Source organism: Littorina saxatilis, unplaced genomic scaffold (assembly GCF_037325665.1).
Source record: "Littorina saxatilis isolate snail1 unplaced genomic scaffold, US_GU_Lsax_2.0 scaffold_740, whole genome shotgun sequence".
Taxonomy (NCBI): domain Eukaryota; kingdom Metazoa; phylum Mollusca; class Gastropoda; order Littorinimorpha; family Littorinidae; genus Littorina; species Littorina saxatilis.
Genome location: NW_027126835.1, coordinates 1 through 67,472, shown reverse-complemented (window position 1 = coordinate 67,472; position 67,472 = coordinate 1). Strand labels below are relative to the sequence as shown.

The 67,472-nt window shown below is 40.4% G+C and overlaps 2 long non-coding RNA genes and 1 other non-coding gene across 3 annotated transcripts; 2 read left to right on the top strand and 1 right to left on the bottom strand.

Annotated features, from left to right (window-relative positions):
- The first annotated feature begins 39,159 nt into the window (after positions 1-39,159).
- Trnat-ugu (transfer RNA threonine (anticodon UGU)) lies at positions 39,160-39,232 on the top strand. Its single transcript has one exon. It is a non-coding gene; the product is annotated as a tRNA-Thr (tRNA).
- A 2,628-nt stretch (positions 39,233-41,860) lies between these two features.
- LOC138955326 (uncharacterized) lies at positions 41,861-52,357 on the top strand. Its single transcript, XR_011452192.1, has 6 exons — positions 41,861-42,666; positions 43,258-43,326; positions 44,464-44,557; positions 45,522-45,692; positions 46,146-46,245; positions 49,841-52,357. It is a non-coding gene; the product is annotated as an uncharacterized lncRNA (long non-coding RNA).
- Positions 52,358-56,052: 3,695 nt separating this feature from the next.
- LOC138955325 (uncharacterized) lies at positions 56,053-65,811 on the bottom strand. The gene is made up of 5 exons (XR_011452191.1): positions 65,499-65,811; positions 63,883-63,996; positions 62,937-63,042; positions 62,030-62,182; positions 56,053-59,128 (listed from the first exon to the last, which is right to left on the bottom strand). It is a non-coding gene; the product is annotated as an uncharacterized lncRNA (long non-coding RNA).
- Between the last annotated feature and the right edge of the window lie 1,661 nt (positions 65,812-67,472).

Sequence of the window (67,472 nt, the reverse complement as noted above, 5' to 3'; positions counted from 1 at the left end):
ACCGAAAAACATCGTTTTACCTATAATGCAAATTTAAGAATCGGCTCTTCCGCGAGACCATTTCAATAAAAACAAAACAGTCTCGGAAACCTTAGTGGATCCCCGATAGTACAGGTTTGAATCCTCGATAGCACAGAGGTACCACGAGTTCACAAGTTCAAACGGAAGCACAAAAGTACATGCGTACCGTAACTGTCGTTCCCAAGCTCACACTAACACGACAAGGAATATAATTAATTAGGAACCTTTAGCAGCCTGCGGGGTTATTTGTAACCTTTGATTTTTGTCAGCCTAAAAGCTGTTTATTTCCTTGTACGCAGGGCCGGACTAGGCGAAGAGGAGGGGGGGGGGGGGGTTGCCAGTGGTGGCCCAGGGGGATGTCCCCCCTGGCAGCAGGGGCGGATCAGTTCATTTTATGACTGGGTTTTTTCAAAAGTATATTGTGAAGATATGGGTGTGAAGGCGCGAAGCGCCGAGCCGACGGCGCGAAGCGCCTAGCTTGCTAGGGGGGTCCGGGGGCATGCCCCCCCGGAAAATTTTGAAAAAAAGGATGCAAAATGGTGCAATCTGGTGCATTCTGAGGATGATCATTACCAGTTTCAGGCAGCAGATTTTGTCACTGATTAATACCCCAAAAATTGAAACTCAATGTAAAATAAAGAAATGCATACCTCATTCAATATTTTTATTTTTTGGCTGGGGGGGGGGGGGGTCCGGAAACTCTAGAACCCACCCACCCCCCCCCCCCCCTCGTTGTGGGGGTCAGGGGGCGAAGCCCCCTGAAGCTGACGGGTAGGTCATATTCTGAGATAGGAAAATGGTCGCTCCTTGCATGAAACGGCATAAAATAAGCAATAATAAAAAATAAATTAAATAAGTAAGGTACATGTTTAGGCTAGGGGGGGGGGGGGGTTGCGCAACCCCCATAACCCCCCCGGTAGTCCGGCCCTGGTACGTATTTGTGTTTTTGTGTTTTTTGTGTGTCTTTGTTTCTATCTATCTTGTTACTTTTCTCCCTTTTCTTGTGTGTGTGTGTGTGTGTGTGTGTGTGTGTGTGTGTGTGTGTGTGTGTGCGTGTGTGTGTGTGTGCGTGTTTGTGTGAGAGAGAGAATGTGTGTTTGTGTGTGTGTGTGTGTGTGTGTGTGTGTGTGTGTGTGTGTGCGTGCGTGCGTGCGTGTGTGTGTTTTGTTTTGTGCGTGTGTGTTTTTTGGCTCACGTAAGTGTAGCCTATGCGATGATAAACTTTGTCTGTCTGTGCGTGCGTGCGTGCGTGTGTGTGTGTGTGTGTGTGATAGAAACTTTAACATTTCCGAGTCTATGGATTACGTCAGTCTCGGTCAAAAGTGTTTGACGTGTGTGATAGAAACTATTTGAAGACGTCACATTATGACGTAAGAGGGTTAGACGTCACGCAAAGGAATTACTGAAAGTCTCGGTCATTGTTATTGTGAGCGGGCCGAGACTACTTGGCAGATCCAGGGTCTCGCTTTCTTGCACAGTTTCACCTATGCTTACTGTGTGTGTGTGTGTGTGTGTGTGTGTGTGTGTGTGTGTGTGTGTGTGTGTGTGTGTGTGTGTGTGTGTGTGTGTTACGGAGTGATTGAGTTTGTGTTACTGTTTGTCGATTTCTTACGTGAGCCTTGAAGGCTTCGCCTCTTGTCTTTTACGTCTTCGTTTTTTTGCTCATTTTTGCCTGACATTAAGGTATTAGAACACACCTGACAGTACGCTGGAGTAGCCTCCCTTCCCGGATTTAGAACGCGTTTCGTGTCGTAACAGATTATCCACTTATTAGCCATATCCGTATGCAAAATAATGAAATAAACATTAGGAAATGTCAGAAGTTTACAACTATCGACATTCTCTATCAGTGCAATAAAAAAACAATCGTTAGAACTTGCTTTTACGACATGTCGTGCGTGAGAACGTGTCACTGTAAACAAGCACTTCTTGCCTGGCTGAAGAACCATACGAGTCAATCTAAAACAGACAAGTAATGGAAAGCAGTCTGCGGATAAACATAACAAACTGCTGATGAAAAAGTGTGTTCGTCGCTGCTCTGGATAAAAGACATTGGACTGATGACAAGTCAACGTGGCAGCGTTCACGCGAACAGATTTTTTTCAGATTATCGCTTCTACATTTTATTGCACGTACCTGGGGCAGATCAGAATTTCACACTGGAAGATGACAAATTGGTCTTGTGAGTTGAGAACCACATGTTCTTTGCCGACAGAAATCACGATGGGACAAGATGCAGATTGTGTTGAAGAGATGTTTGCAGATTATCGCATCTACATTTTATTGCTCAGATCAATGCACGAAGTTGGGGTAGATCTGAATTTCGCAATGCCGGAAGACGACAAATCGGTCTTTTGAGTTGAGAACCACATGTTCTTTGGCGGCAGAAATCACTATGGGACAAGATGAGGATTGTGTTGAGGAGGTTAATATACTGACTGACTTTAGATGAAGAGTTCCTAGACCTGGTTTTTGTAGAGAGGCATCATGATGATATCCTGTGTTTTTTTAACGTTCTTGGTGACAACGCGCCAGAATCGCACGAAGATCGAACTCTCGAAGAAAACAAGTTTATCGCTGAACATCGGAAATGTGAAAGTATTACTCTTCCTGTCTGATCAGTCTCCACGTTAAATCTACAGGCTACATTATTTATCAGGTAACTTACCAAACCGGAGTGTGTGTGTGTGTGTGTGTGTGTGTGTGTGTGTGTGTGTGTGTGTGTGTGTGTGTCAGTGTCAGTGTGTGTGTGTGTGCCCGGTGTGTGTGTGCCGGATTACCACCATTAACGCACCCTTTTGGACTTTTCTACGTAACCTTACTATGCCTGCTGTGACATTCACGAGGATTATTGTGATTCTTGGACAATCGTGTGCCTGTGCTGGACTTGCAGGAAGACAAACGGCGTCGGAACGTATACGTGCTGCCAAGTGTGCATGCCCAGAGCGCAGTGTGAACCGAGAGTGAATGTGTCATTGTGTGGAAGTTTTGCTTGATTGATTTATTCATGATTTAATTTGCCTTTTGGTTCAATAGAAAAATCTGTGTACGTTATACTTTGTATTTTGTGGTGTGATTCGCCCGAGTGCGAGACCCCCATCCCCGAACGCCTCTGTGGGTAGAATTGTATAATTGTGTGAGTAACGTGAGTGTGTAGATGAGAATGTGTAGATGAGAATGTGAAAGTTGCTTTGGACCCAGACACACACAGCAGACTTCAACGCAACAGCTAAGTTTCAGCCTGACAAAGAAATTCGAGTGACACAGCTAAGGGCTGTACTTGTTATTTCTCTATTAAAACAAATGTTTCAAGATCTTTAGGCCAATACAAATTAATTGTCTGTTTCTAATAACATGGGTAAACAAAATAGGGTAGGTAGGTAGGGATTTGTAATTTTTTTTGCCAGGATAGAATTCTTCAAAATAACTAAATGACACAAAGAGACAAGACTTGCTATAGATAAATTTATAATAAAAAAAAAGTAAAAAATGACTTAAATGTGACAAAGAATATAAAATGATTGTTTTACCTGGTCTGGAATCTTCAGTAGTAATTGCATAAAAAAAAGTCTGATATATATATATATATATCCCATGACCTCCCTTCTTTGTCTCTGTTACTTCAGTATGGGTATATATGTTGTATTTTTATAGCTCAATAAATACATCATGGACTCCAAAAAATATATGATAGTGCAGATTCCGATTTGGGCAAAGGACTACTTTCCTCCCGACCTTTGACCTCGCGCCGAACAATGTGACACATTTGTATGAAGTTCTAAAATCGTATTGCACGGCTCAGAAAACCATATCAGTTGCACGCAAAAATGAATCTCAGATCTGATCTGATGTATGAGATGCAATAAGCAAAAGTTTCTTTCATTATGAAAGCAATGCAGGTCGAAGAAAACGAACATTCAACTTACAAGATAACCAGATGCCAGCGAACCAAAACAAAAACACGAGTACCCTCCCCTTGCATCGTTAGCAGACGACTTTTGAGAATCTGTCGGTAGTGTGTTTTGGTGTGCGCCTTCAGCTATCAAACATCGGCTGTTTCACGTGTTTTGCGAGCAAGTCTACTCTTTTGCCTGGCTCTGCAGTAAGTCCACATATTTTTCCGTAATCCAGTCATATTCCTTCAAAATGCAATCAATCGGCGGTGACAGACGTGTCGGTCGCGTTTTACCCATACCAGTTTAAGTTCATCCATGCAAACACACTCGCAAAACAGTTTATCACGTAGATACATTTCAAATAGGGAGCAAATGGTTAAATCTAAACCTACATATTTGTTCCCTAAAATTTGCTTCTCTGTCATTAAGCCTAATTACACACGTTCGAGAAAAACAACGTGGAATCGATTCTGAATCGAGTAAGCCAAATGGGTCCCAAACCCGTTTCGCCCGTTCTGCCGACCTGAAACGCAAAACAAAAGAATTGTGCGCTTCAACTAAATAAATTTCTATTCGACTTCATAACTTTCTTGCAACTTATGAACCTTTACTTAAAGCTTTTAAATGGTCTGAAAGTAGTGTTACCGCGTACTTATCGATGCACTCATTCGTTTTATTTTTTCAGCGACGGTCACTTAGTTTAAGGTTGCAAAAGGGCTAAGTCTCGCTGGCAACAGTTTTACCCTGCACAGATCGCAACAGTGCCGCTAGTAGTCTACACTTTGTGTTTGATGGTAGAATGGTATATACAGATTACAACACTCGTGGTTTTTTATATGGCTTGTATTTCAGTCAAGACCCAGCGGGAATATCAATCGAGAGCCACTCGCCAGAGGCTCGTGTCTCCCGATGATATTCATCCGCTGGGTCTTGACTGAAATACAAGCCATATAAAAAACCACGAGTGTTGTAACCTATACATATATATAAATATATATCAATTATCATGTTAACTTTTTCTTAAAATGGGTGCGCTAAATCCTAGTCTGTTTGTTTTTAATGGACTAAGCAATCCTTGGACTGACAGAAAATATGTATTTTAAAAATGTCCAGTTGCAAATTACTTATTTTTCTAATTGGAAGAGAATATACACTCTTTTGTGTTCAAATGGGTAGGGGGCGGGGGTAGTAAAAGGATCACAGTTCAAGATTGTGCGCGACAAGAGGTGTGTTTCTTTTAACTGTGATAAAGAGCGACAACTCAACTTGGTATCTAACACTATTTCTGAACACTGTAAATGTAACCACTGTAACCAGTTTAGCACTTTTAATTTATTTTTTCTGTCTTCCAAACTTCTTCTTCTTCTCCTCCTCTTCTTCTTCGTTCATGGGCTTAGACTCCCACGTTCACTCATGTTTTTAGCACGAGTGGATTTTTACGTGTATGACCGTTTTTACCCCGCCATTTAGGCAGCCATACGCCGCTTTCGGAGGAATTCCAAACTTCTAATTCAGCTTCAAAAAATGAGAAAAAAAGGTGTTTTTTTAATTCAACAGTTAAATCACTATGTTGGATATTCTATTTTGCTTCCCTATTTATCTTAAGTTTTTGATCATCTGATTACCTTGCTTTCCTATTTGTAAGATAATATGCACTCTTTTCTGAAAAATAGGTAGAGGGTGGGGGTAGTAAAAGCATCAAAGTTCAAGATTTTGCGTGACAAGAGGTGTGTTTCTTTTAACTGTGATGAAGAGGGATAACTGAACTTGGTATCTAACACTATTTCTGAACACTGTAACCACATTAGCACTTTTAATTTTTTTTCTGTCTTCCAAGCTTTAAATTCAGCTAATAAAATGAGTAAAAAAGTGTTTTTTTCTGAATTCAACAGTTAAATTACTCTGTTGGATGTTCTATTTTGCTTCCCTATTTCTGTTCTGAAGTTTTTGATCATCTGACTACCTTGCTTTTCTATTTGGAAGACAATATGCACTCTTTTCTGAAATATGGGTAGGGGGTGGGGGAAGTAAAAGCATCACAGTTCAAGATTTTGCGCGACAAGAGGTGTGTTTCTTTTAACTGTGATGAAGAGGGATAACTCAACTTGGTATCTAACACTATTTCTGAACACTGTAACCACTTTAGCACTTTTAATTTATTTTTTTCTGTCATCCAAGCTTTAAATTCAGCTTATAAAATGAGTAAACAAGTAGTTTTTTTCTGAATTCAACAGCTAAATCACTGTGTTGGGTGTTCTTTTTTGCTTCCCTATTTCTGTTCTGAAGATTTTGATCATCTGATTACCTTGCCTTTCTATTTGGAAGATAATATGCACTCTTTTCTGAAGAATGGGTAGGGGGTAGGGGTAGTAAAAGCATCACAGTTCAAGATTTTGCGCGACAAGAGGTGTGTTTCTTTTAACTGTGATGAAGAGGGATAACTGAACTTGGTATCTAACACTATTTCTGAACACTGTAACCAGTTTTGCACTTTTAATTTATTTATTTCTGTCTTCCAAGCTTTAAATTCAGCTAATAAAATGAGTAAAAAAGTGGTTTTTTTCTGAATTCACCAGTTAAATCACTATGTTGCATGTTCTATTTTGCTTCCCTATTTTTGTTCTGAAGTTTTGATCATCTGACTACCTTGCTTGTCTATTTGGAAGATAATATGCACTCTTTTCTGAAAAATGAGTAGGGGGTGGGGGTAGTAAAAGCATCACAGTTCAAAATTTTGCGCGACAAGAGGTGTATTTCTCTTAAAATTTGTGAAGAGGGATAACTCAACTTGTTATTTAACACTATTTCTGAACACTGTAACCACTTTAACACTTTTAATTTATGTTTGACTGTGTTCCATGCTTCAAATTGGGCTTCAAAAATGGATACATAAGGTTTTTTTTCCAAATTCACCTGTAAAATCACTATGTTTGATGTTCTATTTTGCTTCCCTATTTCTCTTCTTCAGTTTCTGATCATCCGATTGTTTCTTTGTTAACATATTCACAATACAATATCACAATTTCTTCAGTAGGGTTTGCGTGAAAAAATCTCATACCTATGCTCAAACTTCAGTCGCTATCTCAAAATTTTGCGCGACAAGCTCTATTCATTTTGTTTTTTCCTGATAAACAAAACACTGAACTAACATAAAAACAAACCTTTAAAACTGCCTAACCACTTTGAAATATGGCCTCAGGTGTGAACTCCAGCCTTAAGGCACCAGTGCAAAGCCATCACTGTACGTCTGTGAATCTGTGTTTTAAGTTATTAACTATTTCCTTCCGTATGAATGCATTTAAATTAAGCTAGTAACAGTTCATTTCAATACAGCTAGTTAAACGAAATATTAGCAGCGTTTATTTGATACCTTCCAATCGTTGATCCTTATCGCTCTTGACTGCATGTATGTGATGTTGAATTTACATATGAAGTGCAGACAGTATTTTCAACACTGATTTTGAGATCCGATTTTGTCTGTCCTTTTGTTCATTTTGTACTTCCTTTCTCTCTCTCTCTCTCTCTCTCTCTCTCTCTCTCTCTCTCTCTCTCTCTCTCTCTCTCTCTCTCTCTCTCTCTCTCTCTCTCTCTCTCTCTCTCTCTCTCTCTCTCTCTCTCTCTCTCTCTTATGTACATAAACTGATACCTGTTCACTGATTATGTATTCATGCAGTAGTAGTTATTATAGTAGATTTAGTCCCTCTTTAGGGCGAAGGCCAGATGCAAAAAAACACTTCTCGTTGAGCTCTCAAAGAGAAGTGTTTGTGGCCTGTTTTGACCCAAAAAGGTAGGCCAAGGGAAGTAATCCCCTGGTCCATAAACCTTTTGTATCAGTATCCGAATGTTGCATCATTCGTTTTTCCTGTTTTACGTCATAACTTTTGTTTATTATTCACTATTTGAATTTAACTTGCTTTTCTTTGAAAGGTTCTATTTGAATATTATTTCACTCTACTTGGACTGAACCGCAAATCATGTGTTTGGACTTCTGGTTGTAAAAATGTTTGTTCAGAATGGTGAAAGTATGGGGTGTGACTACTTTGTTATTGGCATGTTTACGTAAGCCTATTCCTTTGGCAGTCGTCCTTGGCTGGCGTGTTCACAAAGGCAATTTTTCGTGTAGCGGAGATACAACGAAGAAAGTTTTGTGAGCGCGCCAGCCCCGTTTCTGCTGCAGCAGAGAGCTGTGCGTGTCAGCCCAGCCGGGCTTGAAAGGGCGGGCATGCGCAGGTCTATGCGTCCCCCTTTCCAAGATCCCAGCGAAGAGAGAGGTCAGGTTTTTGTTTCTGCAATTATTTTCCACCTCCCACCCCACCTCCATCATACTGATGGAGGGTATCTAATCGAAGCTGCGCAAGTTAGGTAATCGATCAGTTTCCTGCTCTACAATTTGTTGTTGTTGCTTATGCATGTCCTGCCAGGGTGAGCTGACACCACCGTTTGAGCTTCGGTGCAGTACCGCATTGATTGGTGTGGAACCGAAGCTGAAGCTTTAGTCCACAGTTTGCATTGGTCCACAGCCTACTTCCCTTCGCCCTGAGTGGTTTGGGTTGAGTAGCCCGCGACTGTGGCATCTGGCATTATATTCACCTTGAGTTTTTCTTTATGCTTGACATACTTGACTAAGCCTGTTTTGACCCAAAAAGGTGGGTCAAGGGAAGTAATCCCCTGGCCCATAAACCTTTTGTATCAGTATCCGAATGCTGCATCATTCGTTTTTCCTGTTTTACGTCATAACTTTTGTTTATTATTCACTATTTGAATTTAACTTGCTTTTCTTTGAAAGGTTCTATTTGAATATTATTTCACTCTACGTGGACTGAACCGCAAATCATGTGTTTGGACTTCTGGTTGTAAAAATGTTTGTTCAGAATGGTGAAAGTATGGGGTGTGACTACTTTGATATTGGCATGTTTACGTAAGCCTATTCCTTTGGCAGTCGTCCTTGGCTGGCGTGTTCACAAAGTATTCCTATGCTTATTCTGTTACCCTCGTAAAATAAAGAATGATCATTGTCATTGCATGTCCTCTGTCTCGGACAACGGATGATCGCGTGGTGTTTCAGACTAGTGCATCCGGGCTACCTGCAGTGCCTGCATGCCAGAATTTCATGACCACAATAAAATGTACGGGGCTGAATGTTTTAAAACTCGTACAGTCTGGCTACCTGCTGACTGCATTTCCATGCATTACCATTGTAGTGTATAATGTGACTTATATGAACAACCAGAATTGATTTGAGGTGACCCGCTGTTTTGGGGGTCAGGCCGGGACTCTTTTGTTTTATTATCACGCTAATCACAAACAAGAAATCAAACCAAAAGTTTGAATTAAAAATATCAACATGACTTATTCTAAGGAATGAGACTGTTTTGAAGACTACCAGCTCATGTTGATGTTCATTTTCTCGACATGTCTGTTATCAGTCAGAATGTTTAAGATATAAATCATAATATTGTGTTTCATGTTTTCAGACTGATGAAGCCTGGCTTCCTGTATGACCTTGACACTGACCTTGTGTCCGGGGTCACGCTAGGCGCCCACCTCCTGCTGCTCATCAACTCCTGCATCAATCCCGTCATCTACTACTTCATGTCAGGTCTTTACGTCATACGCGCTGACGTCATCGGCTGCGTCGTTGGTGTCGTCATTGCTGTCAAGTGGACTTCGTGTCGTTGGGTGTTGTTTGTATTTTAGGACATCGGAACTTCCTTTTGATAACGGCACAATCCTCCCCGTGAGTACTGTTTTGTTTGCCATCTCAGATCGGGCCAGACTTGTACAATAGATAAGAACATCCCTCCACTGGGACACATACCCACACTCAACAGCCTGACTGCGTTGTATGCAGCGTTAGTACTTTATATCTTGTCTTATTTTATATTTTATTTTTATATATACATGAATTTCTCGCGTTGACACTCGTGACACAAATCATGCACACGTAGCAGCCAGTCAGGACGTTGATGTTTGGTATGTGTCCAAGTGAACGGGTGGTCTTACCCTTTGTAAAGCCTGGCCAGATGTGAGATGGTGAGCTGAAACATGCTCACGGCAAGGACGGTGCCTCTAAAGGCAACTGTCTCGGGGTTAATGCATTCCCCAGGCAGCAGGTAGTTCTTGAACAAGACCCCGCTTTGGCGTTAAACTTTGGAGACTGTGATGGATCTTTTGGTCGTGTTTACTATTGTAACTTGTGTTAATGAATGTTTTGTCAAGTTTTAAATAGTTTGTCATGAAGTGGATTATGGTGCGAATAAATGAGTTACTGTTATGTATTCGTGTTCTGCCCTATATCATTAAACAGACTCTTCACTCTTGGCACTACACACTTCAAACACAGAATTTGAGAGGATACAGACTCATTAATTCTTCACAAATTACAACACAATTCTTCACCTCAAAACATCAATACTAATCAACTTCTCGACCACACAGTTCACACAATCTTATCGCAATCACTCAATACATGTGATTAAATTATATAAAGATACTATCTCAATAATAGATTACTGCACAAGTTAAGGTGTTGACAGACACTCACGAGTTCGTATCACGGCTCACTGCATGTTGTCATTTACACATCCTTGTGCCGCTGAATCCACGTAGATGATGATTTCCCAGAAACACACTCTCCTTGTAAATGCTAGTATGCATATTTCACACGTTCCTCCCCGAGGAACACTCTTCCGCCATGAGTGAGTAGCACCGTCGTTTCTACGACTGGTAACTATGGAGACTCCCCCGTCTAGCCATCTCTGCTCCGATGTGGTCTCTTCCTCCACCATCGCTCCGCATTCTTCCGTGTAAGGTCCGTCCCTCGTACACGCCATGGAAATCTCCTCATGGAAACTCCTAAAGAATTAACCCAAGTCTACAACATTCTCTTAAACCATCTTTTTCCTAAACAGTCATGTATCATCTCATACATTCTCGTTCATTCTACATTCACATTCCGTCCACAGTCAATATCCAAGCTATACTTAATCTATGAATAACACTACCATACATAGCATCACCGTCTTAAACATAACATAAATGCGTAACAACATTTATGTTCAAAAACTTTCCCAACAAAACCCGTGATACAATCACAACAAGAATTCTCTTAAAACTTCACACTAGAATTTAGTACACTTTGTATACACTAACATTTACATTCCAGCTATGTATTCAAGCTTCAATAATATACAACATAGTAAATCATTTGAAAGAGTGCTTGTTCCCCGAACAAGACCGACACACGCTGACAACCTTCCTGGTTGAAATTCTTAGGCGCTGTAATCTTTCTAGTTCATAACCAGCTCTATTTCTCAAACTTGTAAACACAACTCATGTCAAGCTAAAGCTATTTCTTCGTGCAACCCACTAAACCCGTGATAACGCTTCTCCTGTCCCCTACGCATCGCTATTCAATATTTAGGGAAGTTAAAATCACGACGTGTTTCACATCACAAATATCCTACTCACATCTTTGTGACATAGTTCTTGTATCCGATTTTTCAACATTTCCAATAACTGTTTTTGGTAGGTCGTATTTCCCCCCTTTCTTGAGGGGTGGGGGGGGGGGGTGTGACGGGTGGAGATGGGGGTAGCAAAGGGGGAGAAGGGGGTGACATCACCTTCAAATTCAAAATTGTCTGTTCTGGCGTTGGTTCTCGTCGAGTGCTAGCGTTTAACTTTAATCATGGCGAGAAAGGACCCTTAAGCAGGGCTGAAATTGCCCCACACCACGTGAAGTATGCATGCCCAAGGGAGACCGCCAACCCTAACAAGCAGGGCTGAAATTGCCCCACACCACGTGAAGTATGCATGCCCAAGGGAGACCGCCAACCCTAACAAGCTGGGCTCAAATTGCCCCACACCACGTGAAGTATGCATGCCCAAGGGAGACCGCCAACCCTAACAAGCAGGGCTCAAATTGCCCCACACCACGTGAAGTATGCATGCCCAAGGGAGACCGCCAACCCTAACAAGCAGGGCTGAAATTGCCCCACACCACGTGAAGTATGCATGCCCAAGGGAGACCGCCAACCCTAACAAGCAGGGCTCAAATTGCCCCACACCACGTGAAGTATGCATGCCCAAGGGAGACCGCCAACCCTAACAAGCAGGGCTCAAATTGCCCCACACCACGTGAAGTATGCATGCCCAAGGGAGACCGCCAAACCTAACAAGCAGAACAACCAGAAATGGGGTCGAAAAGTAAAGAAACTGACAGTTGAAGAAAGGTAAAAGTTTAGAGCGGCCTGCATGCAACTGAAGTTCAGAAACAAAATTAATATTTTTGTCTTTCCCAAATCAGTACCATGTGTCTATGGTCAGGATGTACGTAATTGTGTGTTGGGGCGGAAACAGGTGTTTTTGCACTAAAATAACACTTTCTATCAAATCATTAACCAGTCCATTAAAGCGACAACGATGTGCATTAAAGTACCTTTGGCTAAAACAAACGACAGGCAGAAGGGGCGCCGTGAGGTTTAATATTCATTTAAATGTACCATGTTAATGAAACGCTTTCCAGGTCACAGATTTTCATGACGAATATTGGATCAAAATGGCGCCCACTCCAGCTCTCGAATTAGTACAAATGACACTTAAAAGTTCTTGCACACTTTTTGTCTTCTGGATTAGTGCAGACACACTTTCCTGAGCTTCCTCTAATGGGCCAGTTAATGAATCTGGGCCAATGTGCATGAGAAAGTTAAATACCAACTGGGTGGGGACCAGTCGCCAGAATGGCTGCAGTGTAGATTTGTGTGTGTGGTTTCAAACAATCGTCATCCGCGTCTGGTTCCCATGCCCACCTTGTCGGTATATTTCTCGTCCACATCAGCCTGAAGGATCGTGTCACATCTCTTTGGTGCCAGACAAAAACACGTTTCTGCTTTATCATTCTTGTCCAAAGTTTTTGAAAAGGTAGTTTTGAAGCAGCTGTTGTCATATTTGAACACCCATATTGATTTGATCTCGCACTCTCAGTCCGCTTATCGCCCTTCTTACTGTACTGAAACAGCCCTACTTAAAGTAATCAGTGACATTCTGTCTGCTCTGGATGGTGGTGATGTGTCAGTGCTTACCCTACTTGACCTTTCTGCACCGTTCGACACGATTGACCATGTCACGCTTCTCCATAGACTTCAGACTCTGTACGGCATCTCCGGTCCACCGCTAGCATGGCTTGAGTCCTATCTCATTGGCAGGACTCAGGCTGTGCTTGTCGATGGCCAGATGTCTGCTCCAGCCCCACTTTCTTTCGGCGTTCCTCAAGGTTCAATACTCGGTCCCATCCTTTTCATCGTGTACCCTCTCCACACTGATTCAAAACTATTCTGTTTTAAATCAGTCTTTTGCTGATGACACCCAGCTGTATAAACCCAGTCCCCCTGCAGAGACACATTCCGCCATCCAGACCATTCAGACATGCATCACTGATGTTAAATCTTGGATGGTCGATAACAAACTTAAGCTGAATGATGATAAGACTGAAGTCTTACTGTGCAAAAAGAAGAACACTACATTTCCCTCTCCCCAACACCGACATTCTTTTCTCACCATCAGCTAGAAACCTTGGATTCACCCTTTCATCTGACATGACCCTTAACAAACATATATCTGTCCGGGAAACCCAAACCTTTATATTTCGCAAAATAGGATTTTCAAAGAGAACTCGAGTGTAAACGTGTTTTTATATATAGCAGTCGGTTGAGCTGAGGAGACAGTGAAATATCACATCGAAAGCGTGGCAGAATTTCGGCGCTAACTGTGCTTGACGGAAAATTAGATTCAGACATGGTTTGAACTGCCGCAGTAAAAAGAATAATTGGAATACATTTACCAGCACATTCTATTCACTTACCAGAACGTTAGAGTCAGTATTGCTACGCAATGACAGTCATAGAGAATACTACATGGCTTGCTGTGTCGTACTAGATTTACACGAGTTGCTTTTTGACTCACATGCGAAGCAAAAGTGAGTCTATGTACTCACCCGAGTCGTCCGTCCGTCCGTCCGGAAAACTTTAACGTTGGATATTTCTTGGACACTATTCAGTCTATCAGTACCAAATTTGGCAAGATGGTGTATGATGACAAGGCCCCAAAAAACATACATAGCATCTTGACCTTGCTTCAAGGTCAAGGTCGCAGGGGCCATAAATGTTGCCTAAAAAACAGCTATTTTTCCCATTTTTCCCATTTTCTCTGAAGTTTTTGAGATTGAATACCTCACCTATATATGATATATAGGGCAAAGTAAGCCCCATCTTTTGATACCAGTTTGGTTTACCTTGCTTCAAGGTCAAGGTCACAGGAGCTCTTCAAAGTTGGATTGTATACATATTTTGAAGTGACCTTGACCCTGAACTATGGAAGATAACTGTTTCAAACTTAAAAATAATGTGGGGCACATGTTATGCTTTCATCATGAGACACATTTGGTCACATATAATCAAGGTCAAGGTCACTTTGACCCTTATGAAATGTGACCAAAATAAGGTAGTGAACCACTAAAAGTGAACATATCTCATGGTAGAAAGAGCCAATAAGCACCATTGTACTTCCTATGTCTTGAATTAACAGCTTTGTGTTGCATGACCTTGGATGACCTTGACCTTGGGTAAAGGTCACATGTATTTTGGTAGGAAAAATGTGTAAAGCATGTGAGTCGTATGGGCTTTGCCCTTCTTGTTTAAACATTGAACGAGCGAGCGAAAGCAAGCTTTTTAATATTTGAAAAAGCAACGAGTGTAAATCTGGTACGACACAGCAAGCCATGTAGTATTCTGTTTATCCTACATACTGTATTTACATGCCTTCAGCTCCGAACATCCCTGAGTCGACGTGAACAAATTGAAGACGCTTCTAATGAAACCTCTATATCTCTTACAATGCTTCTGCAATCTTTGATGTCAAAGCAAAGTAACGTCACTCTGTAAAGCATTGCGTAACGAGTTTGTTCTAAACATTCTTTCAGGGGAACCATCAAGGGCAAAAGTGTTTCCATAATGACGTTTGTCTCGGTGACTCTGGCATCATTCGCAGTGGAATAACAGGTCCCTGCCAGACTAGTTTTACATGACCTCAGTCACATGAACTGTGGTAAACGATATTGTTATGACATGAGTGGTATCTCACTGGTATGTAGGATAAATTATGATTGCTCCGCAATGCCAGACTTTTTCAATTCCTTTTCACACGGGTTATGGCGTAGGGGTAGGGTGTTGTTTTAAATGGCGTGTGTTTTATGTTGCAGGCTCCTTTTGCCGCGAATTCAGGGCGGCCTTCACCCCTGTGTCAGGCGATCCTGTCAGCTGTGTGAATTCTGTGTTGCAGGCACATTCCGCAAGGAGTTCAAAGCGGCTTGTCGTTGTATTCCGTGCCTCTTCCCGACATCCCCCGAGACCAACCACACGTATGGACGTAAGTGTGAAAATTCCATATGTATTGGAAAAAGTAGTACAACAGGATCAGTTTGTGATCAGTACATGCATGATAAGTTTTGTGATGAAAATTCCATCTATGTTGGACAAAGCAGTACAACAGGATCGGTTTGTGATGAAAGTTTTATTCAGGGAAAAATAGGTTGAAAGATTATTTATTCTTCTTCAGCTCTGAGTTACGGAGATGGCTCACTCGAGTTTAGACCTGTTCCGTGTCAGTTTCTGTCTGTTGTTTTCCGTGCCTCTTCCCCCCAGTCCCCGAGACCAACCAAACATGATGAAAGTTTCATGCAGGGAAAATTATGTTGAAAAATTCATTATTTTTCTTTAGATTTAACTGAGTTGCGGAGATGTCTCACTCGAGTTTAGACCTGTTCCGTGTCAGTTTTTGTCCGCTGTTTTCCGTGCCTTTTCCCGGCATTCCCCGAGATTAAGCACACGTTTGGATGTAAGCGTCATAAAAGTTTCATGCAGGAAAAAATGTAGTGAAACATTAATTATTATTTTTCAACTTTAACTGAGTTATGAAAATGACTCACTTGAGTTTAGACCCCTTCCGTATCAGTTTCTGATAACTACTAAATTTATAGGAATGACAAAGAGAAATCGAGTCTAAACGTGTTGATATTCTAGCGTTTTATTATACACACATTACTGAAGTCAGTTAAATAGCGCTCTGCCTCATCTGTTCAAAATACTAAATTCATAGATAACATAACATATTCACGATTATTCTTGTCCTTGTTCCCTGAAACTACTCAACACGACCACTGCGGTTTTTCCATACGACCGCTGATTACTATATATCTCGTATACATTTCTCAATTTAAGAGCACCGCTTGTTTCTAGAAACTAGAGTATTCTGATGCAAACTTACAATGGGTAGAGTGAACCAGCTCTCGCGGCTACCTCGATGCTATTTCTTATTTCGCAGGCTTTTACTTATTTCGTTCTTCTCTCCAGTTCTTCGTCTCTCTTTTACTTATTTCGTTCTTCTCTCCAGTTCTTCGTCTCTCTTTTACTTATTTCGTTCTTCTCTCCAGTTCTTCGTCTCTCTTTTACTTATTTCGTTCTTCTCTCCAGTTCTTCGTCTCTCTTTTACTTATTTCGTTCTTCTCTCTAGTTCTTCGTCTCTCTTTTACTTATTTCGTTCTTCTCTCCAGTTCTTCGTCTCTCTTTTACTTATTTCGTTCTTCTCTCTAGTTCTTCGTCTCTCTTTTACTTATTTCGTTCTTCTCTCCAGTTCTTCGTCTCTCTTTTACTTATTTCGTTCTTCTCTCCAGTTCTTCGTCTCTCTTTTACTTATTTCGTTCTTCTCTCCAGTTCTTCGTCTCTCTTTTACTTATTTCGTTCTTCTCTCTAGTTCTTCGTCTCTCTTTTACTTATTTCGTTCTTCTCTCCAGTTCTTCGTCCCTCTTTAACTTCTTTCGTTCTTCTCTCCAGTTCTTCGTCTCTCTTTTACTTATTTCGTTCTTCTCTCCAGTTCTTCGTCTCTCTTTTACTTATTTCGTTCTTCTCTCCAGTTCTTCGTCTCTCTTTTACTTATTTCGTTCTTCTCTCCAGTTCTTCGTCTCTCTTTTACTTATTTCGTTCTTCTCTCCAGTTCTTCGTCTCTCTTTTACTTATTTCGTTCTTCTCTCTAGTTCTTCGTCTCTCTTTTACTTATTTCGTTCTTCTCTCCAGTTCTTCGTCTCTCTTTTACTTATTTCGTTCTTCTCTCCAGTTCTTCGTCTCTCTTTTACTTATTTCGTTCTTCTCTCCAGTTCTTCGTCTCTCTTTTACTTATTTCGTTCTTCTCTCTAGTTCTTCGTCTCTCTTTTACTTATTTCGTTCTTCTCTCCAGTTCTTTGTCTCTCTTTTACTTATTTCGTTCTTCTCTCCAGTTCTTCGTCTCTCTTTTACTTATTTCGTTTTTCTCTCTAGTTCTTCGTCTCTCTTTTACTTTTTTTTTTTTTTTTTTTTTTTTTTTTTTTTTCCAAGCACATCATTGTGGGGCTTTTAATGAATAACATGCATCCGTCCACTCACAATATATTTTCTTTCATCCTTCAACATTTACCACTCAAAAAGTATATAGTATCAAAATTAATGAAAAACTTTTTTCTTACTTGTACCCTTAGACAATTTTCCTTGGTTGCCCCAAGATTGTGTTACTATTTGCTTAGACCATAGCTTTTTTTCTTTTTTTCCCGTTGAAATATGTATTTAAAATGCATATCATTATAATTATACACACACAAAAAACACAGTATGACATCCACTATATACATCTTGGTGTAACTTTGGGTCCGTATCTAGAAATGAGAAGAGAAGGAGAAAAAAATAAAAGAGATAAGAATAGAAAAATAAAAGAAATAAAAAAGAGGAATAAAAGTCATAATTTTACATTTCTGATCTGCAATTGCTTTTCGAATAAAACAAAGAGAGGAATTGAAGCCTTTGTTTTTTTATAAATACTTATGCACATTTTAGCAACCAAAATTATACGGTTCAATTCTTTCAACAGGGTTGCTTGCATTTTTCGATTTTTAACACCAAACATAATTTCGTGCACTGTTAACTCTATTTGTTTATCCATATGTACCCAAATATAAAATTCTATCTGTTTCCAAAACTCAATCACCACTGGGCAAAAGAGAAAAAAGTGTTCTATATAATCAACGCTATTGCTACAATATGAACAGACATTGTCCTCCACAACTTTCATTTTACATAACATAATGTTTGTGGGATAAATATTGTGAAGTAATTTCCATTGTAATACACGCAACCTTGTTTCTTTAACCGATTCAAAACTAGTCAGCCAATCTTTCTTATCAATTTCATAATTAAATTTCCTCCTCCAAAAGCCAATTGCACAAGGTTCAACAACTTTCATACTTACTAATTCTTTTCTAAACTGTTGTGCGCTATGTACTTTCTTACCACGATATAAGGGGATATCCATCAAATCAATTTCTTTCTTTCCGTGCATCGTCTTGTGCATTACATTCAGAGCAACAGCACGAACCATGTTATATTCCAAAATTCTCCGTGGGGATTTTCCTAAAACATCACAAATGAACTGATAGGAGACAAATTCGTTTCTGTATAAAACATCATGTACGCTATTAAGACCCTTTCTCGCCCAATCTTCAAAATACAGTACATTTCCGGCATAAGCAAAACATTGGTTATTCCATAAAAGCGGATTAAATAAATTATTATCAATACATAAGCCTACGTTGTTATCAAGCCAGGTTTTCAAAACAATTTTCCAAAATTTGGATTTGACAAGTTCACTCCCCTTCAGTCTCCGAAAATTAACATTTGAATAAAAACATTCACAATTTGAGCCGTACATTGAAAACACTGACTTTGGAACACATTTCCACTTATCCGTGACTTTGCGGGATGTCAGTCTGACAGCCCATTGTAATAAAAATGATGCCTGCATGTGTTTCAAATCAATCATATTTAAACCACCATTTTCGACATCACTACACAATATTATCCTTTTAACCTTTTCAAATGCCTTTTTATTATTTTCTTTCTTTTTCCACAAAAATCTAAACAACAGTCTATTAACTTCTGCTAATACTTTATCAGGGATCACAAATGCCTGCATAAAATAAACAAATTGGGAGATCAAGAACGTTTTTATTACAATAATTTTACCCATGATACTCAAATTTCTTTTCTCCCATGCCGCAATCAAGCGCTTAACAGACGTAATTCGCTCTGTCCAATTTTCCTCAACGTCAGAGGCTGATATGTCATTACAAAAATAAATTCCCAAAATCTTTAATTTTTTCTTCCAATTGAAATCATAAAAGGTGTCTTGACAATGTTTTTGACTTCCTAGCCACATGGCTTCACATTTTGACAGATTCAACTTTAATCCGGAAACGTAGTAAAAAGAATCAAAAATCAATAAGGCATGTTTTAAATCCGTTTCGCTTTTCAAAAATAACGTTACATCGTCAGCATACAAAGCAATTTTTAACATATCATCCCAAAACCTATCATTTAAACAATTCAAATTCGAAATACCGTTAACATTCTTATTCTGCCTAATCTTAATGGCTACTAACTCAATTGCCAAAACAAAGGCTAAAGGCGAGAATGGACATCCCTGACGGATTCCAGACTCCACTGGAAAATACTCAGACAACCAGCCTGCATAATTAACACAACTCTTGGCATCTTTCATCAAAACTTCGACCCAAGTTACAAACTCCGGGCCAAAGCCAAATTTTTTAAAAACATTTATCATAAAGTCTTTTGAAATACAATCAAATGCATGAAACATGTCGATGGTGACCAAAAGACCTGGTTTATCTTGCACATTCATTTGATCTATGACGTCATCAATCAATCTTAACAAAGATGAAACTTGCCTCCCTTTAATATATCCAACCTGATCAGGATTAATCACATTATGTACAACTTTGTTCATGCGTAAAGCCAGACACTTCGCCAGTAATTTATAATCACTGTTTGTTAGCGAAATTGGACGCCAATTATTTAATTCATCTCTCGGAAGGTTTTTACCTTTATGAATTAACACAATGACAGCATTTCTTTGAGACGCAGACAAACTACCATTATCAAATGCTGCTGAAAAAGAACGTGATATAAATATACTCACTCGAGACCAAAATACTTTAATAAATTCAATTGTAATGCCATCAGAACCTGGGGAAGAACCATTTTTCATTTGTTTTAGTGCGTGCAACAGTTCATTAGCAGTTAGAGAGCCCTCGCAGCTGTTCTTATCTTCGTCGGAAAGAGAAGGAACGCTGCAGCCTTGCAAAAAATCGTCAACATTACCAACATTATCTACTATATCTATTTTCTTTCTATACAAATTCATAAAATACTTTTTTTGCACACTGTGTATTTGTTTTTGATCTGTACACACTCGCCCTTCATCATCTTTCACGCGATCCATAACCTTTGCATTTGCACGTGCTTTTTCCAGACTCAAGAAATATTTTGTGTTTTTCTCCCCTTCCTCGACCCATTTAGCGCGAGCTCTAACCTGAGCGGCTCGTGCCCTTTTTATTTCCATTAACTCGAGTTGCATTTTCACGTGTTCACGCTTTGCTTGGGTATCATTACAGTTAGGATTCTTACTCAAGTAAACGTCTAAATCATTCAGTTTATTACACAAATCTGCAACTTCATTTCTCCTTTGACACTGTTTATTTTTGCTATAATTAATGGTAAACTCTCTAATTTTAACTTTTAACATTTCCCAATCCAGTTGACAATCCAATTCTTCGCTACAAAATCCTTCAATAAAAATATTCATTTCATTAACATAATCAATATCTTCCAACATCAAATTATTAAACTTCCAATAACCTTTGCCTCGTACAATCTCACTTACTTTCAATCGAACCAGGCACCCTCTATGGTCTGAAAAAGGAACACTGACAATGCCACAATCAAAGTTCAAATCAAAAATACCGGAGCTAACCAAAATGTAATCAAGTCGTCTGGCAATAAACGGAGTCTTTCTTGACCAGGTAAATTCCTTTGTATCCGGGTTGAAAAACCTCCAGACATCATACAAATCACATGTGTTAACCACATCATTAAATTTGGCAACGTTATCCCCAGAATGATTCTCGCCAGCTATAACATCCATTTCATTATTCAACACGCAGTTAAAATCACCACATACTATGATCTCATCGCATTCAAAACTTTTAATTTTTTCCGTCAACTCATCCAAAAATTTAACTTTTTCTTTTGTTTCGTTAGGTGCATACACATTTACAATTGCAACTGATTTATTTTTTTATTCTAATACATGTCGCTAAGATTCTCTTTGACGAGAACAATACAGAGACATCTTCACTAACATTCTTTCCAAACAAAATCATTTGACCGGCGCTGTGCGATGTCCCTTCATGGAACACGAAACCATTCTTCCATTCTTTCATCCACTCGTCCGACACACTTCCCGTTATGTAAGTCTCCTGTAAACATATTACATCGTATTTCTTTTGTTTAAGAAAAGTAAACACCGATTTTCTTTTCATCTTTGATCTGATCCCTCTAACATTTAGAGAGAAAACGTTCAATGAGGACGCGGCCATCTTTTACTTATTTCGTTCTTCTCTCTAGTTCTTCGTCTCTCTTTTACTTATTTCGTTCTTCTCTCTAGTTCTTCGTCTCTCTTTTACTTATTTCGTTCTTCTCTCTAGTTCTTCGTCTCTCTTTTACTTATTTCGTTCTTCTCTCCAGTTCTTCGTCTCTCTTTTACTTATTTCGTTCTTCTCTCCAGTTCTTCGTCTCTCTTTTACTTATTTCGTTCTTCTCTCCAGTTCTTCGTCTCTCTTTTACTTATTTCGTTCTTCTCTCTAGTTCTTCGTCTCTCTTTTACTTATTTCGTTCTTCTCTCCAGTTCTTCGTCTCTCTTTTACTTATTTCGTTCTTCTCTCTAGTTCTCCGTCTCTCTTTTACTTATTTCGTTCTTCTCTCCAATTCTTCGTCTCTCTTTTACTTATTTCGTTCTTCTCTCCAGTTCTTCGTCTCTCTTTTACTTATTTCGTTCTTCTCTCCAGTTCTTCGTCTCTCTTTTACTTATTTCGTTCTTCTCTCTAGTTCTTCGTCTCTCTTTTACTTATTTCGTTCTTCTCTCCAGTTCTTCGTCTCTCTTTTACTTATTTCGTTCTTCTCTCTAGTTCTTCGTCTCTCTTTTACTTATTTCGTTCTTCTCTCCAGTTCTTCGTCTCTCTTTTACTTATTTCGTTCTTCTCTCCAGTTCTTCGTCTCTCTTTTACTTATTTCGTTCTTCTCTCCAGTTCTTCGTCTCTCTTTTACTTATTTCGTTTTTCTCTCTAGTTCTTCGTCTCTCTTTTACTTATTTCGTTCTTCTCTCCAGTTCTTCGTCTCTCTTTTACTTATTTCGTTCTTCTCTCTAGTTCTTCGTCTCTCTTTTACTTATTTCGTTCTTCTCTCCAGTTCTTCGTCTCTCTTTTACTTATTTCGTTCTTCTCTCCAGTTCTTCGTCTCTCTTTTACTTATTTCGTTCTTCTCTCCAGTTCTTCGTCTCTCTTTTACTTATTTCGTTCTTCTCTCCAGTTCTTCGTCTCTCTTTTACTTATTTCGTTCTTCTCTCCAGTTCTTCGTCTCTCTTTTACTTATTTCGTTCTTCTCTCTAGTTCTTCGTCTCTCTTTTACTTATTTCGTTCTTCTCTCCAGTTCTTCGTCTCTCTTTTACTTATTTCGTTCTTCTCTCTAGTTCTCCGTCTCTCTTTTACTTATTTCGTTCTTCTCTCCAATTCTTCGTCTCTCTTTTACTTATTTCGTTCTTCTCTCCAGTTCTTCGTCTCTCTTTTACTTATTTCGTTCTTCTCTCCAGTTCTTCGTCTCTCTTTTACTTATTTCGTTCTTCTCTCTAGTTCTTCGTCTCTCTTTTACTTATTTCGTTCTTCTCTCCAGTTCTTCGTCTCTCTTTTACTTATTTCGTTCTTCTCTCTAGTTCTTCGTCTCTCTTTTACTTATTTCGTTCTTCTCTCCAGTTCTTCGTCTCTCTTTTACTTATTTCGTTCTTCTCTCCAGTTCTTCGTCTCTCTTTTACTTATTTCGTTCTTCTCTCCAGTTCTTCGTCTCTCTTTTACTTATTTCGTTCTTCTCTCCAGTTCTTCGTCTCTCTTTTACTTATTTCGTTCTTCTCTCCAGTTCTTCGTCTCTCTTTTACTTATTTCGTTCTTCTCTCCAGTTCTTCGTCTCTCTTTTACTTAGTTCGTTCTTCTCTCCAGTTCTTCGTCTCTCTTTTACTTATTTCGTTCTTCTCTCTAGTTCTTCGTCTCTCTTTTACTTATTTCGTTCTTCTCTCCAGTTCTTCGTCTCTCTTTTACTTATTTCGTTCTTCTCTCTAGTTCTTCGTCTCTCTTTTACTTATTTCGTTCTTCTCTCCAGTTCTTCGTCTCTGTTTTCTGTGAAAAGACGAATTCCGAAAATAACTCTGTCGGGTCAGTTTGTATGGGTTGTGAAAGAGTGAATTAATTCCCTTCCTTTCACTGGGACAAACATTAGAGGGGCCAATCACGAGCCAGGGGTGTGTCTGAAACACGAGGACATGTGTGAATTTATTTGTCCGAGAAAAAGGGTATTCCCTCTTTCACAACCCATACAAACCCGATTTTTTTTCCGAACATCGTCTTTTCTCCTAGTTTTTACATTTAGTCAAGTTTTGACTAAATGTTTTAACATAGAGGGGGAATCGAGACGAGGGTCGTGGTGTATGTGTGTGTGTGTGTCTGTCTGTCTGTCTGTCTGTCTGTCTGAACAGGCTCGTCAGTTTCACTCCGTTTTGCACAAGCGGCGGACTACGGTCATTGTGAAAAAAAATGCAGTGCGTTCAGTTTCATTCTGTGAGTTCCACAGCTTGACTAAATGTAGTGATTTCGCCTTACGCAACTTGTTATTCATCTACACTAATATTCGGTATTGGACGAGTCACGTTGCCATAATTATGTTAGATTATTAAGATTTCTCTTGTAAAACTACCGGCACGGTTGGCCTAGTGGTAAGGCGTCCGCCCCGTGATCGGGAGGCCGTGGGTTCGAACCCCGGCCGGGTCATACTTTAAAATTGGCAATCTAGTGGCTGCTCCGCCTGGCGTCTGGCATTATGGTGTTCGTGCTAGGACTGGTTGGTCCGGTGTCAGAATAATGTGACTGGGTGAGACATGAAGCCTGTGCTGCGACTTCTGTCTTGTGTGTGGCGCACGTTAAATGTCAAAGCAGCACCGCCCTGATATGGCCCTTCGTGGTCGGCTGGGCGTTAAGCAAACAAACAAACAAACAAACTCTTGTATACTGTACATTCCATTTCACGTCAAATTATTAGACCTTTGTGACTTTATAACTGTATGCTCTTCGACTCAATATACTCGCTGTTTTCGCACTAACTGTGTATATCTTATAGGTTCTCTAAGACTTCTGTTTTCTTTGTCAGAATGTTTGAGGTGTTGTGATAGACTTTTTTCTTCTTTTTACATTTAGTCCCTGACGTCACGATACAGGCGTCACTGCAGCGGCATCAGCAGCACCAGTACTCGTGCGTCATCATCCATCCACTAGCACCGGAGATACGCTGAACCGAAGCTCGTTTCTCACAAATGAGATCTTATTCATACCAAAAGGTGCAAACATTTTGGCGTTATTCATTTCTCCAGCCTCGTAATCGTGACATCACCATGATTCATGACGTCGATATACCGCTTCCAGGGAACGGGCACATCACCCAGATGGTCTTTCTGTGACCTAGATGATTAAACAAAATTGTGAGCATGGCATACAGGTTCAGGCATTGTGGTCTCTTACGCTTCGTTCATCGCAGTTTTTACGTGAATCTCACAACTTTAGCCACAAGATGCTAGGTCAGTGCTGCAAGAAACCCAAACTTCAGAGCAGTCGCCCTTCCCCAGGGGAGTGGGTTCCATGAAACGACCTTGACCTTGAATGTAGATTCGAGTCATCGATAGGGTGCCATGTTTTCTCCAAGACCACAGATGACGTGCGTTGGTGAACAACGATGTCAAAAATGTCAAGATCATACTTATTTTGACTAATGGCAAACGATGCTGTCACATTCTTTATTTCTCTGGCTTAGAGTAGACGGCGATGTCAAACTCTTCATTTATTTGCACTTAAACTTACTTCTACAACGATGCCAGATTCTTATTTAGATGACAATGGCAGATTCTGCACACTGTGACAAATAAGAAACGATGAAACCGGATTTTTTATATTGTGACCTGCAACAGACGGCGATGTCAAACTCTTCCTTTATGTGACTCACGCCACGTATTTGTGTCAAATTATTCGACGTTAAACATACTTAAACGACGATGCCAAATTCTTCACTCTGTGACCTATTCTAAACGATAATATCAAATTCTTCATTCTGAAACTTACGGTAGAATATCAAAATTATGTCTACGGTGGCTTAACATGTCAAATTCTTCATACCGAGGCTTATAGCAAAAGATAATTAAATGTCAGATTCTTCATTCCCTGGCCTATTGAAGACGATGCTGACAAACGCGTCATACTGTTCCCTATGACAAAAGATGGTGTCAAATTCTTCATAACCTGGCCAATGGAAGGCGCCGATGTCAAATATGCGTCATACTGTGTTCAACGGCAAATGATGATGTCAAATTCTTATTTACGTGACCTATGGAAGGCGATGATGTCAATATATGCGACTGTGGTCTATGGCAAAAAAAATGGAGTTACATTGTTATTTTTTTGAGGCATGGTCAACTATGACATAATATTCTTCATCATGTGACCTAAAGTAAACGATGACGTCAAATTCTTCAGACAATAGTAAACAACGATGTCATAATCTTCATTCTGTAACGTACGGTAGTAGATGGTTTCAAATTCTCCATTGTGTAACTTATAGTAGACTTTTTTTTTTTAATTCTTTACTCAGTGACGTATAATATTGTAGTCGTTGGTCTCAAATTGTTCATGATGTGGCCTATGGCAAACGAAGGTGTGAGATTCTTGATACTGTGGTCTATTGTTGGACGATGACGTAAAATCCTTGGTGCGGTGACTTCTGGTAGGCGGTTGATTTAAATTCTTAATTTTGTAACTTATGATTGTGTGTGGATCCCATCGTGCTGTAATATGTTTGGAAGACGATGACAGAATGTTTCTCACGGTTACTCCTGGTATTGATGAAGTCAAGATAGCTTATTTACACTTGAATAAACTACTAACAATGTCAAAATGTTAAACTGTTGCATATTGTTATGTGATGATGTCAAGATAATGATAAAAATGCGTTGATACTAGAATTTGTTTGGGTTACGTTACATTCTTGATGCAGTGAATCAAGGCATATGATATCAGGGTTGTATGACCTAAAAATTAAACAGATAATAATGTTTATACTGTGATTTATGATTGATAATTTTGTCACGTTTTATGTAGTGCCGCCAGACGGCTGATGATGATGTCATAATGATGACGTGTAATGTTTGGTTAACTGGGATTATTACCAATTCAGTGCCCCATATGGCTTTTTGACCAATCAGGACGGATTCTAGGTGACCCTCTAAATGTTATAACGTTCAGGCAGGGACCCTTTTTGTTTATCAAGCTAAAAATGAACAAGACAAAGTAAAAATTTAAATCAGCAATATCAGTGTGATTTATTCTAAAGAATGACACTTCAAATGCTGTCAGATAATACTCTCTTTATCTGAAAAATACTGAAAAGCGAGTTTTGTCGGTGGGTGCCGCCCATCGTCTGAGTGTGCAATGCCGACGCCGACTCGCTCACTTGAAATCTAAATTATCAAAGTTCGGAAAATCAAGTGAAATTGGGTCACTCGCTTACGTCAAATGTATCTTTACGTCATTTCCCATCCGTCTGGAGTCGGTTCTAAATCTGTCGCTCTCTGTTCAACAAGAAAAAGCGAAGCAACCGAAACGCATGTTCAACATGGTTTGTTGTGTGTCAAACGCATTTGACCTGTGAATATTCATCACGTAAGGTGTGTTACTCTGATTGGCTGACCCAGGTCACGAGAATTCTTTGACTGACAGGCATAATCAGGTAGGAGCGCTCCAGATCCCATTGCTGTTCTGTCTAATTCGCGGGGTCGCTTCGAAATGTCTTTTGGTCGAATTAAACGGTAATAAAATCGTTATTTCTAATATGCTGACTGTTAGCAAATGATAACAGACATGTCTCACAAACGATATCAGCATTCGCCTAAAAGGCTCATGCTTGATATCTTTTTTCTCGACATGTCCGTTATCATTTGCTAACAGTCAGCATATTAGAAATAACTCATATTGGTGGAATTCTGGTGACAGGATGAGTTATAACGAAAAATAATAGTTTGTGGATTGAGTCATTTCAACCAATGAACATTCTTCAGATAAAAGAGTACGTAGGGGAAGATAGAGTGAAGGAGCTTTGCGGTGGCATACTCATTGAGATTTTAAAGTTGTACCGAAAAAAATGAAAAAAATACACAGATAAACAAGCAAATGAAAACGTCAGCCGTTTCACACTTTAATGTTCGATGGTTAATTGTTTTCATGTGATGACAAAACAACAAACATGAACAAGTTGGGGAAAAAACGACCAAATACATTTTTTTAAATGTTTACATACATGTAGCTATAAAGGTAACACAACAGTCCTCAGGCGAAGAGTGAGGGAGAAACTGTCAAGAGTAAATTGATATAGAGCTTAACAGAGACCGAAAACAAGACAGTCAGCTTTGAACCCAGTGCACTTTCTTGTTCAAACCAACAACAAAACAAAAAAACAAAAAAACTTCAAAATCTTAAAATGCTCTGAAAGTAGAACTCTACCACTAACTCACAAATTTAATGAGGTTTCGGGGCTCAGGCTGACTACGCAGTGACGAACGCCTCAACACGCAGACGAAACTGTCTACAAAAGAAGCCATACTTCAATATAATTGATAGAATAAGGACACAAATGTTTCAAAATAGCCCTGCCCTTGCAGTAATTACGCCACATCTTAGACTTTCAGCTTACGGGCAAACTTGATCAATAAGTTGCAGTAGACTTTGCTGTTGGGAGCATGGCAGCTTGCAAAAGATGAAACGCGTTTTTGCTGTAAAGTAAATTCCACTTTCACTATGATCATATACATAACTGACGGTAGGACTGAAATAACTGATCTACTTATCTAAAAGCAAATATAACGCGGTATGCGACACAACTGGGCGGTGATAGCCGATGTCGACTTTCGTGATATAATACTGCGCTTTATAAACAAACCCAGGTAGATGCGTTTGAGTTCATATCTTTGTGATGAGGCCGTTTATTGTAAAACCAGTTATATGACTGGGAAGGGAATCCATTTCCCCACCATATTAAGCAAACAGATTGATTTTACATAATACTAATAATAATAATTATAATAATAACGGGCATTTATAAAGCGCCTTATCAGAAGTTCAAAGCGCGTGACAACAATACATGAATACAAAATCCATACAATCACTGTCAGATTCAAACAACACATCATGCACATCTCACATCCCCAGACTCTATACTAAGGAACTATCCGTAATGTTGTTGGAACAAGTGAGTTTTCAAATTGGACTTAAAAGATGAAATGGATGGAGAGTGACGTAATTGAAAGGGGAGTGAATTCCATAACTGAGGTCCATAATACGAAAACGTGCGGAAGCCATGAGCCTTGCGTTTAAAGCGACCTTGACGGAGAAGTCGAGCATCATCAGAAGAACGAAGGGTGCGAGAGGGAGTGTAGAGGGAGACCAGTTCAGAAAGATAGGCAGGTGTCTATAAAGTATAAGGTAGTGTCCAGGACTGTGTCGATGACGTCAAGCGCTGGATGACCTGCAACAAACTAAAACTAAATGACGACAAAACTGAAGTCCTCCTTGTCCACCCTAAAAACAAGCCTCTCCCTCCTTCTGTTCCTTCTTCTATCTCTGTAGGCAACTCTGACATCAAACTCTCAGCCTCTGCTAGAAACCTTGGAGTGACCTTCACAGACACCCTCTCCATGGACAAGCACATCACGAACATCTGTAGATCTGCATAAACTGAGATCAGAAAAATCAGCAGCATTTGACATCTTCTTTCCTTTGACGCCACCAAAACTCTTGTCTGCTCTCTCATTCTCTCCAAATTTGACTACTGCAACGCTCTACTCACCGGCATTCCCCAGCACTTCACAGACAAACTTCAGAAAGTCCAAAACACAGCAGCTAGACTCATCTTCAAGGCAAAGAAACACGACCACATACAACCACTTATGCAACAACTCCACTGGCTTCCTATATCTTCCCGCATCATACACAAAACCGCCAACATCTGCTTCAACTCTTTCACTGATCCTCACTTTCCTGTCTATCTTTCTGAACTCTTGCATCCTTACACTCCATCCAGACAGCTTCGCTCATCCACTGACAACAGAACACTTTCCATCCCACGGACCAAAACCAAAACCACTGGCGACCGTTCTTTCTCCTTTTCCGCTCCCACTCTCTGGAATCAACTTCCCCACCCCATCCGTCACTGTAAAACATCTTCCACTTTCAAAAAGTCCCTTAAAACCCACCTTTTCAAGTCTGCTTACAATACCTGAAGCACACGCCTGCCTCGTGATATGATTTTTTATCTGCCAGCATTTCAATAAACTCACTAATTAAATATTTTTAATGGAGTTTTATGCACTGCCTTTTATAGTTAACTACATTTTTATATTTGAAATACTCCATTGTAGTCGGTGTAGGCCTTGAGCTTATTTTAATCGTTGTCCAGTATCTAATTTAATTCTCTATTTCTGTATGAACTCAAATGTTTAGTGTTCTTAGTATGTCTTGTTAGGCTAAGTTCTATTTAATCAGAGTATGTTTGCGTGTGCTTATACCTAGTGATATTGTAAAGCGCATAGTGCTTTTAGTTATGCGCTATAGAAATCTCCTTAATAAATAAATAAATAAATAAAGTGGAGCCTACAACATCCCCCAAAATCAAATTCACAAAAGCAAGGTTCCCGCGTACAAATCGACAAACACATCAGAAAAGCTAAAACGCATCAAGTTTTGCATGTCATTGGTAAGAACAATCAGATTTGTATTGAAAACAGTAATTGTTGTCTCCCCATCTTTTCTAACAATGACGTTATAACAAGCTGAACGGAGTATGTGTCATTCTTCTTAGTGGCGGTTTTTGGAGCGAATTTTTCGTGAGAAAGAAGGATGACCCGGAACATGGGAAAGTAAATCATGATTTATCGTTGTTTGTTGATGATACCAATGGTGGTGGTGTATAGATTGGTATTGTCGTCGCTGTCGCCGTTGTTGTCGTAATCTTCGGAGAGGTATCAATATTATGTTATCTATTTATTCCTCTATAGCAAAGCCTTTTTCCCATTATTTAGTTTTTACGCTCTTCTGTTGTTATTGTTGTTGTTTTGTTGTTGTTTTTCGTGGGTTTTTTTGTTTGTTGCGGAGCTCGGTATGATTTCAATGAATGCAGCATGTTAACCTGTTTCTTTCGGAACTTTTTATCCTTATGAAGTTGTTGCTAAAAGAAAAGAAAAAACTGAACATTTCTGTGAGAAATGTTGTGGTTAAAAGCAAATGCAATTGTTGACAAAGTATATATAATGGTTGTGATATTATTTTGTTTCTGTCATTAAAATGTCCCGGTTACATACGCGGTTGTCGTGTGAGTCCCCATAAATGTGATACTGCTAAATTAATTGTACTTGTATATACAGATATTTGTGTATGTTTTTCTCCACTGCTGTTATACGTTATTTTTCTGCATGTACATAATTATAGCACCAGAATATGACACACTTTATTGCATAGTGCATATAAAATGGAGGTCTAAATTAGATGTACTCAGCGATTTTAAGTTCAATGAAAATGTGTCCTCTGTGCAAGTATTCTCCAGGTTAATTTCCCTTATGTTTTATTTCCTTTACGATTCGTGTTTTTGATTTGAACATTGTTGTATAATTGGTTTTCCCTGATGTTGGGAGGGGGAGGGGGGAGGGGGGTTCCACTGTTCCCCTGAACAATCATCCTTAACTTTGTGTACCCAGTGCACCAGCTGGCTTTAAAATCATCCTTAACTTTGTGTACCCAGTGCACCAGCTGGCTTTAAAATCATCCTTAACTTTGTGTACCCAGTGCACCAGCTGGCTTTAAAATCATCCTTAACTTTGTGTACCCAGTGCACCAGCTGGCTTTAAAATTATCCTTAACTTTGTGTACCCAGTGCACCAGCTGGCTTTAAAATCATCCTTAACTTTGTGTACCCAGTGCACCAGCTGGCTTTAAAATCATCCTTAACTTTGTGTACCCAGTGCACCAGCTGGCTTTAAAATTATCCTTAACTTTGTGTACCCAGTGCACCAGCTGGCTTTAAAATCATCCTTAACTTTGTGTACCCAGTGCACCAGCTGGCTTTAAAATCATCCTTAACTTTGTGTACCCAGTGCACCAGCTGGCTTTAAAATCATCCTTAACTTTGTGTACCCAGTGCACCAGCTGGCTTTAAAATCATCCTTAACTTTGTGTACCCAGTGCACCAGCTGGCTTTAAAATCATCCTTAACTTTGTGGACCCAGTGCACCAGCTGGCTTTAAAATTATCCTTAACTTTGTGTACCCAGTGCACTAGCTGGCTTTAAAATCATCCTTAACTTTGTGTACCCAGTGCACCAGCTGGCTTTAAAATCATCCTTAACTTTGTGTACCCAGTGCACCAGCTGGCTTTAAAATTATCCTTAACTTTGTGTACCCAGTGCACCAGCTGGCTTTAAAATCATCCTTAACTTTGTGTACCCAGTGCACCAGCTGGCTTTAAAATCATCCTTAACTTTGTGTACCCAGTGCACCAGCTGGCTTTAAAATCATCCTTAACTTTGTGTACCCAGTGCACCAGCTGGCTTTAAAATCATCCTTAACTTTGTGTACCCAGTGCACCAGCTGGCTTTAAAATCATCCTTAACTTTGTGGACCCAGTGCACCAGCTGGCTTTAAAATTATCCTTAACTTTGTGTACCCAGTGCACTAGCTGGCTTTAAAATCATCCTTAACTTTGTGTACCCAGTGCACCAGCTGGCTTTAAAATTATCCTTAACTTTGTGTACCCAGTGCACCAGCTGGCTTTAAAATCATCCTTAACTTTGTGTACCCAGTGCACCAGCTGGCTTTAAAATCATCCTTAACTTTGTGTACCCAGTGCACCAGCTGGCTTTAAAATCATCCTTAACTTTGTGTACCCAGTGCACCAGCTGGCTTTAAAATCATCCTTAACTTTGTGTACCCAGTGCACCAGCTGGCTTTAAAATCAAAGGGATTGCGTTTTGTGACGCATATACATATTCTCGTGAATTAAAAAAGTGATAAAGTCAAAATCATGAGATGTAATGATGAGATGTAGTGATGAGATGTAGTGATGAGATGTAGTATAACAACAACCTTAGCTGTCTTTGTCTCTTACTAATTTTTACGTTGTGAGCTTATGGAACATTGTCTTTTTGATAGTTTTGTCCTTTAACTCAAATGTTCAAATGTGCATTTGTTTTTTGAATGATCAGGTACGTTACCTGGTTGATTTGGTTGTGTCCAGTATTAGCCTATTGTATGTTCATCGGCGAATTATGATGTTCCCTGTCTTGATGTCAATTTGTTTGTTCTTTGTAAAGTGCATTTCTGTTCAAAAAGTCAAATCTCCAACACGGTGTGTCCTAATGTGTGTACGGAACCCTGACATTATGTGTCCTGGCGCGCAACGCACGAGGAAGTTCCTAGCTGGGTTGGAAACAAGCGCCGTCTCGGATTGGTTGACATCTAAAGCAAATCTAACTTTGACCAATCCGACCCAGCGCTTCTCTGAGGTCGTGGTCGAGATTACAATTACGGTTGTTCCTCTTGCATTATGGTTATTCTTCATAGCTGGGTACCATTTTGAGACATGCATTATCAATCCTTTAATTGATTATAACGTAGGCCTATATTGAATGTATTCTCTGTATTTTTTCATTAATACTCCAGTTAGATAACGATACAGACATTCAAGAAAAAACATAGTATGCATTTGTGAATTCCTTTTTTTATGTAAATATTTAAACCCATGTCACATCCTCTGGTTTCCAAGTTACGCGAGTGATGTACGTTGATATGCTTGTAATTTGCTGAACGTATCAAAACTGGACAATCAAAACGTGCATTTATTTCTAATTGTTTCTTTGGAACCAGTATTTATTAATGAAATCGATCTCTATGGTTAAAATATCTTATAATATAAATGGTTATAATATAAAGACCTTCGTAACATGGTTTCCACTAGTATACAGCTCAGGAGAATAACCAACAACTGTAGTATTGTATTTATTGTCACCGTCACTTAAACACTCGCAAGTTTGTCTCATTGACTTCTCCGTTTTGAAATGAAAATTATATTTTGAACAGAAACAAGAAGAATAAGAATTAAAATGAATATAAACAAGTATAGAAAAGAACAAGTCGCGTGAGGCGAAATTACTACATTTAGTCAAGCTGTGGAACTCACAGAATGAAACTGAACGCACTGCATTTTTTCACAATGACCGTAGTCCGCCGCTTGTGCAAAACAAAGTGAAACTGACGAGCCTGTTTAGCGCGGTAGTGGTTTCGCTGTGCTGCATAGCACGCTTTTCTGTACCTCTCTTTGTTTTAACTTTCTGAGCGTGGTTTTTTTTATCCAAAAATATCATATCTATATGTTTTTGGAATCAGGAACCGACAAAGAATAAGATGAAAATGTTTTTAAATCGATTTCAAAAAATTAATTTTGATCATAATTTTGATATTTTTAATTTTCAGAGCTTGTTTTTAACCCGAATATAACATATTTATATGTTTTTGGAATCAGAAAATGATGTTAAAAAAGATGAACGTAATTTTGGATCATTTTATAACAAAATATTTTGAATTACAATTTTCAGATTTTTAATGACCAAAGTCATTAATTAATTGTTAAGCTTCCAAGCTGAAATGCAATACCAAAGTCCGGCCTTCGTCGATGATTGCTTGGCCAAAATTTCAATCAATTTAATTGAAAAATGAGGGTGTGACAGTGCCGCCTCAACTTTTACAAAAAGCCGGATATGACGTCATCAAAGGTATTTATAAAAAAAAAATGAAAAAAACGTCCGGGGATATCATTCCCAGGAACTCTCATGTCAAATACCATAAGGATCGGTCCAGTAGTTTACTCTGAATCGCTCTACACACACACACACACACACACACACACACACACACACACACACACACACACACACACACACACACACACACACACACACACACCACGACCCTCGTCTCGATTCCCCCTCTATGTTAAAACATTTAGTCAAAACTTGACTAAATGTAAAAAAAATCGTCCGGGGATATCATACCCAGGAACTCTCATGTAAAGTTTTATGAAGATCGGCCCAGTAGTTTAGTCTGAATCGCTCTACACACACACACGCACAGACACACACACACACACACACACACACACACACACACACACACACACACACACACACACACACACATACACCACGACCTTCGTCTCAATTCCCCCCTCTATGTTAACACATTTAGTCAAAACTTGACTAAATGTAAAAAGGGAAAGAATGACGTGAACAAATTTGTAATTTTGCCAGGACAATGCAAAGACACAAATTCATGCCTTGTTTTCCCATGAACAGAACTAATGAGTGGTACGGGTGGAATAGGGGTACCTGGGGGGGAGGGGGGGTCACAGCTTCCTTTTGGCGTTCAAGAGAAACACAGTGGCATTATTTAAATTCCCATGTCAAAATTAACTTCATTGCAATATTTGTTGTTATGCAAGGGAGGTAAACCATCCCATTCGCGCTACTGTCTTAGAAATGGGTTACTTCCCTTGCACGACTTTTGCAAAGTTTTCCTTGTCGTTTTTTAGTAGAGAAGACTCCTAAATTAGAACTGCTTATGTCTGTGCATGTATATACTATGTTTAAAATGGATGTGTACAATGTGTGTTGTTTTAAAACTCAAGGTGAAAGGCGACTCTACACAGAACTGATTGTTGCAGAAGTGTCGATGGTGGGAACGCTATCTGGCCTAGACGTGTTTCAGTCCCTTCATAAGCGGCTCAAGAAATGTAATGTTGAATTCCGTTTGTGTGTTTATGTGTGTGCACGCGTGCGTGTGTGTGTGTCTGTGTGTCTGTGTGTCTGTGTGTCTGTGTGCGTGCATGCCGCGTGCGTGCGTGCGTGCGTGCGTATATATGTGTATATAGAGAATACTAAATGTCTTGCAGTAGAGGCAGCTAAATTGAAGACGCTTGTTTTCGAACCTCGATCTCTTCTAAAGCCTTGTGCAATCTATTACGTCAAAGCAAAGAAACGTTACTCTGAAAGTGTGGCGTGACGTGTTAGTTCTAAAGATTCATCGAGGGTTATTAGCGAGCGCAATTTTTGTTTCTATTATGACGTTTGTCTCGGTGACTTTGGCATCGTAAGCAGTGGAAAAACAGGTCCCTGCCAGACTTGCTTGACATGACCTCATTTACATGATATACACACGTGTGATTTAAACGATCATTATCTCACGGGTTTCTCTCTCACGTATGTAGGATAAATATTGTTCTTAGCTTTTTAGACAATCAATGGTTGTTTGCCTCTTCTATATTCTGTATGTCCGATAATCCTTGTTGAACATTTGATATTGTGTGGTGTCTTGTTTTGTTTATATGGGGATCAACGTCAGCAGACGAGACTAAATAAACAAAGAAAAAAGTTGTTCGTTCTTGTGAGTTAGTTTATTGTGCTCCGGGTGTGAAAGATTGTTGAGGATTTTCGACTGTCTTTTTTTTTAATGGGTCCCTTCTTCAGTCTTATTTTTTCGTCAACATATCTTGGCATCAGAATACACACTTACGGCATAACTACCCAAAATAATTGTATCACTACACACATATATATGGCATCAATATACACAACCATGGCATCACAACACACACTTATGGCATCACTACACACACTTCTGGCATCACTACACATACTTATGGCATCACTATATACACAAAGTTATGCGCCATGGCATCACTACAAACATTAAGTTTTTATTTTATTTGTGTGTGTGTGTGTGTGTGTGTGCGCGCGTGCGTGTGTGTGTGTGTGTGTGTGTGTGTGTGTGTTTGTGAGTGTGTGCGTGCGTGCGTGCGTAGGTGCGTGCGTGCGTGCGTGTGTGTGTGTGTGTGTGGGTTTTTTTGTGTGTGTGCGTGCGTGCACGATTCCTTGAAAAAGTACCCGAAATGTTAATACAACTTTACATGTGAGTTTTCCCAGATCATACCCCGACAATTTGTCCTCAATTGTTTCTATGAATGTTTTTGATGACGTCATATCCGTCATACTTCAAAAGTTGAGGCGACACTGTTACATTCTCATTTCTCAAATAAAATTAATTGATAGGAATTTCGGTAAAACATTCTTTCACTCAGTGCAGACTATGGGATTGAATTTCAGCTTGGAGGGTTAACAATTAATCAGTTTGTTCATTGATAAAGTTTAAAATATCTAATTTTTACTTACAGACTAAAAAAACATTGCATTGTATTCCGTATCAAGTGCTTAATCCAAAACGATATTGACAATGTTAGGTTTACTCTGTGCTTACAGTTCAAGAAAATAGGTACTGCGTTTGTATGCTTCGCATAGACGAGCGTAACCTTGCTCGGTCTTCGGCTAGCCAAGCCTAACTACTTGTAGTCTCGGTTTTTAATGTTAGTCTTATAGTTTCAGGCCGTCTTATTGACTAAATGTTTTGATATCGCTCTACGCGATTTGTTTTTCTGTGTATAGAATTTGTGTTTGTTAGATTGTAAATAAGCGACTGCGATTCTTAGTGCAGAAGAAACATATATTTTGAGTGGGAAACAGTATAGTATACTGTTTCCAGTGCAAGGTCTGTAACCTACTCCGGCAGTTTTATTTTTGATTTTATGAAAGTGTTTGTTATTTCTATTTTATTTGTTTCAGCACTTATGAACTTTTCAGATTTCATGTGCATGTGGGTTCTAGTATACTGCTGATAGCGACTTCATTTGTTTCAATAAAATTCATTAAAATGTTTGTTAACAAATTTTAACCCGATCCGGACTATGGGATTGGAGTTCAACTTGGAAGCTTAAAATCCGATGTATTACTTAGGTTATCAAAGTTTTCCCTGACAAATATAATTGGAATAAAACATACAAGAGTGAGTTCTCTTTCTTTATGTCTCTGTCTCTGTCTGTCTCTGTCTCTGTCTCTGTCTCTGTCTCTGTCTCTGTCTCTGTCTCTGTCTGTCTTTTCTGCAAACATTAAAGTCTACGTCGTTGCGTCCATGCTACAACAGGTGTTGGAATCTGGAGCAAAGAATAGATCATATAGTTGGTGTTTCGTGTCGTGTGACCTCACAAATGTCAAATACCGACAGTATCAATTAAAGTTGGATTTATTTTTTTGCAGGACAATAATTATATATTGTATCATATGACATAGATCTTTTTGCAGAATAGAAACACTTGACGAAAACATGTTGTTCTGGTCCGGCTTCTTAAAAAAAAGGTCTTGTTTCATAGAAAGTGGGACAAAAGAATATGTTCCTCGGATGAGTATCCATTTTTGTTAGGATGAAAGCTGCTCGTTCATTTCAATGTTTGTTATTCTCTCAGGTGCCAGGAGATCGGTTCCGCATTACTCTTATTTACTCTTGTTTCACATTTCGAACACGGTATGCATTTACAGCGCTTACGCCTCTTGTTTCACATTTCGTAACACGGTATGCATTTAGAGCGCTTACGTCTCTTGTTTCACATTTCGTAACACGGTATGCATTTAGAGCGCTTACGCCTCTTGTTTCACATTTCTTAACACGGTATGCATTTAGAGCGCTTACGCCTCTTGTTTCACATTTCGTAACACGGTATGCATTTAGAGCGCTTACGCCTCTTGTTTCACATTTTAACACGGTATGCATTTAGAGCGCTTACACCTCTTGTTTCACATTTCTTAACACGGTATGCATTTAGAGCGCTACGTCTCTTGTTTCACATTTCGTAACACGGTATGCATTTAGAGCGCTTACGCCTCTTGTTTCTCAGATTTTTCTCGGATGAATTAAGAATTCTTGGTCTGGCACAGTAGTGTCAGTGCGACCTACGCTGCTTCCATCCCCTTCCCTCTCCTCAACTCCTTCCCTCTCACCCCTAAACCCCCACCCCCAATCCTCCTTCAACACGATTTTTTTCAGTCGCTGACGCACTTATTCTTGCAAATGTATTAAAACTGGTAACATTTTATATCTTGTGTTACCTGTGAATTCTTTTGAGAAATGTTCTAGTGTATATGTTTCCTTTTGTTAAAAAAAACAACCTGAGAAAGTGCAAAGTGCTATTGAAGGACGTTATAAATACTGTCACATTTTGTATCTCCTTATAATAATTTCATAACATTGCAAGTACGTCTTACATTTATTTGACCCTGAAAAATTTGAGATTTCATTGATACAAAAAAATAATGTACTTAACCGTCGGCTTTCGTCAACCCTGTATGTAAAGGCTCACACAGTTAAGTCATTGAATCCAATGCTTGAAATGTTCGTGCTATCTGATGTAAATTTTGTATCCATTATTTTCAGGCATAAGCCAACATGAAATGCTTCGTAATACGACCCTTTATTTTGCAACAGCCATCACAATTCGCATCATTTTAATGTTGTTGTTTTGTGGGCTTTTCGCCTGGACGACAAAACAGATTTATTTTGTTTTAAAGCAACAGCAGCAAAAAGAAACAGAAGGCAACCAACCAACCTTCCAACCAACCACTACACCAACCAACCTTCCAACCAACCACTACACCAACCAACCTTCCAACCAACCAACCTTCCAACCAACCACTACACCAACCAACCTTCCAGCCAACCTTCTTCTTCTTCTTCTTCTTCTTCTTCTTCTTCTCTTCTTCTTCTTCTTCTTCTTCGTTCATGGGCTGAAACTCCCACGTTCACTCATGTCTTTACACAAGTGGGTTTTTACGTGTATGACCGGCCATACGCCGCTTTCAGGGGAAGCATGATGGGTATATTCGTGTTTCTATAACCCACCAAACTCTGACATGGATTACAGGATCTTTTCCGTGCGCACTTGGTCTTGTGCTTGCGTGTACACACGAAGGGGGATATGGCACAAGCAGTTCTGCATATAAGTTGACATGGGAGATCGGAAAAATCTCCGGGGGCCTTGGTAGCTCAGGTGGTAGAGCACTGGACTTGTGATCGAGAGGTCGCTGGTTCGAATCCGGGCCGGGACGGACACGGGTCAACTTTATGTGCAGACCCAGAGACGGTCACCACAACGGCACGTTAAAGATCTTGGTCATTCTACCATAAGTGCAGATGGCTGATACCACCTAAACACGCAAACATCAAAAAGCCGTGAGGGCGTAAAACTCGAATCGTATAAACCAATTCAATTTTTCAGCAAGACCGTATACTCGTAGCATCGTCAGTCCACCGCTCATGGCAAAGCCAGTGAAATTGACAAGAAGAGCGGGGTAGTAGTTGCGCTGAGAAGGATAGCACGCTTTTCTGTACCTCTCTTCGTTTTAACTTTCTGAGCGTGTTTTTAATCCAAACATATCATATCTATATGTTTTTGGAATCAGGAACCGACAAGGAATAAGATGAAAGTGTTTTCAAATTGATTTCGAAAATTTAATTTTGATCATAATTTTAATATTTTTAATTTTCAGAGCTTGTTTTTAATCCAAATATAACATATTTATATGTTTTTGGAATCAGAAAATAATGAAAAATAAGATAAACGTAAATTTGGATCGTTTTATAAAAAAATTTTTTTTTACAATTTTCAGATTTTTAATGATGAAAGTCATTAATTAATTTTTAAGCCACCAAGCTGAAATGCAATACCAAAGTCCGGCCTTCGTCGAAGATTGCTTGGCCAAAATTTCAATCAATTTGATTGAAAAATGAGGGTGTGACAGTGCCGCCTCAACTTTTACAAAAAGCCGGATATGACGTCATCAAAGGTATTTATCGAAAAAAAGAAAAAACGTCCGGGGATATCATTCCCAGGAACTCTCATGTAAAATTTCATAAATATCGGTCCAGTAGTTTGGTCTGAATCGCTCTACACGCACACACACACACACATACCTAAAGTGTGGATGGTTACCTAAGAGGCGGCACTGGGTGTAGTGCCTTTCTAGTGCACTTGCACTACAACAGCACTGGGTGCAGTACTCGCTCCGGCATCGAAGAATTTTGCACTAAAAAATGCACAAAATTTGACCTATTTCGTCGCCTATAGAGGACGGAAAGAATGTCATTTTGAACATTGTTATGACATTCTTTCCGTCAAAAAAGTCAATTTAACGGTGTTAAATGAAGCGAGCATCCACACAATTAGGTTGCCATCCAGAGTTTAGGTTGCCATCCACGTGTGGATGGTTGCCTTATGGTGATTTAGGCAACCAAACCTGTGGAAACATGGGTACACACACACACACACACACACACACACACACACACACACACACACACACACACACCACGACCCTCGTTTCGATTCCCCCTCTATGTTGAAACATTTAGTCAAAACTTGACTAAATGTAAAAACAAGTCGCGTAAGGCGAAAATACATTTAGTCAAGCTCAGTCGAACTCACAGAATGAAACTGAACACATTGCATTTTCTCCGCAAGACCATAGCAAGACTCGTAGCATCGTCTGTCCACCGCTCGTGGCAAAGGCAGTGAAATTAACAATCCAGAAAAGTGCGGTAGCGGTTGCGCTAAGGAGGATAGCACGCTTTTCTATATCTCTATTCTTTTTAACTCTCTGAACGTGTTTTTAATCCAAACATACCATATCTATATGTTTTTGAAATCAGGAACCGACAAGGAATAAGATGAAATTGTTTTTAAATCGATTTCGGAAATTTAATTTTAATCATAATGTTTATATTTTTAATTTTCAGAGCTTGTTTTTAATCCGAATATAACATATTTATATGTTTTTGGAATCAGAAAATAATGAAGAATACGATAAACGTAATTTTGAATCGTTTTATAAAAAATATTTTTAATTACAATTTTCAGATTTTTAATGACCAAAGTCATTAATTAATGTTTAAGCCTCCAAGATGAAATGCGATACCAAAGTCCGGCCTTTGTCGAAGATTGCTTGGCCAAAATTGCAATCAATTTGATTGAAAAATGAGGGTGTGACAGTGCCGCCTCAACTTTTACAAATGCCGGATATGACGTCATCAAAGACATGTATCAAAAAAAATGAAAAAACACGTGTGGGGATATCATACCCAGGAACTCTCATGAAAATGTTTATAAAGATCGGTCCAGTAGTTTACTCTGAATCGCTCTACACACACACACATACACACACACACACACACACACACACACACGAACAGGTATTTGAAGCACAGAAACACTCATCAACACACATCAATCTGTCACCAGTTCAATGAGAAAGCGTCACCAGTTTAATGCAACACGTCAAAGATAGCAATGCAAGTAAATTATGTGGACACAAAATGAGATCAAAAGCGGAGTTATTCAAAACTGTCAAAATGAATGAAGTGTCAAGAGATTATGCTAAAGCGATCACAGTAACGAGTTCGTGCGAACTATGACAAAACAACATGAGATCAAGAACAGAATCATGAAAGAAGAGTGCACAATGTAAGTTAATATATTAAGGCCACTGACTAGTTTGCCTATCGCATGTACGTGAAGCGAAAGACTGGACACCATTAAAAATAAGTAAAAACAAATGTCAAAGAGCGTATGGTTCAGTTAAATTACTGTCAGACAGCCAGACAGAAAAACAGACAGACATGCAGACAGAACAGAGTTTTAAAGTAGAGAGAGAGAGAGAGAGAGAGAGAGAGAGAGAGAGAGAGAGAGAGAGAGAGAGAGAGAGAGAGAGAGCACCCATTGCACACCGGTTGGACCGTACATAAGGTAACGTTAAACTATGCTTGTGCAACGTATGTGGGAGTATCACTTATAACCTCAGGGTATCTCTTATCCTGTTGCGCATCTATAGACTAGAGACAGCGCTGGTTAGACTAAAACATGGATCGGGAACTTCAGTACGTACTTAGGACTACCGCGGCTGTGCTTGCAAGTTTGGATAGTTCTTTCTTTCTCATTTGATCCGAGTTTTATCTGTCTCATTAAATGCCATTTTTCTACCTACTACACATATAGTTTTCCTAATTGATTCCCGAAGATAAGTTAGTTTCGCTTCCACGTTTCGGTTTTCACTAATTCAACATGGCCGGCGTCGGCAATGCATCTTTGATCATCTTCTTCCGAAGAGGACTGGGTTCTTGCGAACGTCTCAGAGTCCTGCGGTTGAGTCACTGTTACCGATAGTGGTTAGCTCCGGCAAACAGGGAGATTAAAAAGGTGGGGAGGTTTAAAACTATGCGGTACAGGGGAGAGTGCGTTCAAGGGCGGGCTCTCATGCCCGACTCAGCGACTGCACTGAGGAAACTGTGGCCGAGACGGGAGCGAAGGAGGGGCCTGCTTCGGCCGATGAACAAAGAAACTGTGATCGAACAAGTATGGTGTTACAAGGGGAAAGACCCGCAAAGTGAACTTAGTTGCCAAAGCCCGAAGTGTGACGACGGACTCGGTTTCCAGCAACTGTCCACCGACTCAGCGGCAAAATATGAGTTGACACGTCCGAGGTGAAAGGTAATAGTCTCTTCTTATTAGAATGAAGGTCATTGTTTATGACTAAAATACAGTAGAATCACATAATGCACGAAGGAATGGAACATGTACATGGAATAAGATTGTCCGTCCACTAAGACACATTCCTAAAGGTGGAACCAACATCCTGACGGCTATGCAGAGGAAGTGTTCTTTTTAAGAAATGCATTCAAATAAAACAAATAGGGAAATGCCCACTGAACAGAAACACCCAGGCTCCTGATTTTTGGTATGAATCCAAGTTGAGAGAGATCAGCTGAGCTAGGATTTTACATGGAATAAGATCATCCCTCCACTTGCATACAATGTATACAACCAGAAATGAAGATACAGTGTGCTTGATGTGGTGATATGATCAAGTGACATTTTGCTATGAATGTGTTTAAGCAACTAGTAGCTTCTTCAGCGTTAATTCATTAAACAATCACTCTTATTCTTAGCACATAGAGCACATTGAATGAGTGTGTGCATGTGTGTGTGTGTGTTTGTTATTGCAATGTAAGACCTTATAATATAAATATACACAAATTATAACACATGCTGGGATTCTAAATATGTTCTGTTTACTTGCAGGTCTCAGTTATTACCAAGCCCTGCCTCATTCTTCCCGCAACACTGACATGGTGCTGTTGTAGAACACAAGTAAGTCCTTTGATCATTTCCAAAATACACTAGTGCAATAGCTTGTGAGTGCAACTGGTGGTAATGAGAATATTTTACCACAAAAGGCTAAAGTACAAATAACAGATTTATTATGTTGGAAAAAGAAGTAAGCCAGAGCAAGTGATTAGTGTACCAGTTAGCTAGGGTGGATGTATTATATAATTACAATTTACAGTCAGCATAGAATGTTGAGGACAGTCTAGAATTTTTCTCGCCCTGTGAATTCAACTGCAAATCAGATGGCATGAAGAAATCAATGTTATATTATGCTCTGCATTGAGTGAACCATCTCCTGTCATTCTGAGTGACACATCTCTTTAACTGAAAAACATGCCAGTAATTAAATCCAGGCTACATGGGGATGGAAAATGACCCTGGCAATTTCAACCTCTGAATGATTGTGTCTTTGTGTAGCAGGATTATGGATCTTCACAAGCCTTAGTTCATTTGTCTGTACATGTGTATCATGTATGGCGGTATAAGTTAATACTATTAGTCAATTTCAAATAGCAGAGTTATTTTCAGAGCTTTCTAACTTCAAACCCTGTGGAATCTATAGTTTTTAATTTAAAGGGTATTTTGACTTTGACTCCAAGTTTCTTTCTTGCAAAGTCATTCTTTTCTCATTCAAGGGACTAAACCACTACATGTACTGATGACTGCCTGCATCAGGGTTATAATTTATGAAGAAGTCAAAATGCACAATATATCAGTTTACAATTTAAAGGCCCACTTGCCTTGTCACTACAGTATAATGTGGCTATGCTTTAACATGGAATCCCTCATCTTGGCCACATACAAAAAATTATATATTCAGTGACTGCTTGCTGTGGTGAGTTAAAATGTGTGATGAAATATTTTCACAAAAAGGTACCAAGTGTTGTTAACAAAACTAATTCTTTAACAAACAAACAAAAACCACTCTGCACAGAGAGCATTCAAGCTGATCTATGTTGCTATTCGTCCAAGTAGAGGGATGATCTTATCCCAAGTAAAAGCCTGACAAGATCTGAGACTGTGAAGCAAAATGTTTTTACATGGTAAAGTAAGCCTTTAACGAGCAAGTATGTCTATTGCACTGGGTGTTTTATTATTATTGTATCATTTTTCTTTCAGGTAGTCTCTCTTTAAACTGACTTTCTACACCATGGTGTCTCTGGCAGTGTTATATTGGCAGAAGACAGTTGGAACTGGATTCCTCATTTAGATGGTAGGCATGTTTTGGGCTTTTGTGTTGCTTTGGTGTATGTGTGTGTGTGTGTGTCTGTTCTATACCAGAAATAAACACACTGTTTGCTTGCTGTGGTGAAATGACATTTTGTGATTTTTTTTTTAAATGAGCTAGTACAGTTGTAGCTTTTACAGCATTTATTCATAACACAATCGCACTTGGCGCAGAGAGCAACCAGACCGTTCATTGTGGGTATGTGAACAAGTTAAGAGATCATGTCTTATCCCATTTTAAAGCCTGACCAGATCTTAGACGGTGAGCCAAATTGTTTTCATGAGAAGGAATGTGCCTTTCAGAGAAATCTATTAACTACAGTATTACTTTACAAAACATATTTTAAGAAATGAAATGTGTTACAAGTAACAGCCATGGGGGTGATAGCCTGTAGGTGGAATAATAATCTTCAATTGCCCAGAAATGATTGTTATCTGGTCAAGAAATGCAAAGCATTTTGATGTTTGTGACGATTAGTTACTCTTTATCACGTTTGGTCCCTGATTTTGCTGTCCTTGTCTGCGTTGGGCAGGTGTGCGTCCATGATGTCATTGCTATTGAAAACTAATCTGTACTGCAAAGTAAATGTACCCGTACATGACGTACATGGCAGTTGTCAACCGGGGGCCAGCCATGACTGGGACTGATGTATCCACAGGCACTCGACACCAGGTGGGCGGGGCCAGTGGTTGGGGTGTGATTCCCTGCCTTACACCACCACAAAGTGTAGTATCAGCAGACAAGACTGAGCAGAACTTCTGCCCCCCCCCCCCCCTCACCAATTGACCACTCAGTGCCATGTGCCTGCAGCTGTATCATAAACACTTTGTGACAATAGTTGTTACCTCCTTAGAACAGATCTTGTGATGCTCCTCAGTCAGTCAGTGTTTGATGGATGCTAACTGGTATACTTGACATAGTGTTCATATGAAAGTTTTATGTGTTGCAGCTCATCCAGATCACAGGTACACAAAGGAGCTGGTTACAGTGATAACATAGGCACATGGAACTGCTTATGGACTACTTTAGAAAGTGAGCGGTTACAACCAAGACTCTTCCGTCAGGAAGGTCTGCGGAAGGGTGCTTGATCTGTTTCCTCGGACAGGCTTTTCAAGACTAGGTAGGTTAAACCACATGATTGGGCTTTAATTATGAATGCACTTCAAAATTCACTCTATTTCATTATCTTGTACAACCCCCCGCGGGTTAGGGGGAAGAATTTACCCGATGCCCCCCAGCATGTCGTAAGAGGCGACTAACGGATTCTGTTTCTCCTTTTACCCTTGTTAAGTGTTTCTTGTATAGAATATAGTCAATGTTTGTAAAGATTTTAGTCAAGCAGTATGTAAGAAATGTTAAGTCCTTTGTACTGGAAACTTGCATTCTCCCAGTAAGGTAATATATTGTACTGCGTTGCAAGCCCCTGGAGCAATTTTTTGATTAGTGCTTTTGTGAACAAGAAACAATTAACAAATCTTCAATAGTACTGACCAAAGAAGAAGGTTTAATTGTGTGATCATGATTTGATACATATGCTTGACCCTGAAGATGTGTTTTATTTGTTTTGTTTCAGAACAAAGTTTGGTGAAGTAGAAGCTACCGCTGTAGGCTGGTGTAAGGCTGAAGAAGAACCTCTGACAAGTCAATTTTCAAGCAACTGAGCACGAACCCAGGTACAAGACACAGAGCTCTCTTTCTATCGGTCTGTTATTCATAGAATGACACTAACAGTGACACAAGTAAATAATCTGTATCATTGTCTTGACCTCTAGAAATTTGGTAGAGAATAAGATGACTGATAGTATTATTTTGATTATTTCATGGTCATTACAGTGGCCTCCACCCCTGCCCCTTTTAAGACACCCCAATCTAAGACTCCTTCCTATTAATGACCCTGTTTTCGCAGACTTCTTGTTCATAACATCTGTAAATTCACTCCCATTTTAAGACTTGCTCCATTTGGACTTGGACTGGGTGGCCGAGTGGTAACGCAATTGCGCTCGGAAGCGAGAGGTTGCGAGTTCGACCCTGGGTCAGGGCGTTAGCAATTTTCTCCCACCTTCCCTAACCTAGGTGGTGGGTTCAAGTGCTAGTCTTTCGGATGAGACGAAAAACCGAGGTCCCTTCATGTACACTACATTGGGGTGTGCACGTTAAAGATCTCACGATTGACAAAAGGGTCTTTCCTGGCAAAATTGTATAGGCATAGATAAAAATGTCCACCAAAATACCCGTGTGACTTGGAATAATAGGCCGTGAAAAGTAGGATATGCGCTGAAATGGCTGCGATCTTCTGGCCGATGTGAATGCGTGATGTATTGTGTAAAAAAAAATCCATCTCACACGGCATAAATAAATCCCTGCGCCTTGAATATGTGCACGATATAAATTGCATAAAATAAAAAGATAAAATAAATCCCTGCTCTTAGAACTGTACCCACGGAATACGCGCGATATAAACCTCATATTGATTGATTGATTTTAAGACCTGATTTTGCTTATTTTGGATTTCGAAAAAGAGAAAAACAAATTCCCACTCTGTACAGAATTAAGCCAGGTTCATGATTTTTGTATGGACCAAGTTGAGAGATGGCATTTGTATAGGCCTGACCAGATCTGAGATGTTGAATCTAATTGGTTACGAAGAAAGCATTGTGTCATTATAGGCACACTACTTCTCGTCACCGTCTCAGTTCTGGCCAGGCTTTAAGATAGGATAAGCTCATCCCTCAACTTTGTCACATATGAACAATCGACACACTGACTCTTGCTGTTGTGAGTTGACATTTTTTGATGAATTTATTTCTGGAAAAGGCACCATGCAGTGCTGTTTCAGGGGTGGGACTTTTCCGCGGATTTCCGCGGACACAACTTACGAATTCTGCTGGAGTAATCTATTTTTCCGCGTCACATTTCATTACAATATCTATGACTTGTTGACTGAATGATTTGGAGTGACGTGGAGATGAAACAGAACACTGGAGGCTTGAGAGTTAAATTGTGCTGACTGAAAACTCCTGATAACTAATAGTAATTTTGAGGGGGGGGGGGGGGGGGGGAGGTTGGGGAGTGTGGAGAATGTCTTTTTTGTCAGATTGCACAGATTTTAATGTACCATTTAACCAAAATTTGGGGTAACATGCCCCCGAACCCCCTGGAAAAAAAGGGATTTCCTCCTTTTTCATCACAAGAGAGTCCCACCCCTGTGTTTACAGAATTCCTTGTTTAAAACTATCACTGTGCACAGAGGGAAGGGGGGGGGGTGTATTTGACCACCCCTGCGTTTACAGAATTCCTTGTTTAAAACTATCACTATGCACAGAGGGAAGGAGGGGGGGGGGGGGTGTATTTGACCACCCCTGTGTTTACAGAATTCCTTGTTTAAAACTATCACTGTGCACAGAGGGAAGGGGGGGGGTGTATTTGACCACCCCTGTGTTTACAGAATTCCTTGTTTAAAACTATCACTGTGCACAGAGGGAAGGGGGGGGGGGTGTATTTGACCACCCCTGTGTTTACAGAATTCCTTGTTTAAAACTATCACTGTTCACAGAGGGAAGGGGGGGGGGGTGTATTTGACCACCCCTGTGTTTACAGAATTCCTTGTTTAAAACTATCACTGTGCACAGAGGGAAGGGGGGGTGTATTTGACCACCCCTGTGTTTACAGAATTCCTTGTTTAAAACTATCACTGTGCACAGAGGGAAGGGGGGGGGTGTATTTGACCACCCCTGTGTTTACAGAATTCCTTGTTTAAAACTATCACTGTTCACAGAGGGAAGGGGGGGGGTGTATTTGACCACCCCTGTGTTTACAGAATTCCTTGTTTAAAACTATCACTGTGCACAGAGAGAAGGGGGGGGGGGGTGGATTTGACCACCCCTGTGTTTACAGCAGAATTCCTTGTTTAAAACTATCACTGTGCACAGAGGGAAGGGGGGGGGGGTGTATTTGACCACCCCTGTGTTTACAGAATTCCTTGTTTAAAACTATCACTGTGCACAGAGGGAAAGGGGGGGGGGGTGTATTTGACCACCCCTGTGTTTACAGAATTCCTTGTTTAAAACTATCACTGTGCACAGAGGGAAGGGGGGGGGGGGTGTATTTGACCACCCCTGTGTTTACAGAATTCCTTGTTTGAAACTATCACTGTGCACAGAGGGAAGGGGGGGTGTATTTGACCACCCCTGTGTTTACAGAATTCCTTGTTTAAAACTATCACTGTGCACAGAGGGAAGGGGGGGGGGGGGGGGTGTATTTGACCACCCCTGTGTTTACAGAATTCCTTGTTTAAAACAATCACTGTGCACAGAGGGAAGGGGGGGGGTGTATTTGACCACCCCTGTGTTTACAGAATTCCTTGTTTAAAACTATCACTGTGCACAGAGGGAAGGGGGGGGTGTATTTGACCACCCCTGTGTTTACAGAATTCCTTGTTTAAAACTATCACTGTGCACAGAGGGGGGGTGGGGGGTGTATGTGACCAAGTGAAGTGCATTGCTACATAATAAAATGAGCAAATCCGTCCCGTGAAGAAAACTTCTGCTTACTTAATTGTCAGATTTGCCAAGGCGTGTACATGAAATAAGATTATCATTCTAAATGCTGAATCAACATTCTGACTGTTTCCTATGAAACCAGGCTTGATTTTTGGTATGAATCCAAGTTAAGGGATAGCATGTGTAAAAGCAGAATTGTGTACAGAGGCAGCTTTGTGTTATTAAAGGCCGGCTGCTTTTCGTGAACACAATTTGGCTCACATCTCACATCACCTGCCAGGCTTTTTAAAAAAAAAATGTTTTACCATGGGATAAGACTATCCCTCCATTTAAGCACATACCAGCAATAAACACAGTGGTTACTTGTGATGAACTAGTGGCAAGACAAATGATTTAAGCATCACATAACCTTCCTAAGTGAAGTCAAGTTATGTGTCTGTGCCAGTGTGTGTGTGCATGTGTGTGTGTCAGCATAGAATGTTGAGGACAGTTCGATGGTAAATAACCCTGACAATTTTAGCCTATGATTGTGCCTACATTGTGGCAGGATTGGATGTGGATCTTCAAAAGCCTAAGTTAACAAAAAAGTATGTAAAAGTACATTTTGAATAGTAGTTTTTTTCTCAGAGGGAAGATATCACAAGATATGATCGTTCCACTGCATGTATGCCACATAACTAAAACAAAAATTAAATGTTATTTTAATCGTCTTTTGGGTAAAACAAATACACCATCAATATATTATAATAATGATCTTGCTTGTTTACAGATGGACAACAGCTACTGCCAGGACCAGGTTACGCATAAAGAAAACAGTCAACACTTGGCTGGTGCTGCAGCTTCTTTGATGTCTATTTTTTTTTTTTTTTAAAGACAGACAGCTACCAGCTCATTCAAGACCATAGCCCCATCTTACTCACGCAGAACAGACAGCCATCTTTCGCCTTTGCACAGAACACTGCTGTCTGAAGGTACACATCAAAAGGATAGGTTTTGCACCTACAGCGTGCGACTGTGGCTAGGGTAGGAAGAACAGACTCTGCAACACGTTCTGAGAGGGTGGCCTTTTCTTGCCACCCGTACCCCTGTGCAACAAGACTTGGCCAGAGAGCACACATCCAAATGCAAACACTGAACACTGAAGAGGAAGAAGAAGAAGAAGGTGCCCACACAGAAGGACATAAATCTACTTTAAGGGCACACAAGTTTACAGCAGTTTATTGAATTGTAGCAGATTATAGGGAGAAAATGAACAAGCTAAATAGGCTGTACAGTACTTCACTTGAACAATGTATAAAGTTCCCTGTATTAAGAACATTTACAGATCACAAGACATTGTGTTTTCTTTTGTTTACAATACAAATGTTTCATAATAAAAAGATGTGCACTAGGCAAGATCCTTAAAATGTAAAACTAGTAGTGTGACAATTTTGAATTGTTCAGAGATGGTTTTTCTTCAGTGGTAAATGTTTTAGCTTTTTTTATAAGATCCCGTTAGTGAAGCATACTATAAAACCTTGACCTTCCAAACTGTGTTAGCACCCTGGGCTGCGATCATTGTGTTGAGCTACTTAAAGGCACAGTGCAGCTTACAGCCTTCGTTTTGCGTTTTTGTTGCAGCTGAGTGCATTTACAGTTCAAAAATCCTCCTATGGTAGTAAAACTACCCAACGACGACATCTGTGAAGCTCGACAGTTTCTTGTTCACGCGAGTGCATAAATTAACCTAGTTATTACGTGGTGTTTGGTCGGAGTTCGATTCAACTGAGTGATTCCGGCCTCCATTTTGTTTTATACAAACTCATGATGATGTCTGACATAGTTTGCTAGTGACGTGTCTTTTTGTGCATGATGTGGTGATCTACCTGATCTAAATTTAGATCCAAAAATAGGTCAAGACCAGCCGGGTCCGAGTACGAAATTGATTCGTAAAAAAATCGCAGTTCTTGACTCTTTGGGTGCAAGTCAATGAAACTTGGTAGTTCTTCTAATAGATAGCTGCCTGAGGTATGACTAAAAGCCCCAGGGGCTCCGTGCACCTGAATTTGACAAGTTCAGTACCTTCAGCAAGCGCAAGTACAGTAGAGAAGCGCTTGACACACTGAAAAAGGCCTACTACGAGCAAAAGAAAAAGAATCAGTGATGCATGTGCTTTTGATGTAATCTTCTTTGACATTATGATGACTACAAAAACTGACTGATGTGTTTTGTTTGTGAATGATGGATATATCAGGCATGGGAATTGTCCGCCGAACGGCGGATTTCCGCCGAATTTTTTTTTTGTTCCGCCGAAAATGCAAAAGTGTCCGCCGAAAAAATAAAGGGGGGAGGCACACAAAAAAAGCACCGGTTACTTTGGCCTTTGCGCAAAAGCCCGCGAAAACTGTCCGTACTTTGTTCACGCACTGCTACCGCCCGCCTCAGTTATTGAACTTTTATGTCTTGAAAGTAAACCAGATTGCACAGATTGTGTTACAAGTTACATTTTCCTGTTTGTCTCAAGAAGATCAATTTTTTTACAAATTTAAACCATATAATACATGTATATATTTTTTTTCTTCAAAAAAGCAAAAATTGGTACATTTTTGTACTAAAAAATCTGATTCTAAAAACAGAATTTAATGGCAAACTTGGAGCTCAGATGACACCAGATTGCACCATCTGGGTTCTTTGGAGAAATTTTTTTCCGGGGGGGCATGCCCCCGGACCCCCCTAGTAAGGCTAGGCGCTTCGCGCCGTCGACTTGATGCTTCGCGTCTTCAGTTATAAATTTTCCGCCTTTTATACAATTTTCAATTCCCATGCCTGATATATGTGCATGATTGCGTTTCGCAGACACAGTTGTCATGTGCGTTGTAATTGGCGACGAATGCTGGATGATTACTATTTTTGTACCAGGATTACTATTTTTGGGGCTGAGCATTACTCCAAAACACTTATGGGGGTAAACAGGTCTGCAGCACAACTACAAATGTAGAAATGTTGTCTGCATTTTGTATATTTTAAAAGGTTATTTTTGTGCACAGAACATACATCTGCAGGGAGGTTTGGAGGGTGAAGTTAGGATCTGTTAGGAGGCATACAGCATCACACTCATTTTGTGTGTGTGTATTTTGTGTTGACAGATAAGACACTGTCATTCCAGCAGAAACCTGTGATGATGCACATTTTATTGAAGTGACCAGCTGAAATTGTATGTACGTTGTTATGAAATTGACAAATGATCCCTGCTTTGCAATCCTGGGTTAATGATATTGCCAAAATTAAAACGTGGAGGAAAAAGTGAGTGTAAACCTATTCTTGTGGTGGTGGTGGTGGTGGTGTGTGTGTGTGTGTGTGTCTGGTTAGTGTGTGTTTGAGTGTGTGTTAAACAAACAACGACAAACAACACCAAACCTACATCAAACAAGCACAACAAAAACAAATTACACAAAAAAATGGCAAAAATCAGAATATCAACTGAGAAAAAAAACCGTGGCTGAATGCAATACTTATTATAACTTAAAAAGTAAAAGTGTGCGTGTGGATGTGTGCGTATGTTTGAGTGTTTTAAACAAACAACAAACCTAAATTAAAGAAGCACAACAAACAAACAAAAAACCTGGCAAAGTTCTGAACATTAACACAATGCTGCTGTCTGCTTTGAGGGGAGGAATAAAATGACTGAAGCCGGACTGCCGAGAGGAGGAAGGAGGGGGAAAAGAACACGCAGACATGAAAACACACACAACTCCATGACAGATAAACTGCTTATGTTCAAAAATCAAGAATATTTAAGCGTGCACACACGCACGCGCACACACACACACACACACACACACACACACACACACACACACACACACACACACACACACAGACTCTCCTCGTGAAAGTAAAGGTAAACTCGAACTTGAAGGTAAGTATAAATGTTTGATATGGAAGAAACCTGTGATAAAAGTCTTTGTATAAATCATCGGTACCAACAAAATTCAGTTGCCACAACGCGTAAAAGGACATACTGTAGTTTCAAATTAGTAACAATCTAAGCCATTTTAATCAGCACTGGTGTCCGGCAAGCACTAACAGATACAACAGCACGTGTATGCATCTTGAAGTAATAAGACCTTGAAGTAGGCCTAGAGTTTACACTATGCATTATGTAATGCTTTAATTCAGCTGCCTAACTGTGGAACTTTGCAAATGTGTGAGGACCGTTTCACAAAACAGACAAAACACCCTCTCAGTTATTTACACAAATCAGTTCCAGAATGTGCGTGTTCCTTTTCCGTCTCTACAAATTAATGTTATCTGGGGGGAAAACGAATCATTGTCGCTTCCGCCCTCAGTTATAATTGCCTGAGCATAATAGGAAATGCAACAGGTGTAGTCTTCCGCCTGATTTTTAGTCAAGATATTTCGACACAGAATGTTTCTTTCTTTTTTCTTTGTATGTTCACAAGCTCACATACAATCATTTATGCAACACTGACAATAAGACCAGACCAGAGTTGTGATTGAAATGGGCAGTTTATCTAATAAAGCTCCAGAATGAATAAAAAATACATGACAAAATAAGGTGGTCCCGCTGTACAAAGCCGGTTACCAAACACACACACACACACCAACACACACAAACACACTCACGCACGCACACACACACACACACACACACATGACACACACACACACACACACACACACACACACACACACACACACACACACACACACACACACACACACACACACACACACACACACACACACAGTAACATTGTACAACTTACTGTCACATTCAAGCGGGAACACCAAACAAAACGTATCATCAAATGAAACAACATTTTAAGTGGTCAACTGAGCAGATGACCACAAACCACACTTGAAATCTTCACATTTTAACACTTTCTCCTGTATCCACAAAAGTCATTTATGCTGACTAGATAATGACATAATAAAATGACATCAATAAAACCATTCCCTTTTTTATTTTAAAGAAAAACAAGAAAATTAAAATAACGCAAAGAACTGATGCTCAGTAAGGTTGGGTATCGATCTCAAATGTGTGCATAGCTAATTACATGTAACCGGCATGGACTGGGGCTAGAATTGGCCTTTCTGTCAGGCAACTCGGCCTCTAATTGGTTTTATATTGTCTGATCCCCCTCCAGAAAAAACCAATACCATTTGCCCCGTGCTTCTGCGCCCACAAAAAATATTCGGGAATAAGAAAAGTTCAAATTTTAGGCACCCCACATACAACCCTAATTGTCAGTCAATTACTTTACTGCAATCAACGTTGATTTTAAAGTACCATGTCATTATTATTTTGGAGATAGATTTGAAAAAGTCCATAATTGCAGACTGCGTATTGGTATGAGTGATTTGAATTTTGATTTATGTCAGCGGCACCTCAAGGAATGCCCCAAATGTGAGTGCGGTTACCCAAGGGAGACTGCTGAGCACTATTTGTTGCATTGACCCTTGTGTAGAGATGTACGATTATTGTCAATTGATAACTGATTATAAGTTTATTGAAATATTATTGAAAGGCATCCCGCAATATTCCCGGAATGTCAATCAGACCATATTCATAACTGTACAAGAATTTATTAAGACAACCAGGCATGTTCCGTACATGAGCCTCTACATTTTATTCACTGTAATGTTCATTTGACACTGTCATGAGACAAATGCTGCCTGACCAATTGTTCTTCGTAATTTCTCTCGTGTTTTGTGTCCTTGTTTCGACTTATCGATTATGGCCCAATCGTTATGTAATTTAGTGCCATTTTCGCCGATCACAAAATGTATTAACTTTGCGTGTGTGTCTTCTGTGCATTTAATATTATTGTGACGTGACCCACTCTTCCAACATTTCTGGCGCTCCAAGTCTTCGTCGTCCTTTTTTTTCCCCCTTATGCTGAATTCTGTTCTCTCGTACCCCATTTCTTTTTGTTTCTTGTTTTTACCCCCACCAAGTTCTGTACTACCACCCCCTCCCTTTTTTGATTGCTTGCGCATCAGGTTTGTCTGTTTGTTTTCGTTGTCTGAAATGAGTAAATGTATCTAGTCCGCCATCATGCTAAACTTTGTTATGTACATACCAGGATGACTTAAAATAAGCATTTATGCTTGAGTTATCTTAAAAAAACAATGCATTGTTTCTGTCATGATAACAAATTGAATAAAGTTTTGTAAACCAATGGACTGATTATAGTTGACCCTGATATGTGATTACGGGATAGTGTCACATTAATTTATTTCTACTTTCACTTGTACTTTTGTACTTAAAACAAATCACTGAAATGTAAAAGTTATTATTTTTTCCATTGTGAAGTGTCGTCAGTCTCCTCAAGGTAATGCAGTCAAACTCAACCAAAAGTTGGAGGGGCTTCTTCATACTTTCAGTGTGTGTGTGTGTGTGATTTCTTTTGACACTATGCACGTTTGTATATAACCGCCTGTGCACAAAAAGAAGAACATCATCGAATCTTATCATTCATTTTCGCTTAATTGATTGATTGGTATGCATGTTTCTAACAGTGACCGTTACCAAAGTGAGTATAGTGCGCTTCCCAAGCATAAAACGGTGCATGACTCTGGATTTGCGTCTGAGATATTGACACATCACTGTGAGAAAAAGCGTTAATGAAAAAAGAAGACTATTTATTTTCCTTGAGCATTATCTTAAAGTGGTGTGCCAAAAACTTTTAAATTCAAAAATTCAATATTTAACTTTAGGAAAAGCACTGTAGAGAGAAAACCACGCTTGTGTGTTCAGAATAGTCTCCATGTGGTATCAATATAAATGATTCAAATGTATGGAAGAGAAGCTGTTTCTGCTGGATTAATACACACACACAATTGTGCACTCACACATAAGCACGCATGCATGCTCTCACACACACACACACACACACACACACACACACACACACACACACACACACACACACACACAGAAACAACAAATTCATTATGACAAAACCAAATACGAAGTCCTATTTCACAAATTTTATATCTTCTCCTTTTCACCATATACAAATACAGTCACGGAGTACATTTATAAGGCCAAATTATTAAGAAATATTATTTTCTGTGCTTGAATTACCCAGTGTGTAGCATGATCACCACGAAGGTACAATTCACAGAAGTTGAGTAATCACTTTACAAAACCCATACCAGTACCACATTGTTATGTTAAATCCTATTTATATTAACCCACACAAATAGAAGAAGATAGCTTTGTGAAGACTTTCATTTTCCAACCAAATGCTGTTCAAAGATTATTCTTTCTTTCTATATTTGGTGTTTAACGTCGTTTTCAACCGTTCAAGGTTATATCGCGACGGGGAAAGAGGGGGGGGGGGGGGGGGGGATGGGATAGAGCCACTTGTTAATTGTTTCTTGTTCACAAAAGCACTAATCAAAAAATTGCTCCAGGGGCTTGCAACGTAGTACAATATACTACCTTACTGGGAGAATGCAAGTTTCCAGTACAAAGGACTTTAACATTTCTTACATACCAATCAATATGAGGCTTATATTGCGCGTATTCTGTGGGTACAGTTCTAAGCTCGGGGATTTTATTTTAATTTTATTTTATGCAATTTATATCGCGCACATATTCAAGGCACAGGGATATATTTATGCCGTGTGAGATGTAATATTGTTTTACACAATACATCACGCATTCACATCGGCCAGCAGATCGCAGCCATTTCGGCGCATATCCTGCTTTTCACGGCCTATTATTCCAAGTCACACGGGTATTTTGGTGGACATTTTTATGAAAATTTATCTATGCCTATACAATTTTGCCAGGAAAGACCCTTTTGTCAATCGTGGGATCTTTAACGTGCACACCCCAATGTAGTGTACACGAAGGGACCTCGGTTTTTCGTCTCATCCGAAAGACTTGAACCCACCACCTAGGTTAGGAAAGGGGGCAGAAAATTGCTAACGCCCTGACCCAGGGTCGAACTCGCAACCTCTCGCTTCCGAGCGCAAGTGCGTTACCACTCGGCCACTGACACGATACACCAACACGATATTAGCACTCCAGATTTTTATCTCGCAGTTTTTCTGAAGGACTTTGCATTTGAAAACTATTCTCAGACAAAATATGAGTTTAAACTGCAAGTACATGTACAGGGAGTCTGAAGGGTTCAAGTCGGATGAGATAGACTACTGTTGTGGCAATCTTCGAATTTGAAAATAATTTTTTTAAAAGAGTAAAACTCATAGTTCTTCTTCTTCTTCGCTCATGGGCTGAAACTCCCACGTTCACTCACAAATTTGCACGAGTGGATTTTTACGTGTATGACCGTTTTTACCCCACCATTCAGGCAGCCATACGCCGCTTTCGGGGGAAGCATGCAGGGTATTTTTGTGTTTCTATAACCCACCAAACTCTGACATGGGTTACAGGATCTTTTCCGTGCGCACTTGGTCTTGTGATTGCGTGTACACACGAAGGAGGATAAGGCACTAGCAGGTCTGCACATAAGCAATGACCTTGGAGATCAGAAAATTCTCCACCTTTAACCTACCAGGCGGCCGCGATTTTGACTCATGACCTTCTGAATAGGAGGCCGATGTCTTATCCACAAGAACACCGAGCCCGTCCAAACTCCTAGTAAAAACAACAACTGCAAATCTGGGAGCAAAATGTAAACGGTTACAGTTTCAACTATCCTTCCCCTTTATATCAGCATTTTTGGAAACCTAAACGAAAGAGTATTCAAGAACAACAGTCACGGATTCAGATTTAAAAAAACAAATGGTAACTATGCTTTTTGGAAATTCTTTCTTTAATTGGTGTTTAACGAAGGTTATATCGCGACAGGGAAAGGGGGGGAGATGGGATAGAGCCACTTGTTAATTGTTTCTTGTTCACAAAAGCACTAATAAAAAAAATGCTCCAGGGGCTTGCAACGTAGTACAATATACTACCTTACTGGGAGAATGCAAGTTTCCAGTACAAAGGACTTAACATTTCTTCCATACTGCTTGACTAAAATCTGTACAAACATTGACTATATAAGAAACACTTAACAAGGGTAAAAGGAGAAACAGAATCCGTTAGTCGCCTCTTACGACATGCTGGGGAGCATCGGGTAAATTCTTCCCCCTAACCCGCGGGGGGTCTTTTTGGAAATGCGCTTCAGACAAATGCCTTTATGTTACTCACAGCAAAATGCAAGAATAATTGGGGACCATATGGGATGGGGCAAATTGGGAGGGAGCAATTCGGGACACCACCATAAATATCTACCAAATATTTACAAATAGCTATCTTAGTACATGCATAACATGCTGTACCAATACACAATTTCTTTAAATAACTATGTAAGGATTATTGGCAGTCTCCCGGAGCATGTTTCATGCTATCCTGCGATCAGGACAAGCGACTGACTGTGATGTGTATGCTGTGCGGCGTGCGCTACATAAGAAACCTTTTTTAAATTTGTATTAAATATAATCACCTGAGCCACGAATGGCTAGCTGACAGCGGCTATCTTTTACACAACAAATTCTGAACTGTGATGAACTCGTGACCGCTGATTTTTAAAGGCAAGGGGTATCATATTGTGCGCATGGCATACACATCCAAGTTGGTCGTTTGTCCCGATTGTGGGATACAGCCCGTCAGAGGCGTAGAGCGTGCTCGAGATGTTTTGAAAAACCTGACTGCAGTACAGGGATTTTTACACCTCCGGACTGCTGATAATCCTAACAGAATTATTTTCAAAAACCGTCTATTGCCTTGAAAGCAAACCTGGAATTTCTGATGCGAGTTGCCAGAAAGAAAGTTCACTAACAAGATCCAGGCCAACACCACCCCCCCCCATCCCCCTAAATAACACTAAGGAGTGAGGTGAGCTTAAATAACTAATTAATTAATCAATCAATAAATTCTCTGCTGAAATCCCCAACTTCGCGCATCGAAGCTATGAAAAACAGGACACTGCCACGTTTCCATTCAGCTAAACGCCACACCATTTTCAAGAGGGGATGTCTCAGGAAGAAAGATGTGACGCTCCCGATTCATATGTTTCAGAAGACAGCCCACCTGAGAAAAAGAAGAACACAATATAGAAATAATAACAACCTGTCAACCACAAATACATTAAAGTTTTTCAAACAGTTCACTAATCCGACAAACTCATGCTCGTTTCTGGTGCATTTGATAAAGCCAATTACGGGTAGATGCTAGACAACAGCAAAACCACCACCACATAACAACACAAGATTGTTTATGGTTGTTTACAGTCTCTTGAACACAGGAGTCAATCGAGACCATATATACTGTTCAAAAAAAGAAACGCATAGTTGCTACTTGCCAAATTTGTTTTATTTTTCGAAAAAATTAACAGAAAATCCAATATTTAGATTATTTGTTTGAAATTTGGTATGGACACAGTTGAATGCACACACAGTTCATTTGCATCTTCAAATCAATCAGTCAATCAATACGATTGGGTGCCGAGGCTGTCAAGTCAGTAGGGGGTGTGACTGCCTTGAGCAGCAACAACTGCCCGGCACCTTCTGGGCATGGGCTGGATCAGATGCCGGATATCTTGCTGTGGGATGGTGTCCCACTCCTCCTGAAGTGCCTGCAATAGATCGCGGTGATTTGCCGGCGCTTCTTCTCGCCTGCGCACACGTCTGTCCAATTCATCCCAGAGGTGTTCTATCGGGTTCATGTCTGGCGACATGGATGGCCAGGGAAGCACCTGGACATGGTGGTCGGTGAGGAACTGGGTGGTGAGTCGTGCTGTGTGCGGGCGAGCGTTGTCCTGCTGGAATATGGCATCCTGGTCAGCCAGAAGAGGAAGGGCGTGTGGGCGCAGAATTTCCTCCACGTATCGCTGGGCAGTTATGCGCCCTTGGACGTGCACCAGGGTGCTCCTTCCAGCGGTATTGATCGCCCCCCACACCATGACGCCTCCACCACCATGAACGGGTGCCTCATCCACACAGTTGGGCGCGTAACGTTCGTTTACTCTCCGGTAGACCCTCCTCCGACCATCATGTCGCTGGAGCAGGAAGTAGGACTCGTCGCTGAACCACACGTGTCTCCAGTGATTCCGGACGGTCCAGCGAAGGTGCTGGTTGCCCCACTGCACTCGGTTCTGGCGATGGCGGCGGGTGAGGACAGCTCCTCTGTGAGGTCTGCGAGCTCTCAAACCAGCTTCATGCAGGCGGTTCCGCACGGTCTGGTCCGATAATCGGTGTGGCCCGGGGAGAGCCTGGACAGAAGATGAGGCCGACAGGAAACGATTCCGGAGGTGGCGGAGCCGTATGAAGCGGTCGTGAGCAGCAGTTGTCGCCCTTGGTCTTCCCGCTCGTGGCAAGTCAGCAACGGAGCCAGTGGCTTGAAACCTGACCCACAGTCTACTGATGGTGCCCTGGGACACGTGGAAGTGCCTGGCGATTGCACTTTGACTTTGGCCTGCTTGTAAACGACCCAATGCAATTTGGCGGTCTTCTCTGCTCAATCGGGCCATCTTTCGTCGCTGAATTGTCGTCTGATTTCTTTGTGGCGAACAATCCGCTTTTATGGGTTTTGGAAGACATGGTGAGAGCTCAATATTCCCCGAGTTTCACGACATTACACTGAAGCATGACGAGTGGTCATGCCAAATGAGCAATTTTGACATTGTAGCCACTGATAACGCATGCGTCACGTGCAGAGCTCACTTGTGACAATGGACGAAAGGTCGACGACCAGATAAACATTTTCTGCAGTTTGGTGGATATCCTTGTAGCCATATAACTAAATTAACCAAATATTACAAGCTATGCGTTTCTTTTTTTGAACAGTATATATAACAAGAAGCATAAACAGGGTTCCTGCAGGGCAGAGCTGATACAATTCAAGGAGTTTTCAAGGACATTTCCAGGACCAAATAAATGCTTTTCAAGGACATGATTTTCCCCAATTTAATGCAAAGCACCAAGCTTACCTTCAGGAAGGGAAGCAACTACAGGTGACTAGTAATAGTTAGTTCGTCTGCTTTAATTTGTTTTCACTCGATCTTTTATTCTCCCAAAATGTGTGTACTGTATTTGACGAAAAAAAAAGGGGGTTGCATTTTTTTTTAAATAAGACAAGCTGCTGACGAAATGTATAGGCAACAATTTGGAAAAATCAAGTACTTTTCAATGACTATTTAACAAAACTCTATTTTCAAGCACTTTTCAAGGCCTGGAAAAGGTTTTCCAATTTTCAAGGAGTTTTCCAGGGTTCAAGGACTCTGTACGAACCCTGCATAAAAAAGCACTTCAGTTTGAAACCCAGGTTCAATGTAGTAAATGATATTGCATCAATGTTCCATCCATCCTCAGCACTTTCAAAACCAGTTTCTTCTAGGTCATACACACCTTTTCCTCGATTGATCCACAGTACATCAGATCGCTATTGTTCTTTTTATGATTTGCACCAAGGGAATGATTAACATTTCTGTCTTAGTCATATGTAACAAGCTTTAAGCAAAAGCATAATATTCTACACATTCACATATTGTAAGGTTGAAGGGGTCTATGTCGACCAAAAGAAGGTGTATTCCCATAGCCATAGGTGTTTTCCCTGTGTACGGGAATACAGTTGGATTTTCTGTAAAGAAGTATAATATCGTACAATCTTGCGCCAAGCGCGTGACTGCGGTTAGATAGGAGAATCTATTTAAAATCCTGAATTCGCGTGCGGCATCCAATCAAGCAAAACATGCTTCGACCGTTTATCAAAACGGATTTAGTTAAAGAAACATCTGCACCCCCACCCCCAACAGCCTGGTATTATGTTTTCCTCGCTGGTACTCTCGTCCATTGAATCACTTTCACAAGCTTGAAGTAACTCCATGGCGTCTAACGGAAGTATATTCCCTGTATATGTACAGGAAATTAACATACAGGGAATACAGCCACTGTTGGTCGACATAGACCCCTTCTAAAGTGCTGCAGTAGTTACCTTTCCCTCCAAGGACCAAGCTGTTCATCCACTGTCGGGCTGACCGGGGTTCCCCCTTAGCAGAGTGAGTGGCGAATCCTGGCTGATAAATTTCCTTTCATTTTCCATGAATGAAGAATACCAGCTGGGTTCTTTTATTCATGGACCTGTGTTCTGCAACACACACAAATCAGCCACCATCTTGTAAATATATGTAAAAGAAAGCAAGTGGCAATCTGAATAACAGAATACAAAATGATCAATCCACACAATCATACTTCAGCACTGAAAGTCCACAAAATGAAGCACTGCTAGTACATGTACTTCTCATAATTTACTGAAACTTTACTCGTCAAAACAACCATTTGTTTTATCAACTTTACTCGCATGTGGCGAGTAGATTAACATTTCTACTCACCATTTACATGATTTTTACTCGCCATGGCGAGTAATTGAAAATACTCGCCACTTTCAGGCCTGTACTTGTGCATGAGATGTGTTTACCATCCATATGCCCAGACCATGCGCTCTTCTGTTGTGCTCAGAACAGTAAAGAGTTGCTTGCTGGGGTGGTTGTTCATAAGTTAACAGTTCACAAGAGGGCACAAACAAGAGCAAAAACACAGGTGCCTGATTCAAACTCATTCAAATGCAGAACCTTATTTTTGCATGAACAGAGTAAGACATGATTCTTACATAGCTGACCCTACCCCTGGCAGAAAAGTGCTTGAAATTGTCCATGTGGTCTCTATTGATCAGTACATTTGATGCGTATTTGTGATACATATATACTGATATAGAGACAAGTAACAAGTGGACATTTCCTCTGACACCTCTACCATTTGTACACCTGCACAAATCTCCTGCCATAGACTACAAAAGGAAAACATACAAATCAAAACAAACACAAATTTAACCTAATGTTTACCTTTCAGCAGCAGAAAAGGCTGTGTTTTCTGAGGTGTCTCAGAGTAAAGCCACGGTGTTGGAGATCTATGCAAAACTAGGCTGTAGGCAAGGTCCAACATCTTTAGCTGCACACACAAAAAGAAGAAGCAAGAAATCACATGACATAGATGACATTCCTCACTAGTACAAAACCACAACTACACTAGTCAACTACCAATGTAAGAATCATAGTCCTGCAAGATTACCCTCTTAAAAAGTAAGATTGCTTTCATTCAAACACTACCGTGGGACCAAACTCCCCCCCCCTCCTTTTTTTGAGTTTTTCCTACATGTGTGTTGATGTTTCCATTAATTCCAAGCCCTGAAACTGTGAACTTGAGATCTTTATGTATGCACACAGTCACAGGCTTAATAAGCTATTCAGAAACCAAGCAGAGTCTGCACAACGTCAATTCTGAGAAATAAATCCCCACAACCGGTTTCAAGGCCACTATACCGACTGAGCTATTGCTTGCCATGCCAACCTCCACCCCCATTTGGAACATGCACAACTAGTATACCCATACACATGTAATAATACTGCTTGCCTTCCTCCCCACCCTCCAAATCAATAAACACTAAATGTATGCAATCAGTAATCTTTTAGTTAGTAGTTGACTACCATCACTACTCTCTCCACACCCACCCACCCTCTTGCACACCAGCGACACACCCCCATCGCCCAATCATTTCCATGATTCTCTCTGCCATATAGTTATCCTAAACACTAAGATTATGACACATTTGTTTTCCAATTAGGAACATAAAAAATTACTGTAAAAAAATGTACAATCATGCACTCTCTGAGTCTGACAAGAGAGTGTGAGAAAAGTCAAGAAAGCAAGACATGTGTGACATAACTAAATCTTCTAATCTATTCCTGAGATTTACTCTTGACAGCTTAAAATGGAACCTCATGCACTTACTGTTCTGAATTGTAGAAATTTCTTGTAGTTATAGCAGCAAAGGCAGTTTTATTGGGTACCACCAGGTGTCACTCTGTCATCATCTGATCAAGCATTCAAGCAAATGGTTCAGCACTGAAACAGTAAATAGCAAGAGTGTACAGAAAAATACACAAACTTTCTCATTATTTGTATCTTCAACTTCACATTATTCATAAATAATGATACCTTACTTTGACTAAGTTTGAGTAGGATTAACACCATGCAGAGCCAGAAGTTAACTTGAAATAAAATAACTATACGTTACTCAATACTGCACTCAATGAGTCAATTGTCAGCAAAGGTGATAATCAATGCAAGGTAAAACCAAAGGATGCAACTCAGTCAGCAATTGCAAAAACTACATAATTCTATTTCTAATCAAGCTGTCAGTTTCATTAGCTATCAGAATTCAAAACATGTTCTTGTTTTTGTTGTTGCTGTTGTTCATGACTACATTAATGTATCTCAGCATTTCTAGTTTCTACACTATAGCCATTAAAAAAACCAAAAGAAGTGTCCCAATGTTAAATGAAGCGCTCTTGCAATTAAGTCACAATTGTTTGCAGTTGCTGAGAAAAGCTAATAGTAATAGTCCTTACAGTAAGTTGAGTAACAAATTATAAACAATTGCTGTTAACACTCATAGTACAAGAGAGCAAACCACTGCAAAACTATAGTCATTTATCAATGTTATGCTTGCCATCCACCCCGACCCCAAACCTCTCCCATATTTTATGTACATCAGACTAGTATTCTTGTTAGTTCATTTCAGCTGTAACAGTGACAACACGTTTGCACACTACAGACCTGGAAGTGGAAATGTTAACACATGGAGTGCTAAATTTCAGGATACAATCTGTTTGTTTGTTTGCTTAACGCCCAGTCGACCACGAAGGGCCAATCAGGGCGGTGCTGCTTTGACATTTAACGTGCGCCACACACAAGACAGAAGTCGCAGCACAGGCTTCGTGTCTCACCAGTCACATTATTCTGACACCGGACCAACCAGTCCTAGCACTAACCCCATAATGCCAGACGCCAGGCGGAGCAGCCACTAGATTGCCAATTTTAAAGTCTTAGGTATGACCCGGCCGGGGTTCGAACCCACGACCTCCCGATCACGGGGCGGGCGCCTTACCACAAGGCCAACCGTGCCGGTCATACAATCTGTTTCAAAGTACAAACACTGGCAATCGGAGAGAACAGTGTTACTGTAAGTCTTTACAGTAACATCAAACAGTATCCCCTTTTTTGGTAGTACAGTGGAACAACACTTTTAATATCCCCTGATTAAAGACTCCCTCCCTTTTAAGACCCTGTTTTCTCAGATTTGTCTGTCCACAACCTCTCTATATTTACTCTCATCTCAAGACTTCTTCCTTTCAAGACCTGATTTTTTCAGATTTGTTTAGGTCCTAAAAGGAAAGGGGGGGGGGGGGGGGGGGGGTTTCGATCGACTTTACTGGTACCGTGAAACCGAAAGTGACCAAGTCATCAAGGGCACGTATATTCCTGCTGCTCTGTTAGCACCGATCATATTTTAGAAACGTTGCACTCTGTCGTCAACACGAATGTAGGAATAAAAATAGTATTACCTTCACCAGCTGTCTCCATGGAGTCGAAAGACCATCGGCCGGTTTGGCTCGCTTGTGCCATTCCTGGATGAAAATTGAAATGACCCTGGCTGCTCCGTTCTTGGCATCAATGGCAGTGCAAAAAAAGCGAATCCCGACTCCCATCCAGGATAAGCTGTACGGCACGGCGGCGTCTCTGCAGATGACCACTACATTTGGACGATTTGGACTGGTCTACACGTGTTACGGCAACAAGCAGAAGAAGATACAGATAAGGTGGCGGGAGTGATGTCCCTTCGCTGCAGTGACTAAAAATACAAAACTATCTCAAAATAAAAACAAAGAACGGATGGGTAGTTAAATTTGTGACAAAAGAAATTAAACGTTCAAATGACTTACCACCCCCCTCTGCTATGTCAGTTGCGAGTATGTCAGTATGTGTTTGTGTTTGTGTGTGTGTGGTGTGTGTGTGTGTGTGTGTGTGTTCAGTGTGTGCCCGGCAGTGTGCCCGTCAGTGTGTACGGTACGTGTGTGTGTGTGTCAGTGTCATTGCCGGTGTGTGTGTTTACGTGTGTGTGTCACAGTGTGTGTGTGCGTGCGTGTGTGTGTGTGTGCCGGTGTGGATGTGTGTGTGTGTATTGTGTGTGTGTGTGTGCGTTCGTCAAGTTGTGTGTGTCAGTGTGTGTGTCAGTGTCGATCAGTGTGTGTGTGTTCTAGGCCAGGGGGGATTCCCAAGGTTCCTGGGTTCCGGAAGCCCACCCACCCCCCTTACTGACTCCACAAACGTACCTTTTGCCTTTTTCTTTCTGCGAATGTATGTATTCATTTGCTAATTTGTTCGTTTGTTTGTTCGTTCGTTTGTTCGTTCGTCAGTTCGTTCGTTCGTTTGTTCGTTCGTTTGTTCGTTCGTTCGTTCGTTCGTTCGACAGTTCGTCCGACAGTCCTTCAGTACGTCCGTCAGTCCGTCCGTCCGTCGGTCCGTCAGTCAATCCGTTCTTCAAGTTCAGTCCGTATCAATAAATTCCTCTTGTGCAGGGCCCAATACAGGGGGAGAGGGGGGGGGGGGGAATTCCTGTTGGTGGGACAACCCCCCCCCCCCCACCCAGGCCTAACTGTGGACCTCCTCCAAACGTTTGACAAATGCCCTGAAAATGGGCCAGATTGCACACAATTATTGTTTATTGTTTGCTTGTTTATTGTTTGTTTGTTTGTTTGTTTGTTTGCTCGTTCGTTCGTTCGTTCGTTCGTTCATTCGTGGGTTGGTTCGTTCGCTCTTTCGTTCCGACCTTCGTTATTCCTTCGTTTATTCGTTCCTTCGTCCTTTTAGTCCGTCCGTATGTCCGTCCATACGGTCCGTCCGACAGTCTGTCTGTCAGTCCATCAGTCCGTCCGTCAGTCCGTCCGTCCTTCAGTCTGTATCCGAATAGATTCCTCTTGTGCAGAGGGTTGAAGGAATACCCTGCAGGACCGGATCAGGAGGGGTTACCCGTAAACGCCACCCCCCCCCCTCCCGCCCCCGCCCCCCCCCTCCCCCGTCCCTCCGTCCGTCCATCGATCGGTCCGTCCCTCAATCTGCCCGTCGGTCCGTCCGTCAGTCCGTCCGTCAGTCTGCCCGTCCGTCCGTCCGTTCTGGTTCGTTTCATTGTTTATTTATTTCGCACACATCATTGTCAACTTGTGGATATCCTGAACAAGGCGGTGCGCGAGAATATCTTCTTGTTGGATAAAATAACATTTTGCTCTGAAACAAACCACACACAAATTCCACTGCTTGAGCATCGTTTCAGTCTAACCGAACTGAGGGTATACCTCATCTTCAGAAGGAGAATAAGCGACAGCATGCTCTTCTACCATATAACATGTCACGTGAGGTCGTTCAGACCGGAGTGGAGGTATATCTCCGAGGGATCAGGGTATACTTTCAACCCGCTGCACAAGAGGAGTTTATTGATACCTTATGTTCGGTCGTACCGGTGTGTAATACCTCGAGAGAGA